Source organism: Rhineura floridana, chromosome 8 (assembly GCF_030035675.1).
Source record: "Rhineura floridana isolate rRhiFlo1 chromosome 8, rRhiFlo1.hap2, whole genome shotgun sequence".
Classification (NCBI taxonomy): domain Eukaryota; kingdom Metazoa; phylum Chordata; class Lepidosauria; order Squamata; family Rhineuridae; genus Rhineura; species Rhineura floridana.
Genome location: NC_084487.1, coordinates 58,077,100 through 58,149,188, shown reverse-complemented (window position 1 = coordinate 58,149,188; position 72,089 = coordinate 58,077,100). Strand labels below are relative to the sequence as shown.

The 72,089-nt window shown below is 41.6% G+C and overlaps 1 long non-coding RNA gene across 1 annotated transcript; it reads right to left on the bottom strand.

The window, feature by feature from the left end:
- Nucleotides 1-21,381: 21,381 nt before the first annotated feature.
- Nucleotides 21,382-65,895, bottom strand: LOC133389946 (uncharacterized). The gene is made up of 3 exons (XR_009764230.1): nucleotides 65,815-65,895; nucleotides 23,541-23,635; nucleotides 21,382-21,446 (listed from the first exon to the last, which is right to left on the bottom strand). It is a non-coding gene; the product is annotated as an uncharacterized LOC133389946 (long non-coding RNA).
- Between the last annotated feature and the right edge of the window lie 6,194 nt (nucleotides 65,896-72,089).

Sequence of the window (72,089 nt, the reverse complement as noted above, 5' to 3'; positions counted from 1 at the left end):
AATTAAGCACTTACTGTTTATTCCAAGTTTACTATTATCTCTGATAATGCAGTAATGCTTTCAATTGCCAATAAATATTTCTGGGCAATATCTATACAAATATTTTTATTATAACATATCTTCAGTGTGTACTCCACTCCAATCCCCCTTCAATGTGTCTTGTACATGCACTTTTCATTTAATATCTCATGATCTTTAGGTTTTAAGAAATACCATTCCAAATAACTGCAGGATCTGTTCAGCATACTTCAGCTTCACTGAAAAGGATGTGTTATTATAAACAAGCCTCTTAGAGCAATAACACATCTTTTATAAAGTTACTTACTGTTTTTCTAAAAATTCATATTTTCTACAGACCACAAGTGAAACAAATGAAAATGCAGAAACAAAATTGAATTGATGGAACCTCATTAAGCACAAAATTACTCAACAAAACCCACCCTGACTCAATTAATCACAGTATATCATTACTCTAATTTTCTGATAGCACTACAATCAGAAGAGCAGCCATTTGCATAGCTTTTTATATTAATAAATGAAACGACATTTGTTTATAGCTATGGAAATACATAATTTTAGACACATTAAATAAACCTATTCAGTCTTCCCCTGCAAGCATTAAACTGAAAACTAAAGCAGCCAAAATTGGATGAGCACAACAACAAAACCTATTTTGCTCTTAATCATTTTTAATTCCTTTCCTTTTTAAAGAGAATCTTGAAGATAGGGAAGGCAGGGGGACAGGGAGGAAGCACTACATACAAGAGCAACATTAATAGTAATAAATGTTCATGCTTTAAAATAGAACTCAGTAGTACATTAGCTGCAGAAGTCAAATAGTCATATAACATTAGAAAAAAATCAGCATATTAATGCCAATCTCACAAGCTTCCTTCCGTTTCTGCTCACAGATAGCAAACATGAAAGCTCTCCTCCCTTTCCCCTGCACTCGCTCTGGCTGAGTGGGGTGAAAGGAGGCATTGCACCCACCCTACATTGTAGGGAAACACCAAACTGAGCTCGTAACACACATTGCATCATCACACCAACCACTGATATGAACTGAACACCAGCAGTCCTTCAAAAGTTGCACTTCTCTGAATATTGTCATGCAGTCATTCAACCCAAAAGTGGGTACAAACAGCAGAAAGCATGCATAAAATGCAATTATTATGATTATGATTATTTTCCACCCTCTACCAGCAGGTCCCAAATTTAATATTTTATATTACCTGTTAAATAATATTTAATATCCTGGAACATACATCTCAGGCCAGGATAAAGAGGTGCATCTGCAGCATTCGCTGAAAACTGAACAGCAAAAGCACTGGACATACTCTGCGAGGAGGGAATGTCACAATTAGGGATTGCCACAGAGAATGCCCTCTCCTGGGTCACCATCCCCAAACTTTAAAGGGCAGTAGAAGTACCCAGAGCACCCCCTCTGCTGATCTTAGCATCTGAGAGGATCTGTAGGAAGGAGGCGGTCTCTCAGATATTCGGGGCCTAAGTCATTTGGTGCTTTAAACACTAGTGTGAGCACCTTAAATTAGATCCAGAAACGAACTGGCAACCAATGCAACTGTTTTAGAACAGGGGTTATATGAGTTCTAAAAGCAAGCCCAACCAGTAATCTGGCTGCTGCATTTTGGACCAGTTGAAGTTTTCAAATCTTCTTAAAGGGCAGCCCCACATAGAGCACATTGCAATAATCCAATCAGGAAGTTGTCAGAGCATGGAGTATCATGGCTAAGTACGCTGCTCAAAAGCAGCTGTAGCTGGCAAACCAGCCGGAACTGGAAATAGGCACTCCTAGCTACTGAGGCCACCTGGGCCTCAAGTGGAAACGTTGGATCCAGGAGTACCCCGATTCCTGGCATCTGTGGACATCCCTGTGCTACTTGCTGGTGTCCCTGGGGTCAATTGCTCTATTGGTTTGTATTCGAGTTAGACAACTTCGCTTCTGTTATTTTTACTTTTGCCTTAGAATTTCCAAAATGTACTCTTAATACCCTGTTATAATTATATTCCTCACTAGTATATGGGTTCTTCTTTTATGCTGCTATCTTTAAATAATTATTAATAAATCTACCTCTTCACTTTTGGTGTGGTTTCTTGGAAGTGAGCTTTGGTACTAAACTGGTTCTTTGGCCCCTTGGTCAAAGTGCTACTGAGTAGCCTGTCTGGGGCTTGGGGCTCAAAGAATAGAGATCCTGGCTTTTAGTTCTTGTCTTGTTGATTCTCAAGGGACATCCAGCGTATAACTTGGGAGTCTCGTGACCTAAATTGGTTGTGCTTGAGGAGTGGGAGCAGCTTTTACAATGCAGGATTAGTTTTTCTCCTGACCTTTTGGCACCTACTATACCAACAAAACACTGGTTCCCAGGTTTGGGGCCAGCAGTTCTTGACATGGTGAAAATAGTAATGAAAATAGCTTACAAAAATGTATCATTTTAGAGAAAATTGCTTTCAAAATGTGTACATTTGGCAAATGTGCAGATAAAAATGTGTATATTAAGAGAAATGTGCCCTAAAACATTGACACATTTTCATGAGGACTGATGGAGAAATGTGGCAAACTGAATTTAAGATTAGGAAAAAGAAAAAAACCAAAACTGACAGATTTGTCCATCCATATCTTCAATTGCTTTGCCCTCTATAGATTTGAAAGCAAAAAAGGGTGATTCTGTTTAAAGTTACACAAGATGACTTTGAGTTCAAAATGTACTTCAGCAGCTAAAGTGTGTGATTAAGTATGCATAGTGTCTTTGTGTTTACACACATGCATCTGGTCTGCAGACGTTAGGCTGATGGGTACCAGGTATTTGTAAAATTCCCTTCCCCAGAAAATATATATGCTCCATCACAATTCACTGTTAAGCGACATCTTTTTACTTTGATCTGCATTGAATTAACTTGTTTGTCTTGATTATCACTGTTTATTAGAAAGAGGTCTAGTGTAGTATTAATCAGTGATTATTACAGAGCATTGTATTTTGTTATGATTTGATACACTGCCTTGTGAGTGCAATGTGCCCTGAAAGACTGTTTTAAAAATACTTTAAAATTAATATTAATTAATTGATTGGCATGCACTAGAGACAAGATGCATCTGCACAGAGATTTTGCCTGTCAAGATCCTGCAGAGGGAACTGAACCCCAAAGGATGACAATGCTGGAAGCCACACTAGATATCTCCCCCTCCCCAAAATGAACAAAGTAAGAACAGGTATTTTAATTAGGGATAAGGACCCAAAAATAGGGCCGTCTCTGATAAATAGGGACAGCTGGAGCCAAGTGTGCACCTTCCTCCCCTTCAAACTAGGGATGGAAAGATCTGTCAATTTCGGTTCTCCTATTTTCTATTTTTTCCAAACTTAAATTCATTTCTCCAGATTACTGCAGCAATTTGCAAGCTTTTTTGAAAAAAAATATCCTCATGAACATTCTTCAGCATTTTAGTGTGAATTTCTTCTACTAAACACATTTTTGTATGCAGGTTTGACTAATTTATTCTCCTAATATAAGGCATTTCTGTATGCTATTTTCACTAACATTTTAATTGTTATGCACATTGTTCCCCAATACATGCATTTTTGTAAACATTGGTTGGAGAACTGCATTGCAAAATTCGAATAAGTGTGAATTTTGAAGGATGGCTATGTTTTGGTTCTCATATTGCTTCAGAAAATGTGAATTTGATAAATTCAGCCTTAAATGCAAACTGAATCAAATTTCTCTCCCGTCCCTACCCCCCACCCTTTTCATTCCCATACAAACTCCTGGAGGCCCACTATGAATGGGTGCATTTGGGTTAGTCATGCTCATAGTCCATTTATTCATATACCACGTTTCACAAAAACATCTGGGCTCAAAATAGTTCACATAAAAAAGCAGTCTAAATACAGTAGTACAATAGTGTCTCATAAATATCTAGTAACTTCACATCCAAATGAAGCCCCAGATCTGATAACATTAGTACCTAGTAATCCCCCCATCCCTCACCATTGTTTTATGCCTCAACCCCAAAGGCCAGAAAGCCACCTCAGAATTCTTCTGGAAGCAGCTGCCTTGAAGGATCAGGACTGGAGTATGGGGCCAAGCAGGTGGAAACAGTAATCCTCTGATAGAAGAGTAACTCCCATCCCTGGTGAGTTATAAGAGTGCTGTTCAGATGTTGGAACATGTATACAAGGGAGTGGAATCATGGTGCCAAGCTTTGTCCCTGACGGGCATGCAAATTGCACACATGGAGGCTCGTATATGAGTTCAGAGACCCTGCAAGCACAGACCTCAGTCCAGCCTACAAACGTAGTTCATGCACATTGAAAAGCATTACAGATGTGCAAAGATACATGCATAAGATGGGGGCATAGCTTGCTGATATGATCTTCCTCTCCCTGGTGCATCTGTTGTTTGCATGTTCAGATGTCTGATCAGTGCCAATTTGTGCAGGTCTAGTTTATTTGTTTCATGCAACAAGATGATTCAAGCAACAAGATGATTCATTTTGCTTAGCTTAAGGAGTTCATAACAGGACATATGCGTACATATTGCTAATCATGAACAGGTATACAAGAAGTACATTATATATTTTAGGCTGGCAGTTCCCACAAATTTTAAACTACCCTATAATTTGGAATTGAAATACCTGTTGTGCCTACATCAGAACGTTTAGTGTTTCCTCTATATAAAGTATTGTGAAATACTGGTGGTTGTGCATAAAGGCATTGGTAAATAGTCTGTGGCTCAGACAAACAGATTTCTGGGTACTCACAAGCAACCATTAACTGTATAGTTCAGATCTGATGGATTCATTTGTGTCAAATGTCTGCAAGTGTGTATAACAATATAACATGAACAGATTTGGGTTTCTGAAGTTGGAGAGCTGCTTTCCAACTCAATTACTATCAAAGGAAATCCTTCCATTCAAAATCATTTAAAATTTAGGGCATAATCCCTGGGAGGGTATCCCAGGGTATTTATTTATTTATTAAAGTATGTATAAGCCACACTTTTCATAAAGGTATATCAGGGCAGCTCACAACATACAAAGACATTATAAAATTAAAATTCAATAAAAACATCATTAAAAATAGTAGTAAAAGCATCAACAAATACTGCATTGGCTGGAAGAAAAAAACCATGTTAAAAGGCCTGTCTCAGCAGAGAAGAAAGCCCACTCTTGGGGAGGGAGATCTGCACTTAGAAGCCCCCTCCTAGTCAACATTTGTATTGATTTATTTATTTATTTGTTAAATTTAGATCCGGTCCTTTCTCCCAGAAGGAACCCAGGGCTGCAAACAGGTGATAAACCACTAAAACATCTTTAAAACAAAGCATCTTAAAAAAATCTTACAAACAAAATAACTTTAAACATATTTTTAAAAGTCTTTTTAAAAGTCTTTTTGAATACTTAAAAATAATTCCAGCACAGATGTAGACTGAGATAAGGTCTCTACTTAAAAGACTAGTTGAAAGAGGAAGGTCCTGAATAGGTTCCAAAAAGACAACAGAGATGGTGCCTGTCTAATATTTAAGGGGAGTGAATTTAAGGGGTAGGTGCCGCAACACTAAAAGTCTGCTTCCTATGTTTTGTGGAACATACCTTCTTATGAGATGGTATCTACAGGAGACCTTCACCTCCATAGTGCAATGACTGACTAGGTATATAAGACAATATTTCAGGTACCCTGGTCCCAAGCTGTATAGGGCGTGATACACGGAAACCAGAACTTTGAACTTAGCCCAGTACCTAATGGGCAGCCAGTGCAATTCTTTCACCAGTGAGCAGTTGCACAGCTGCATTTTGCACCAGCTGCAGCTTCTAGACACCTCAAGGGCAGCCCCACATAGAACACATTACAGTAATCCAGCCTGAAGGTTACAAATGCATGGACAACGTGTCCAAGGCTTGCATGGCCTCTCCCGATTCATATATTATCAAGAAACAGAGCTGGGTATTATCAGTGTACTGGTGACACCTCACCCCAAATCTTCTAATGACCGTTCCCAATGGCTTCATAAAGATGTTAAACAACATTAGGAACAAGACGGTAAACTGAGGCACTCCACAGCACAACTGCCAGGGGACCAAATGACAATCACCCAGTGCTATTCTGAAACCAACCCTGGAGATAGGATCAGAACCATTGTGAAACAGTGCTTCTGATACCCATCTCACCAAGTCAGCTCAGAAGGATACCCTCAGAAACCGCTAAGTGATCAGTTAAGAATAACAGTGTTGCACTCCCCCTGTCCTTTTCCATCAGAGCAACCAAGGCTGATTCAGTCCCATAAGCACGCCTGAACTCAGATTGGAATGGGTCAACATGGAAAACTGCCTGGTGCTGCCCCATCTTTGGGCAAAAGGGGGGGGGGATTCTGACAAGCCTCTGGTGTGGAGAGCAGAAAGTACACCAGTCCTGGAGAAAATCTCCTTTAAAAAAAAAAGGCTAAAAATGGGGAAAGAAAAAGGGGGAAATCACCCTGTTCCCACCTTCTACCCTGCTGGTAACAGTCTGGTGGGCTTGGGATTTTGTAGTTCCCTCCTCTGACCTGGTAAGATTGCTGTGCCTGCATATCTGGAATGCACGCCACATTTTTAGTACATGCATGTGCACACACACACCCTTAATTTTATTTATTTATTTATTTATATTTTATTGAACTTATATCCTGCCTTTCTTCACAAAGGAACCCAAAGCGGCAAAATTTACTGAAGCATTTAATCAAATACATCAAGAAATTTGCAGATTGGTGTCAATCCAATCTGGATGGCATATCCATCCAGTAATCTACAATGCAGTAATGTGAAACCATTTCTTGCTCCCTTTCTTTAAGCACTCTTCTCTAATTGAAGTACCCAGGAAAACCACCATGATAGCAGGGCGTTAAACTGTAATCAAGATATGCAAATACATCACTAAATATGATTTGCTTGGAAAGAGAAATTAATCTAAGCATGGTCAAGTAAACAGTGTGTAATATAGATAATTAATCAACAAATTAGCAGTTGTAGTCTCATGAGAAGTCTCATGCAAATGAAAATGTCCCTCATCTAGAGGCAGAATCCTGCCTCCTCATATAAAAACTCTGAAAGATACATAACCCACAGGACCATCACAAAACATCAGCCTTTGTGAGTTGTTTTCCAAGAGTGCCAATAATATGGATAAAATGCTGGCAGAGTGCTTTTTGGAGTGCAGGGAAATTGTTCTGTTTGTCTATACCGATCATTAGTTTATTGCACAATATGAGATGTTGGAATTTCACCAGATTGGCTTCTGTTCCAGACTAGGCTACTTAATATGGAGATGCAGCAAATCACACATCCAAATAAGATAGAAAAATAAGTAAGATGAGCCCGAAGAAGATAAATAGTTACCCCAATGCCAAATACAAGGAATTGAGTCAACACTATAGAAAGGAATTAAATGTCTTGTGTACTGAGAAAGGAAATATGGGAACCACACACTTTTCCTGCTGTGGTCCCAGTGAAACGAACAGGGAGTTGTGCAATATCAAGGCACCCATTTAAGACCAGAGTTTCCTCTGTTCATGTCCCGTCCAGAGCCGGAACTACGAGGCCAAGACGCGGGTGCAATTAAATCTCATTTTATTAAAGTACTGGATATATCAAAGGCATGGCGCTTCATAGAAAAACCTGCACTAACTCACTGAAATCCCTAACTACACTCTAGACATGCTGTGCGGTGTATGAAGGAAGTTGATACAGCAGCTCCCCATTGTAAGTGGCAACCTTAAGTAGGGAACGTTTTCGATTGTAATCTCTGACTCCTTCGCAAGTCCTGTCTCTGCCCTGTCCGTTCCTTGCGGTGGCGGTAGCAAGGTGACAGGGGCATGTCTCTAACGGCTCATCGGAAGACACCTGCTCCTGAGTAATGGATTCTAGGTCAGGGGGCTGCGTCACGCTGGTGGCATCCTGGGAACTGCTTGGTAAGGGAGGAGTTGGCACTTTTGCTGGAGCTTCCTCCAACAGGTTCTCAGCAGCATCTGGGGGTAGCGTGCTCTCCTCCTCGGAGATCGCATCTTCTGTGGGAACTGGCTGGAATTCAGGCTCGCTTCCCCCTCCAAGGTCTCGCTCAGACTCAACAACTCCCGAGTCTTCTGTGTCTCCAGGCAGCAGAGGAGCCTGAAACTCATGCCTCCCCCCTTCCTGCCCCTTCTGGGGGAGCTGAGGCTCAACAGTTCAATCCTTGGTTTGGGGTAGTGATGGCTGGTGCCCAGTGGTGTACCAAGGGCAGAGCAGAGGGGTGGACTGCCCCGGGTGCTGGCAATAAGGGGGTGCATTGCCCAATGGGGTGGGTGGGTGTCAAAGCGTGCGAGAGTAGGAGAGGTTGATAGGCAGGCGGGCGGGCGTGAGGCACTCCTGGGCTCTGCAGGCAGGCTGGCGGGCTGGCACTGGGCACGAGCAGTGTGGTACAGGCCTGCTGAGGCAGGTTAGTTGTGCTGGCAGCTTTTCAAGAGTTTGTGTGTGTGCGTGTGGATTCGACAGGAGCGCATGTGAGGGAAGGGAGTGGAGGGGCTCCGGGAGCTGCCAGTGTATGCGTGTGCATGGACGACAAGAAAAAGAGTGATGGTGGCAAAGCCCGGCACTAGCGGCTGGGTGGCGGGTCGTAGAGAGGCAGCATGCGGGTGGCGGCGCCCCAGCCACATGTGGGGAGTAGTTTCTTGGCATCTCCCGATGTTGCCGGCCACCTGCCACCAGTTGAGTGGCATGGCAAAGGCTTGTCTGCCCCCTCTACTAAAATTAAAATACCTTCCCCGGTTGCCCACCGAACCCTAGGCTTCCTTCAAGTTGCAGGTCCAGCCTGTGCTGTCAGTTCCCTCTCCCTCCCTCCCTCCCTCCCTCCCTCCTGCTGTTGTGTCGGTGCACCATCTGTTGGAGAGGGGTGCCCACTGGACACCCCCCCCAGCATTTACAGCTCTTTCCCTGCTGGGACCTGCTTTTCCTCTTTGGCCGGGGTTGAAGCTACCCCGCAGCAGCAAATGATCTTGCCCTGTCTTTGGCAAACACAACACTTTGCAAGCTTGCTTGTCACTCAAATTCCAGGTAATTGGGGTGGGGAGGGGGGAGGGAGAGACCAGAGGGGCTGGCTGGGGTCTCCCAGGCTTTCTCCCCTGGAGTCTGCTGTAAGAGGACCCCTCCCTGCTCCCTTTCCCTCCTGCACCCCCTTTCTGCCTCGTGCCTTTGCGGACCTTTTCCAAAGCGCACTGACCCCATGGGAGTCTGCAGCAGAGATTTGCGGGGGGGGGGGGTCAGGTGGCTTTTGCAGCAGCAAAACACGGCTCTGCTTCCCCTGCCTGTGATCCTCTGACCAACCAGGTTTGCGCACAATTTGGCAGCAGCACTAGGAGGGAACCTGATTTAAGTGCTTTTCAGATCCAGGAAATCCCCTCCAGCTCTGGGGTACAAAAGCAGCACAGCAAACCCCCCCATGTACCCCCTTGCAAGGCACCTTTTCCCTCTGCCTGAGTCCCGTATTCCCTTCTCATCCTGCTTTCCCCCCCCATTTCTTCCATTTCAGTTCAGCAGTTCACAAAAAACAAATCCTCCCCCTTTCCCCTCATTGCCTACCCAATTTGTTGCACCTCTTTGCCCTCTGCAGCCTCCTATGAATAAAAAAACAGAGGGAGTGCTATTCTACAAACTGTTGCAGAGATCTCTATCTGCTAAAACAACCTTGCTAAATTTTAGCCATGCTCTTGGCAGAGAGCAGTTCTTCTATCTGTGAGAGGTCAAGCAGATATAGCTTTATTTATCACAATGATTTTGTTGCAGGAACTGAACAAGTGGCTTTTGTGCCTAATGATTTGTCCTAAAACATTGCTTTAAAACGGTAGAAAGTTTGTGTGTAGTCCACAAACAAGTCCACATACTTAAAACCTGCTATCTTAAGACCAATGCAAACTCTGCAACAACCACAGTGACAATTAAGTGCAATTATTGGTTGCTACATTTTCCCAAATTAAGTAATTGCTCAAGAACTTCAACAGGATATATTATGAAGATGCAAAATCCTGTTTCCAGGTATTATTGCTAACACAGGCATTGCTATCGGCAGAAATTGGAAATGGCTTTGAAAGACAATTATTTGATCAGTTGACTGACCACAAGCTTTAAGAATGTTCACAAATGCTGAAACATTAGAATGGGCAGATGACATAACTAGCAGAAATGCTGCCAGCCATTACTGGCTGATAACTGAACTTTAATACTAGTTTTTGCAGTTTTTTTTAAGAATGTATAAAACCACGTCGCATTCCATTTTAATTTCTGAGCACATAACACAAATAACATATAGCAAATGTGATAGTGAAGGGAAACAATTTGGGTATTTCTGCATGGAATTCAGGTTTTCTAAGTATGTGGGAATTCTGGCAGGAAAGCTATATCATAATTTCCCCACTGTTTAATCAGATAGGTATTGTGGATTGTGTTCCAAGGCCTCTGTTTGTGCATAATGTAGTTATTCACATTTTTGTTGTATATTACTTTCATAAATATTAAAGGTTGCTTAAGAATGAAAGACAAACAACACATGTAGAATTCACCCCATTTTGAACTAAGAGCAGAAGCATGTTTTAAGCACCAATGGTTAGAGAATAATTCCAATGGCACATGTACGGCAGTCTATTGTGTAAAAGCAACAAAGAAGGAAGTTTTTCCTGATGATCAGCTCAAATCTGGGTTCCTGTAACTTGAGCACAGTATTCCATGTCCTGCACTCTGGGATGCTCAAGAAGAGATCCTGGCCCTCCTCTGTGTGACAACCTTTCAAGGATTTGAAGAGTGCTATTGTATCTCCCCTCAGTCTTCTCTTCTCAAAGCTAAACATCCCCAGTTCTTTCAGTCTCTCCACATAGTGCTTTGTTTCCATGCCCCTAATCATCCTTGTTGCTCTCTTCTGAAGCTGTTCCAGTTTGTCTGCATCCTTCTTAAAGTAGGTGTCCAGAACTGGATGCAGTACTCCAGATGATGATGCTCATGTTCAGCTTGTGATCAACAACAATTCCAAGATTATTCTTGCACATAGTATTGCTGAGCCAAGTATCCTCCATCTTATAACTATGCATTTGGTTTCTTTTTCCTAGGTGTAAAACTTTGCACATATCCATGTTAAATTTCATTCTGTTTTCAGCCCAATAATTCCAGCCTATCAAGATCCCTTTGAATTTTGTTTCTGTCTTCCAGGGTACTAGCTATCCTTTCCAATTTTGTATCATCTGCAGATTTGATAAGATTTGATAAGATCTGGACCTCATCCAAGTCATTAATAAACATGTTGAAGAGCACTGGGCTCTTTTGTCGTATAGAGAAGGGGGTGTTAAAAAATGATCCACTCCGGGTGTCAAATATGCTAGGTACGCAACTGCTGGTGCCCACTGGTACTGGTGGGGCTGAAGGCAGGGAGCACAAACAGTAGGAGGAGCCAATGACAGGTGGAGCCAACTAATTTTGCCCCCATCCTCCTCCCTGCTGAGTTCTACAAGGGCAACACTGAGACTAAGGAGGAGGAGGCTGACAGCTAGTGCCACCCCCTGGACTAGTTGTAAGTATGAAGGCAGACAGGTGGAGGCTGGTGAGGGCTGGCTGAGATTGGTAGAGTGTGCCCCATTTGTCCTAATGGACCATCCTCCAATGTCTTGGGGTATTTGCAGTAGCCAACAGCAGGAAACCATACTGTTAATAAAGAAATGGCATTTGTGAGGTTCTAAAATAACCTTTCCCAACCTGGGGCCTTCTAGATGTTGCTGGGCTCCAACTCCCATCGTCTCTAGCCATTGACCATTCTGGCTAGCTGAGGCTGAATGGAACTGAAGCCTTGCCCAACATCATCTGGAGGGCACCAATTGGGGAAGAGTGATCTAAATTATCAGGCCAAGATCAAAAGAAGCATGTAGCTAGTTATGTGCATCCAGGAGAACTTTGGATTTGTGTTTCTCCACCATTTTGCCTAATGAGATACAGCTTTTGAAACTGAGGGAATTTCAAAAACTATTTGTAAAATTGTAAAAACTGCCATAGGGCATGCCCGGGTCATAGGAATATTTAAAGAAGCTCTTTGGATCCGTGTCTTCATGTTGGATGCCTTACTCTAAAGAAAGAGAATTTCTTATCACCTGGCTTTCTTCATATTGGTCTGAAAAAGCTCTTGTGCATGGCCACATGCCTAAAATTTTAATGAAATGTTATGTTCTCACACAAAACAGGAAGGTATATGTCTGCACTAGCTTTCATCACAGGCCAGGTATCATAGAGTAAGCCTTTGGTTCTCATGTTCAAGCACTGCAGTAGCCATCAATGAGGACAGAACTCTGCATGTTTTCAGCAGCGATGGCACAAGACGTGGACTCAAGAAGGTTCTCTGCATTGCCAGCAGACAGGGAAACTAAAGCTCACAGTTCCCGTATTGGCAAGAATGGGAAACCTCTGATGTTGCAGATGGTCACATTTCGATGTAGGCATACACATATGTCGCACTATCAGCAAAGTATTACTGTATGTATCATTGCACCTGTTGGGTGTTTCTCCTTCTCTGGAACCAAAATACCAATATCCTCTGGAACAGCAGTTGAGAATCTCCAACCCACAGACCTAACTCTACCCACCAGACCTCTCAATTTGGCCCATGAAACCATGCCCATCTGCTCTAGACCTGATATCATATATGGTATTAAGTGTGGGGCAGGTAAAGGTGCAGCTGGGCCAAAAGTGGGTTTGCATCTGATCATCAGATTGGTGGCACCTGCAAGCCACCGTGCAATGCACTATGCAAGCCCCGATAATCATATGATTATCAGGTCTTATAAATCATGGTGCATGGAACATAAGCTAATCATTCTTACTTCTGTGCTCAGGGCTATGTAGGCCTTGGTGGTCTGCTGATTGTTGGGTCATCCATGCACAATGGTATGCAAAAATGGGTCAACTTATATTATTCTCCACCCACCTGTCAAACCTGGCCCACAGAGGTGGGGAAGATAAGGTTGAATCCAGTTCTCCACCCTGCTCAATAATGTCATGCCCCTGTGGTATGACAAGAATGTCATGCCCTTGTGATAAGTCGAGTGGTAGGGAACCTCTGATCATGGGCCTATTTAGGTCCACCAGGCCTCCTTGTTTGGCCCCTGAGTCTGTTTTTGCCAAGTCACACCTACTCCACTCTTGATGTCATATATGAGGTGTAGGGGGGCACTGTAAATATGTGGCTGGACCAAAAGGGGGTTTACGAGCACCTGCAGACGCACCTACAAATCCCTGTGCAGAGCCTTGTGCACAGTGCTTTGCAAGTGCCAATAATCAGTTGATCTTCAGGGCTTGCATAGTCCTGTGAAATGTACTTCACAAATCCTAACAATCAGCTGACTGTTGGTGCTTTTGTAGCCCTGTGCTGATTTATTGGGGCTTGCATAATACAGTGCATGGGGCTTTGCAAATCTGTGTTTCCATACACATTGGTATGCAAAAACAGATCCCCTAATATCATTGTGAAGTCAAGTGGCTGACACGTAGGCAGCCTCACCCACCCAACAATGCTGGTCCGCAAGTGTGTGTGGGAGATAAGCCAGTGGGCTGGATCCAGTTCCACACTCCCAGTATAGCCAATCAAGCATTATCTTGTTTCTTAAATTAACACACCTGATATTTTTGTGCATATTCAAATCTCTAACTGTTGAGCAGAAATGGAGTCTAACTTGGGTATCCTAGTGTAAATTAAAAATTAATAACCTAACAGTGGAATTTGTTCCTTGGGGAGGAAAAAAAATCACTGATGCGTTAGAACAGAAAACACAAGCAGTGGATTCAGTGCTAATTATTGCCTTTATATAACTGCTTGTTCTGGTTCTGTTCACGGTGTTTATGCATAAAGCAAGAGACTCAAAATAATGACACTAGGGATTGGGTCCCATGTAGGGATACCAGCTTTAACCAGCAATACTGACAGCATGTTGTTTCGCTATTACTGTGGAAGATAATGCCTTTCCAAACTTATAAGCAACATGTCAAAAGAAACAAATCCCTTCAGGGAAAAAATTTAATTAAAAGAAAATTACTAGATTGCTTTGAAATCTTGTGATCGGCTTGTGAAATCTTTGCTCCCTTATTATTTTCCCTCAGCCGTGTTTAATATAAATATGGCAATTAGACACCTTTACAAACAAATGTCAGGAGTACCTTACCTGCTAATGGTTTAAGGCAGTGCTACCCTTTAGGGTCTCCAACTCATAAATGTACATGTGGACATCTGTCTCTGAATGGAATCGCCTAGTGAGATATGTGCCTGTCCTCCCTTCCATAGTCTCCTGCAATCTGGAACAAAAAATGCAATCAAAATACATTTTGGCAAATGTCAGAAACTATATGAATGTTGACATTTACTGGTAATTCTTAATAAATTAGGAAGCCAATAGGAAATTACTGGAAAATTTCACCACCAGTCAGATGCCTTTTGCTAAATTTCACTCCATTTCCATAATTAATTAGAGGTAAAATGATAATATTTAATATGGTGGGTAGGTAATGTTCAAAACAGACCTTGTGATACAAACGTTTCTGACTGTGATGCATGTCTTTACTAACTCTCCAATCCAGCCACTCTCAATCTTAAAACTGAAGCACCAGTGAAGAGGATGCTTCAAAAATGAGATGTGCAACAAAATGTTGCTCCTGTTCACTTTCCTCTATCCACCTTTCCTGTGCCATGCATAATTTTACAGACTTCTATCGTGTCACCTCTTACTTGCCTTTTATCTGAACTAAAAAGCCCCCAAAGCTGCAACTTTTCCAACTCTATGATATCCTTTTTGAGGTGAGGCAACCAGAACTGTACACAGTACAGTATTCCCAATGTAGTTGAACCATAGATTTGTATAACAGCATTATGATATTGGCATTTCTTTTTTCAGTACCTTTCTTAATGATCCCTAACATGGAATTTGCCTTTTTCACAGCTACTGCACACTGAGTCAACATCTTCATAAAGCTATCTACTATGACCCCAAGGTCACCGCCAGTTCAGATTCCATGAGTGTATACGTGAAATTAAAAAATTTTTGTTCCAATATGTATAACTACTCTTGTTTGCATTGAATTGTATTTGCCATTTTATTGCCCATTCAGTTTGGAGAAGCCTTTTTGGAGCTCTTTTTGAAGCTCACAATCCCTTTTTGTTTTAATAACACTGAACAATTTAGTATCACCAGCAAACTTGGCCACCTCACTGCTCACGCCAGTTCTAGATCAGAGCTTGGAAGATTACTTCTAAAAAGTAATACATTACAATTACTGTTACATGGCCCCAAAAAGGAATAAATTACTATTACAATTACAACTGTTCTGAAAGGAATTAATTACTTTACCATTACTCAAAAGTAATCACTACAATTACACTTAAGTTACTTTAAAAAAACTAGAGTGCCTACAAGACACTGGCCTTGGTTGCTGCATACCTAAGTAGCCTCAAACAACAGTAAAAATAAACACACACACATAGAGGGTAGTAGAATATATTCTTTAATCCATAAAATGGCATAATAGAATCTTACATTCACCCTCCACCCCAGCAATGGTGATACCCCAACACACAAATACTTTTTCACTTGAAATCAAAGTTTACACTTGATATGCTGCTTTAACAATACATTTCTGTTGTGTTTCACGAGAACAAGATGCTCAAACAGCCCATCAGACAAGGAATGTCTCTTTACAGTCATTACGTTACCACCAGTACTGAACAGGCATTCTGTTGCAGCATTTGAAGGCATGCCTGTGTTGTGTTGCAAAAAACACTGCAGCACCCCTTTCAACTGAAACACATTTTGATCAATATGGCAATCCCCTATCATCAAAGAAAAATGCAAACTACTTTACTGGTCACCTTTGTAATTTTGTTTGTCAACAAAACAGTATAACTTAAAGGTAACTTAATCCTGTACATACTTACCTGGGAGTAAGTCCCATTGAACTCCTTGGGTAGACATGTATGCACGATTGAACTGTCAGAAGTAGAACATAACGTAGGTAAACAGAAAATGCACATTTCAAAAGTAATCCACCAGAATGAACATTATTCCTTTTCTTGCAATTAAAAATGTAGTCTTGCACAGTTTATAGTGAAACTATGGAATTTGCCAGCACAAGAAGCAATGATGGGCTCCAACTTGGATGGTTTTAAAAGAGGATTAGACAAATTCATGGAGGATAAAGCTATCAGCGGCACCTAGCAATGATGCCTATGTTCTACTTACACTGCTTCTGAATATCAATTTCTGGGAATACAAGTGGGGAGAGTGCTGCTCTTGTACTCAGGTCCTGCTTGTGGGCTCCCTTTAGGGCATCTGTTTGGCCACTGTGAGAACATGATGCTAGACTAGATGGGCCACTGGCTGGGTCCATCAGGCTCTTCTTATGTTCTTGTATGTATTGCAACAAACAACAAAAGTTACTTGTGGGTCTTTACAGACCAGGGATAGCCAACATGTTGCCCTCCAGATGTTGTTAGCCTGCAATTTCCATCATCCCTGATCATTGGTAATGTTATGTAAAACTAATGGGAGTTGTAGTCCAACAACATCTGGAGGGCACTATGTTGATGACCCAATTACATTAACACAACTCCCTTCGCACCTTCCCACCTGTTTCAAACATGTCCAGAAAAGTATGTCTCTTAAATTCTATGTCTGACAGTCCTTTCCTTTCAGAGGATTCCTTTCCTGCAAAACTTAGTTCAAGCACAGAGACCTGCGCTACACCCTCCACTGTGAAGACAGATGCAAAGAATTCATTTAGCTTCTCTGCAATCTTCTTATCCTGCTTTAGCGCACCTTTGACTCCCTTGTCATCCAAAGGTCCAACCACCTATGTAGATGGTCTCCAGCTTTTAATATATTTAAATATTTTTGGCAGGTTGGTCTTTATGTTCTTAGCAATGTGTTCCTCAAATTCTTCTTTAGTATCCTTTATTGTCTTCTTGCATTTCTTTTGTCAGACTTTGTGTTTGTTTTTATTTTTCTCATTTGAACAAGAATACCATTTTTTGAAGGAAGACTTCTTGCTTCTAATAGTGTCTTTGACTCTGCTCATTAACCATGCCAACATTCTCTTGGCCCTAGTGGTACCCTTCCTGATCTGCAATATACACTCCAGTTGAACTTCTAATACTGTGTTTTTAAAGAACTCCCAAGCATTTTGGAGTGATGTGACCCTCTTGACTTTGCCTTTCAACTTCCTTTTTTACCCTCTTTTGAAGTCAAATGTAACCATCTTGGATTTTCTTGGCAATTGGCCATTTACATATATATATTTAATTAAATAGCATTATGGTCACTGCTCCCAATTGGTTCGACAACAGTTACATCTCGCACCAGGTCTTGGGCACCACTTGAATTGGGGTCAGAAGTGAACTGGCAACTAAAGCAGCTGTTTTAAAACAGGGGTTATATGAGTTCTAAATACAACTCCAGCTAGTAATCTGGCCTCTACATTTTTGGACCAGTTGAAGTGTCTAAATTGTCTCCAAGGAGTGCATTGTAATAATCCAGTCTAGAGATTACCAGTGCATGGAGAGCAGTGTCCAAATAATCGCTGTCCCAGAGGGGCTATAGTTAATATGCCAGAGGTAGCTGGAAAGAGGCACTCATAGCCACAAAGTCTCCAATGGCAGCATTAGATCCAGGAGCACCCCTAAGTACAGACCTGCTCTTTCCAGAGGAGTGCAGCTCTGTCCATTTAGACACTGACCAGATCCAGGCCTCCTTAACTTCAACAAGCTGGCTCCATCAATTGCCCGTAGACTATATCCTTTTTAATATGGCTGCTGCTAGTTTATGAGCCCTTAGAATTGATAAGAAGAAATGGTGTAGGTCTTAGAAGGTTGTAGGTTTCAGGCTGCAGCATCAGAGCCATTCTGCATAGCCAAAATATATGGAGCACATTTGCATAATGTTAGAATAAGTTTACATAGTATTAACATTATTTGCATATACATTATAAAATTAAATCTCAGAGTCTAAACCTAATGCAAACTATTGTAAATCATTGTGCTACTGAACCATTTTGGAGTAGAAAGGTTAAGCCAGTTTGCGTTTCAGCTGTGTGAGTTTACTTCTCCCTGCTAAGGAGTGTTTTACAGTGAACTGGGAGATGGGAGAGGGCTTGGAAAGCGGGGGGAGAACTGGCATCACTCTGAGAAGGTCATCTAAATAAATCATCACTAATGAGGCATCTGCCATTTAAAATGGAACATCATTGCCTTGCTGCATAATCTTTTACTAAATTGGTTTCCACATATGGCATCAGGTCCAGTCTCTTCCTAATACTATTAATGCTTCATGATCACAACACAAGGATATGAAAACAATGCTGTGACCATCAGTAATCAGATAAGGGCTCTGTTTTCCCATCCTTCCTGACTCTCTTCCATAGAAATATGCAATCAGCTGCATTCCCACCCTCATCTCCCTGTGGTGCACAGGACATCTGTTTGCTTCTGCTGCCTTGTCACACCCACAAACAGAAAGAGGCTTGGGCTGATTGCAGGACTCCCTGCTCCTCTTGTCTTGATGTCATGGGTCACATCGGAAGAAGTTAATGCAGCCCCAGAGACACTGTCACTCTCCTGGTCAACTGCCCCTTGTTCTGCCAGATCTCACCAGGAGTACAAAACCAGTCCCACACAAGCACTGGAACAGGGAAAGATGGAAATTTGTTGCATGTTTTTTCCTTTTCTTTTTTACAGAGGAGTGATTACCTGTATGGTACACTTTGCTCTGTCTTTGTATTTTACAAAAACACAAAATTCTTTAAAAATGAAGCAGAAGTGGCACAGCAGTATTAAAACAGAGGCTAAGTAATAACAAAGTGGCTTTCTTATTACCTAATATCACACAGATTCCCTTAGGGATGGGGTTGTGGCCACCAGGAACTCAGCAAAGGTAGGATATGTATGTCTGATTGCTGTGTGGATCAGATATCTTCATTAGTAGTGTCTTAAAAAAAAAACCCAGGTGCTACCCATTGCCAATCCCTGGATCCCACTCAACCTTCAATTCCCTGACCTGGTCTCACCCCTGAAGCTTTTAAGCTGAGGGTAGCCAGTGTGCTGCCATCCAGATGCCACAAGAGTCCAACATGGCTGATGGTCAGACTCAGCAGAGTCGGGAGTGGTAGTCCATCAACCATTACAGAGCATCTTGTTCATCACCCCTGTCTTAAGTCAATGACAGAGGGATGGGTGTGACACAATGGGCATTAGATGGGGGCTTATTTCCCACTTAGCAGACAAGCAGGCTGGCCTGCTTGGCTGTATTTGCAATAAAACACATGAATGGAAGCTCTGGATACAAAGGCGAGGGGTTGGATTCAACATAGCTTTGAGTAAGTAGTTCTGTCAGCTCAAGCATCTTTGTTTGTACAACAGAACTTCCCCCTCTTCTCCCCCTATGCACCCCCTAAATCTATTTTAGGAGTTTCTGAAACCTTCCAAAGGAGATTTGAGAGGGCACAGGTCATGTCCAGGGGGAAGAGGTGCAGGGAAGTCCTGTTGCACTAGCAATAAACCTTGTGCTGACAGGATGAGGTAGTAGAATACCATCCAATATTTCCTTATGGGCCTACTGAATGGGCTAGATCTCTGGGGAACCAGGACAGAACCCTAACCATGCAAATTCTACTGATTCCAGTGGGAAAGTTAATCATAGGCTTAAATCTCTCACACTGAAATATATATAGATAGATAGATCATGATAGTACACTTACAGCTAACTTTACTAAGGATTAAACTTAATGAAACATACCTTTTAAATTATCCTTCCTCATCTTGAAATGTAGCATACATTTTAATGGTTATCATATTTATACAGCCACAAGAGTGGCTGTATACTATAGTCAGCATGGATTTTTCACATTCCACAATTTTAAATTGAAAATACCCCCATGCCATTCTGATGCTTCCCATAAGCTCATTTCAAAACAAAGCCTTACAAACTTATAGTCCTGAACTCAGAAACGCTTGCTAAACAACCCTCTCAATTTTCATGGTGATAAACAAAACAGTCAGAAAGAATCGAGAGTTCAAAGTCTAAAGAGAGAGACAGAAAACCCAGGTGCCTTTTGGACTTTTTTCTGTCAGAGTTCTCATAATCCGTTGAAATTTATTAAAAATCAGCCATGTTCACAGAGTACCTGTAATCCTATTACTGACCTTGCCCCATACTCTGACCTTCATCTTCTACAGTTTAAAAGTTTTTTTAAAAAATCCCCTCCCTTTCTCCTTCCCTCTCCTCTCCCCTCCCCCTGCTCCTCCCCCATGGTCAGTTTTACCTGTCCTAACCATGATTACATAGGAGTAAATTCCATTGAACTCAATAAGCATGCAAATGATCAGGCCTGGCTTTTCCCTCCTTCCCCTCTCCACTGCCTTCCTTCTCCCCTCCCCTCTTCCTTCTTCCTCCTTCCCTGCCCACTCCAGCCATCCTTCCCTCCCCCCCCAGTCAGTTTCACCTATCCTAAGCATGATTGCAGGGGAGTAAATCCCACTGAACTCAATAAGCATGCAAATGATCAATCCATTCTCAACAAGCTTGCACAGGATCCCATTTCTTACCTCCCGGATTAAAAAGCAGAGAAATGCACTAATAGGCAAAAAAAACTTGCAGTTTAAGAACGTACCTATAGCCCACAGATATTTCTATCAAATTTTAAAAAGCAGGGAAATTGGGCAGCTATAGTGAATGCACCAGGGGAGCAGGAGTCCTGACCTCCTCTCTTGAGATTTTCGAGTGCCCTACAAATTTGTCAAAATGTAAACATCATTTGGGTTGGTCTTTCACAGTCCAATCCACTTGCTGTGTAGCTTGGAAGAATTTGGTAACATGTGCCTCTGAAAGTGGCACTTGTAGACTTATGGCTGTCCATTGCAGGATTGTGTGTTTGCAATCTATGGCATGCAGCAGCTTCTAAACACATTTGCTTGCAGTCCAACAGGGATTTGCATGATTTCCATTCACAATTGTGTGCCTGTTATTTTCTTATCTTCACATTAGGAAAAGCCCTCAAACTTTGAATAGCTTCAGGACAAGGAAGCATGGGGAGGGGGAATGCAGCAAAAGTGTTTCCCCCACATATCAAAGTTTGCCAGGCCTGAGTATATTACAGTGAAGGTAAAGAATGCTTAAAACACAACCATCACATACAGCTTCTTGAGCATTATATCTTATTCAGTAAAAAAAATTGAAGCAACCCCATTACAATACAAGAAAGACCCAGGGACAAATCATCTGGGATGCTGAATACTTACCAGATCCTCCTTTTGCATTCCAAAGGGGTGGAGGCCTAAGGCTCCGAAATACAGATAAAGGGCTCCAGCAGGAGTGGCAAGCTCTCAGCTGAGGTAATAAAGTGCAGTCAGATCCACATCAAGCTGCAAAAACATAGAAGGGGCAAGAAAAGGCTACTAGAAATCTAACCAGTGTGGGACTGCTATTCTGTGGTAAATGCACAGCTCTGTAGGAAGAGAGTGTGATACAGGTGATTCATGATTGGATTTAAGTAAGCTAACACAAATCTGATATTAACTATGGGATGTGTGTTTCGGGGGGTACTCACGTCCCCTCACATAACTCATAACAATCCACTCCAATCTAAGGCTGCTTTATACATCTGGAAAAAAAGTCAAGAGGACCCATGTCAGATCCAGATTCAGTTCTCTGTATCATATTGTATAATATTATATGATACAGAGTTTGTATCATATAATTGGACCTTAGAAAAACTGTTCATTTAAGGCAGAGATGGGCCAAAACTAGGAACTCAATAGGTTTCTTATGCAGCAATCCTAAGTGAATGCCATTAAACCCAGTGGGGCATATGTCTGAGTAGAGGACTGCACTCTTAAAGCTTCAGTGAGGATCATAGTAAGGTCAAAAAGCAGAGTAGAAATATTTTACATAAACAAAGTACCCACATGAATTGGAAAGAATGTTTTCTATCTCAGTTGAAGACATTGATTCTCCCATGCAGAAATCAATGATCCAGGCTTTAAGTGCTCTTTAAAAGAAATGCAAAAAGCAGTACATGGAGTTAGAGGTCCAAAGTATTTGAAGTAAGTCACTTCCCCCACTTTTTTCACCATTGGTTGAACTATGAAGTATTCCATATAAACAGTTCTATTCAGAAAAAGAGTAATCTGTATTGTGTGTCTTCACTCACTTCTCTGAATCAGATGACAAACACATACACACACTTCAGAGAACTTTGGAAGTTCAATTCTAAATGGCATGAGGCTTAAAACCTCACACACCTTCACACATCCAACTTGAACATAAACTATTCCAATAAAAATTAGCAACTTATTACACTTTTTTGTCTCCCAGTTTGGAGTGAGACTGATCTGGCTACAATATATCTTCAGGCCTTTGTATAATGACACAGCATGATGCTCCACTGCATGGAAGCAGAGCACAGAACTAGGTACTCCTATCCGATCTGCAGCACGTAGAGCAGGGGAAACCTCCTCATCCATCACTGCTGGTGCATCTATGCCCCATCTCATTTTACAGTTGCAGTCATAAATATTGCTGGATTTGGACTAGATTATCTTTGAGATTCCCTGAAAGAGATTGCTATAATGTGTCCAGTCCCTTTGTAGTTGAGAATGTGGCATGAGTAGCTTATTCCACAATTCCCGTCTTTCATGGGCATTAGGGTGTAGCCATTTTACATAGACCAGGAATTTTTGAGAAAGCAGCAAAGCTCTCATTTGAGAATGCTGTAACCTATAGCTAGGACAGCATGACCCAGCTGTCCCCTCTTATTTATCTGTGTTTTATCTCCTAGCAGACTCCACTGAAAAATAATGAGAGGTTTTGTGGGAAGTGTCAGTGCTGATACAGTTGCATGGATGATCCCACCCAGCCAATCAGGAATTGTGTAGTAGATGGGATACATCACAATACTATGTAGCCAATAATAGTTTTCTATATGATGAAATCACTGAAAGTAAACAAAAGTAACAGAGAGAGGATAATCACTGGAAATGTTAACAAAAACACAGTCAATGATTTCAACTCAGCTAATCAGGAAAAGAATGTAAGCTGAACACAGTTCATTAGCAGAATAGCTGGATCCAGCTATTGAGACTACATCTGACTAATAAGTCACTGGAAAAAGACATCAGAGTTTGGGGGGATGCTGTGTGGAGATGGGAGGACTGGAAGTTAATCATATTCTGCCGTTTGTTTTTTCTCTGTCATGGGGAACAATGGGAATTGTGTCAACATAGAAGCTAAAACAAAAAGGGAAAAATATGTCTTATTGCTCCAACCCTAGCTAATAAAATTCTTCTCAAAATCAATATAAATGTGAAACCAACCACACAACTCTGGGAACTAGTACAAGTCTTTAAAAGCATGCAGATCCCTGGAATATTAACCTTGATTTCCCCCCTCCCCCTTGAGCCTCAATTTGATAAATTGCAAATTCACTATAGCTCAAAGTAAATAAGCAAAATCAATACCTTACTTAATTTCAAGGTTGAAGAACTTTAGACATCACAGGATTGTGGGAATCCATGAAATACTGGGAATGTGAGATAGAATATTGGTTTCATCTCTGCAAATTCAAAGGTTGGTTTATTTTAAATAATTTCAAGTATTCAACAACTGACATTACATTCCTGTAAATCATGTTTATATGTATGCACAATAGCTGTGGTTAGCTAGAACTTCAACTACACAGCTGGATCTAACATTTCTTCCCATCCTTTCCTAGCTTTTTAAAAATGATCTAGTGAAGAATAAATGTTGGGTAATTTTAATAATGTTGAGAAGCCAAGAAAAAATTTGACTTCTTTCATTCTTGTATTATTAATTTGTATATAACTAATTAAATTATGTACAGGCAAGGCACTGTCTTTGAAGCTCACCTGCCACTGCCATTGCCACCTATAAGGGAGTAACAACCCTTTCCCCATGGCCTTTTGTATTTTTGCACTGGCTGCTCACTAGCTACTGGGCTAAGTTCAAGGGGTTGGTTTTGGTGAGCAAAGCCCTATACAGCTTGAGACCAGGATACCTGAAAGATCGTCTTACCCCTTCTTATACCCAGTCAGTCACTGCACACTGTAGGTGAGGGCCTCCTGCAGATACCATCTTATCAGTACAGTAGGGCCCCGCTTCCCGGCGCTTCGCTTCCCGGCGTTCCTTTAATGCAGTAGCTTTAATTCCCCCTTTTAAAGCCGATTTTTGCAATTTTGCGGCATTTTCATGTCATTTTCATGCTACGCACCACATTATAATCAATGGGGTTCCACTTTACGGCAGGGGTCCAAAACGGAACCTGCCGTATAAGCGGGGCCCGCCTGTAGGTCTGTTCCTTAAAACATAGGAAGCAGACCTTTAGTATAGTGGCACCTACTCTTTGGAATTCCATCCCCTTAAATATTTGACAGAAGCCATCTGTTATCTTTTCGATGTCTACTGAAGACCTTCCTCTTTCAACAAGTCTTTTAAGTAAAGATCTTATCCTAGTCTCCATCTGTGTTGGAATTACTTTTTAAGATATTTTTAAACATTTTTTAAAGAAAATAATTAATATACAGTAGGGCCCCACTCATACGGCAGGTTACGTTCCGGACCTCCGCTGTAAAGTGAAAACCGCTGTAAAGCGGAACCCATTGAATAGAATGTTGTGCGATGCCCAAAAACTGCTGCAAAAGCAGAACAAGCGCCATATGAGTGGGGCTTTAGTCTAATTGTGTCTAATTGAGACCACTGTATTAGCAAAGCGCTGTAAAGTGAAGCGCTGTAAAGCGGGGCCCTACTGTATGTGTGTGGTTTTGAAAGATGTTTTGATTTTAATATGTTTTGTAGTGGGTTTTTTTAGTGTTTTGTTGTTTGTCGCCCTGGGCTCCTTGTGCGAGAAGATGCAGGAGATAAATTAAATAAATAAATAAAACCCCAATATTGCTAATAAAAACCAAAAACAATGACAGTGGGTTGTATCCAGCCTTATACTCAGAGTACAGCCACTGAAATTAATAGACAAAATTAACTTAAGACTATTCATTTCATTGGGTCTACTCTAAGTGAAACCTAGGTGTATACAACCCAATTTCTGGAACAGCAGTCAAAACAGAAACAGCATTAAAAAAACAAGCCAGTAAAGAAAAGATTCAGCCAGATAAAGATTCTTTACAGGCAAATTTTTGTCCAACACATAAAATAAAAATGGAGTCTGGCACATCTTAGTAGGCAAGGCTTTCCACAGGGAACAGGTAGCACAACAGAAAAGAGCTATCCATTATGACCGCCTGCGAAGCCTCTCAAGGTTTAAAAAACTGAAGTCGTTCCTTAGATGACATCTGGAGCACAAGGAAAGGGACTTATGGAAGAAGGTGGTCTGTAAGGTACCCACATTCCTAGCCTTTAAGAACATTAAAAGTTATCTCTAGCACCCTCAATGGAGCCCAGAAACAAACTGAACCAGTGCACCTCAAACAACATACATATAATATGGTTAAAATTCTTAGCTCTAGTCAACACGCTGGCCACAGTATTTTGTACCAATTTCAGTTTCTGAACACTTTTGCATGAATTACTATGACAAGGTCCATGGCAAGGTTTTTTGACGATAAAGAAGGCTTCTTCCTTGTAATTTTTTAAAAGCCTTATGCTACTTGCTGGAGCCACCTGTAGGGTATGCTTTAATTGGGATTCCTGTATTGAGCAGAGGGTTGGACTCGATGCCCTTATGATTCTATGAGTCTATGATTCTGTGAGTCTCCTCCTGCCTCCCTGGCCAACCGCAGTTCCTGGAGTACTCATGGGAGGACTTCATGATATAACATTTTCCAATGAGCATTTTAGAAAGTGCTCTTGCCAGGCGTGGAGGCTTTAGAATCCCTTGTGTTGCTGCAAGAAGTCTGAGGCTTTTTTTAAAAAAGTATGCAAAGGGCAGAAAACGGGAACAGAGGAAGCTGCCTTATACCAAGTTGGATCATTGGTCCATCTAGCTCAGGATTGTCAACACTGACTGGCAGCAGCTCTCCAGGATTTAAAGCAGGAGACATTCCCATTCCTACCTGGACATGGAAATTAAACCTGTGACCTTCTGCATGTAAAGCAGATGATCTACCACTGAGCCATGGCCTTTCCTCAAACAGTAAAAACAACAATCAATCAAAAAACGTGGCCACCCCATACAGTTATTAAGTAAGGTAAGCACCAAGCCCTCAGCTCCAACTCTGGAAATTTAACTGAATTCACCAACTTTCCACAAAATCAGCTGAAAAATGGTCCTCATCTTCATGGGGGAAGAATGGAGTCTCAAAAGTGTGAACAAAGCAGTTTTTTGTACACCTTTACTAAATTCTATTCAAAAGTTTAGTCTTTTGCTAGCCAGTCATCTTCTGTCTCTCTCTCTCTACCTCTTTTTATCTTGTATGTATGTACATTGCATCTTTCCTCAGTTGATCAGCCAGATCACCCTACTAAGTCACCTCAATTTACTAAAAGGAGTGAAGGAGCCTTAACAGTTCATCTTTCTTCATAGCCAGAAAATAACATTCAAGATGAGCTTCCGATGTCTTGGAATAATTAAAACCAGGCTGCAGTTTTACAAATGCTAAAATTACTCTGATTATTTATCATTTAGATTAAGAATCCCTCTTCAAATTTTAAATCTTTATATGTGTGTCTATATCTATTATTATATGCTTTGCGTATTTATTAGAATGGTACATTCAAGTCTGTCTTTGCCATAGGCTAGTATAAAATGTTACAGGGTGAAGAGCTCCATATCAGGATTCCAGACAGACAGACAGACCTTTTTTCAGGGTCTTCCATTTCTCCCAGTTTTCCGTTCCTCCCCCCTCAACAGAAACAGTGTTTTGTGGCCATCTAGTGTTCCACAACTAATGGATTGTAACTTGGCAACAATGAAGAAGTGAGTCTCCTTGGTAATAGCACCTACATTCTGGAATGTATTCCCTCAGGTAATTTGTGAGGCAGAGAAAGTAATTAAACATTAAATACCTTTTTAAAATGTCTATGCCTATTATGGACAGAAAGTTGCCAATTTTGGTTCTCTCATTTATGCAATCTTAAATTTAGTTCTCCACACTTCTACAGCAATTGGTGATTTTTTAAAGAAAAAAAATCATCATGAAAATACTCCAGCTTTTTAGTGCAAATTTATCCTAATAAACACATTTTTGTAGACAGTTTTGACTAATGTAAATATATCTCATGATATAATGGAATTTTGCATATTATTTTTACTCATATATTCATTTTTATGTACTCTTTCCCTTAATATATGAATTTTTGTAAACATTGCTTGGTTGGCAAACTGCATCACAAAATTCAGATAAGGTCAAATTTTAAAAGATGGCTGTGTTTTGGTTCTCATATTGTTTCAGAGAATGTGTATTTGATAGATTTGACTTGAAATGCAAACTGAATTGAAATTCTCACCCATGCCTAATGCTCACCCAAGCTATCCTGGACACCGATTCTTAATTTTAATTTTAATTTTTTGTTTTGCACACTGCTCATTTTTATTTATGATATGTAGTTTTGCTTTACTTTAATCTCATTCTTAGAAAATGAATGTTGTACTTTTATTGTCTTTATGTAAAAACAGAGGTTTTTTTATAGTAAGAGAACAATCCAACCCCAACCCCCTTGCACCAGGCAATAGGTGGTTTGAAGCAAGCAGGGGTGCCCCTCCATTTACATCTGCCAACCAACCTGGCCTCCCACCATCTATCACTGATGGAGTGACAGAAACATTACTGTGTCAATGCTGACCTCCCCCTTTTGTCTGCCAAAAGTGCAGGTGGTCAAGAGGCTCACTGGTGATATCTTCACCGGTAGAAAGAAACAGGGCATTCTGAGGGGGTGGAGCAGAGCCGGCCTTGGATCTGCTGAATCCTAAGCCAGTCTAGCTGCTGTTACCCAGTGGCATCAGGCCTGATAGAGATCCAATCATTGTGTCAGCTTGGCCCAATTGTCCTGCCCCCCAGCTCTGTAGCAGGGGGGGGAAGCAAATAGGGACATCACCCCCTCACCCCCCTAGTATTTTGGGGGGATTGTCTTCTGTTTAATTTGTGAATGACAGACAATTACAGCCTCTATTTAAAGAAATATGGTTTGTTTTAAGAATAGGAGCAATATAAGAATATGACCTTCTGAAAAAATTTAGTGAATAAGGCAGGGCAAGAGCACAACTCATCTGTACTCATCTAGAAAAGCCCCCCAAAGTCTGCTTACTCGAGGCTTTCCCTGACTGAGGGTAGATTTTTCATTATCACAAGCACCCTATAATTACTTAAGTGATCCCAAATGCCCCACCAACAAATGTGGCTGCCCCACCCAACAAGGAAAGCTAGGTATAGGGCTGCTGCCCCTCTTCTGCCACTGCTGCTGTGAGCAGCTGGGCTACAAGTGTGATGGCGGCTCTGCCACTCCATACAACCCTGCCAGCAGGGGGAGGGAGTTTGGAGTGTACCCTGAGTGGTTCAAACATTGTATAAATATTTGAATAAATGAAATTAGCATGCTCAGCCCTCATTAGGCCAGTTGGGGGGGGTCTTCCCCTTCGGGTTCTCCCCCTAAAGATGTTTTGTACTTCAGTTTTCTTGATACCATGCTATTGGGTGAGGATGGCGCTACTTTGGTGACCTCAGTATTCACTTTCAGAAAATGAATTTGCTATTAGAATATATGCATGTAAGAAACTGCAAACTCCATACAGAAAGCGACTTTTGACCTCAAGTGCCAAATGTCTATTCTATAGTGTACGTAGCTTATTGTATGTGGAGCTTCTATCAAATTTTGCCAGAAGTAAAATTTCAAGGTGAATTTGGAATTGCCTGTTTAGGCAAAACAGCAGAAGAATTTTGAAGGGAGAAAAATTATTTTAAGAAGAGTCCACAAATTCCTAAATTGTTACCAACTTTTACCTTCAAAATTTTGAGGTCAACTTGGAGTTTTATGGCTGGGCAAAAATATCCACAGAATTTTGAGAAAAGCTGAATAGCTTTGATAAAACTGGCAACATTTCTCAGGAATGTCTGAACAACTCTGTGTGGAATGAAATGGAATGGGGAATGAAAACATTTGCAAATGTATAGAATCTTGCAGCTAAGTTCATACTCAGGGCTGGTCCAAAACATTTTATTGCCTGAGGTGAAGGACAAAATGAACCCTCCCCTAAAACTCTATGTATAGAAGCCAACTGGACTGGCAGTTTATCTTACTTGAACTTTGTTGACCAAGGACAGTAGGCTAGTTTAGGGGATGCAGGGCACACTGCATGACACACCCAGTTCTGTCCTCCAACAACTCATTGCTACTCCCTGCTCCCTAGCATTTGCTGCCTCAGGCAGCTGTCTCACTCTGTCTAATGGTAGGGACAGCCTTGTTCCTACCAAAGGAATTCAGCTGACTGTCATAGTTAGGAAATTAGGCCTGGGCACGTCCACACTATACATTTAAAGCACATGGCATCCCCAAATAATCTTTGAAACTGTAGTTTGTTAAGGGTGCTTGGATTTGTAGCTCTGTCACTGCAGTTCCCAAGATTCTTTGGGGAAAGCCATGACTGTTCAACTGGTATGAATGTGCTTTAAATATATGATGTGGATGTGACTGCTGGCTTTTAAAGATTTCAAAGCAGGGGAGTTCCATAATCTAGACTCATCTCTGTTCACTCCCTCAATTCCTTTACAACACTCAACCCAACCCCCCTTGCACCTGTCTAGTAGCAACCCATGTTCTAGGTGACAAATCATCACCATAATATTTAATTATTGTAAACCGCCCAGAGAGCTTTGGCTATGGGGCAGCATATAAATACAATAAATAAATAAATAAATAAATAAAATAATTTAGTTCAGCCTTAGAACAGCGTTATGGTTATTATGTAGATAAGCAGAGTGTTTATGAAAGAGCTGTGAAAAATGCATTCATAGAATTAGAACATCGTCTCTGTAATACTTTTTTGTGAGTTAATGGGAATGGCTTGGCAGGTAGCGTGATTATAATGCTTTATTTCTGCTTTGTAAATGTAATATTTACAAGATTTGAAATGAACTGCAAATACTGGTTAGAAGGAACAAACTTTACTTAACAGTGTGTTGCTGCAGAATCAAGAGCTGTAATGCTCCAACACAGACAGAGAACTCTTCTTTCATTTTCCTGCTGGTCCCACCCCAAACTGGTCCCCCATACAACTATTTCTAATTCACTTGAGTTCCTACTCACATTACATCTCCCTTTTTTTTAAAAGAAAATGATAGAAACTACTGTCTGTATCGAATTGGTTTTCTGATCACTCTGCCTCTTGATGTAGTAACAGGTAACTCAGAGTCCAAAATCTTTTCTGGTATATCACTGGCACTTTGTGCTACAGCTGTTCCACTTTTGTTGTCTTGAGACTCTGATAGGTCTACCTCTGATGGAGGTACAGTTGCAGTCTCAGTAGTCTCATCCATTTTTGGTTCACAACTTGGAGTGCTTTGAAGATCTCTTCTGTTCCTTTGGTAGACAGCTAAATCATCAGTCTGAACCAAATGTGATCTTGGAGTCATGTTTTGTCCAGTCACTCTTGCTGGTTTCCACACTCCATTTTGCCAAACATTAACAGAACCACCAACCTGCAAAGGTGGTAAAGGCTTTGAACCTTTGTCAAAGTAAAGCTTCTGTTTTTCTTGTCTCCTCTTCAGATGTGTCTGTATGTCACCTTTTACCGGCTGAGGTAGTAACAATGGTGCTGAGGTAGGCAACCTGGTTCTTAAACGTCTCCCTATTAAAAGTTGTGCAGGTGAGGCTGTATCTACTGTAGGCGTATTTCTGTAATCCAATAAACTAAGATAAGGATCTGTGTTATTCAGACTAAATTTCTTAAGAATCCTCTTTACTGTTTGGATCGCTCTTTCTGCCATTCCATTTGATTGAGGAAATAGTGGACTGGATGTTGTGTGAACAAAGTCCCAATCTTTGGCAAACATTTTAAAGTCTCTAGAGCAAAACTGAGGGCCATTATTACTGACAACCTCTTCAGCTATACCATGTCTTGCAAATATAGATTTGCAGTGTAAAATTACAAATCTACTTGTAGTGTCCTCAAGCAAACATATTTCCACATATTTTGAATAATAATCAACCAAAAGTAGATAGTCCTTTCTTTGAAATTCAAACAAGTCTATTCCTAGCTTCTGCCAAGGTCTTCTTGGAATTTCATGAGGTAACATTGGTTCTTTTTGGTTTTTATTTCTGAAGGTGTGACATGTGGTACATGACAGTACCAATTCTTCAATCTGGGCACACATACCTGGCCAATATACAGTTTCTCATGCCTGCTTTTTACATAATTCAACACCCAGATGACTCTCATGTATAATATTCAATATCTCTTTCCTCAAATCTTGTGGTACTATGATTCTGTCACTTTTAAAAATGAGTCCATCATGAACACTTAATTCCTCTCTGTAATTCCAATAAACACGTATACACTCTGGAACTTCTACTCTTCTATCTGGCCACCCCTGCAAAATGGCATTTTTCAGGATTTGCAAAATGCTATCCTTTTCAGTAGCCACCTGAAATTCTTTCAGTTTTGATTCGGAGATTGGTAAATAAGAGAACATGAGGTTAACAGCAACCTCAGCTTCTTCAGAACTTATTCCTTCACTCTGTTCAAGATATGTTCAAGATAATATCAGCAATTATTAATTCTTTGCCTGGTCTATAGTGCATTTGTAATTGATATTTCTGCAGTGTTAACTGCCATCTTTGGATTCTTGGAGGTGCATTATGCAAAGGTTTTCTGAAAATTGCCTCCAATGGTTTGTGGTCTGTTTCTACAGTCACTTTTTTGCCATAGAGAAATTGATGGAATCTTGTGCATCCAAACACTATTGCCAACATTTCCTTTTCTATTTGAGCATAGTTCTGTTGGGCCGCAGTCATTGCTTTAGAAGCATATGCAACAGGTGCACCTCTTTGCAACAGTACAGCACCTAAGCCTTTAGAACTAGCGTCCACTGACAGAGTTACAGGTTCTTTCGCATTATAATATTTCAAAACAGGAGCTTTTGTTAATAGTTTTTTCAACTGTGTGAATGCCCTTTCATGAACTGACATCCAGCAAAATTCAACATCTTGGGCCAACAGCTGTCTTAAAGGGGTTGTTACTGTTGCCAAATTTGGGATAAACTTTGCTAGGTAAGTCACCATTCCTAGAAATCTTTGAAGATCAGCTTTGTTACTTGGGCTGGGCATTTCAGTGATGGCCTCTATTTTGGATGAATCAGGTTTTAGTCCTTCTTTGGTTAAGATGCGTCCTAGATATTGTATTTCAGTCATGGCAAATTTGCATTTCACTTTGTTCAATTTCAGATTCCTCTCTTGGCACCTGTCCAGAACTCTCATCAGTCTCTCATTATGTTCCTGTTTGGTCTTCCCCCACACCAGGATATCATCTATGTAGCATGTGACCCCATCAATATCCTCAAATGTCTGTTGGATCATCCTCTGATAGACCTCAGGAGCTGAAGATATACCAAATGGCATTCTTGTAAATCAGTACCTGACAAAAGGTGTATTAAATGTACATAGCCTGGAACTGTTGTCATCTAGATGAATTTGCCAAAATCCACTACTGGCATCAAGAACAGTAAACAATTCTGCTTCTGTTAGCTTACTGGTAATTTCTTCTACAGTAGGCAATTGAAAATGTTCTCTTAAAATTGCTCTGTTCATATCTCTTGGATCTAAACATATTCTTATCTGGTCCCAGCCAGGCTTGTCTACAACCACAATTGAATTCACCCACTCTGTAGGTTCTTCTACCTTGACTATGACTTTTAATTGCTCCATACGAGTCAGTTCCTTTTGGACTTTATCCCTTAGTGCCACTGGAACCTTCCAAGGTGCATGAATTACAGGTGGAACCTGTGGGTTGATTTTGATGGTGTATTTCTCTGGTAAGCAACCTAAGCCTTCAAATACATCTTTGTATTCAACAGCAACATCCCATTGATCTACTGGAGCTCTTTTCATTAAATTAACTCTTTGCACCAAATTTAAATTAGTCACAGCCCGGAGACCGAGTACAGCTTGTGCATCAAAGTCTACTATGTGAAATTCCAACTCAGCTCTTTGATTTTTATATTTGCAATCCAGGTTACATTTACCAGACACATGTAGTCTTTTTCCAGAGTAGGTTATTAATCTAGTATTTGAATGCTGAAGTGGTTCAGCTTGCAAGGCTTTGTATGTTTTTAAAGACATTGCATTATCCTGTGCTCCTGTGTCAATCTTAAAGGTCCCATACTTGTGATCATTTATGAAAAGATCCACACACCATTCATCTTCCACAGCTGTAGAATTCAATGTGCCAATGAAGAAACCATGAGCATTTTAGTTGTATCTGCTACTGAGAACATTTGTCTGCCTTGAAGTTTTCTATCCCTAGTTTTACACATTTTAGCAAAATGATTAAGTTTGCCACATCTTCTGCATTCCTTCCCATATGCAGGACAAACATTTATGTCATGATGACTGATACCACACTTGTAGCAGGCCTTTGCTGCTTCTACAGGCCTCTGTGGCATTTCCTTTTCTTGGGGGCCGGAAGTAGTGCCAAGGCTCCATTTGCATTGAGGCTGGCTTACTTTTGGCTTCTCAAATGTACTTTTGCCCTGTAAGGCATCCATTTGTTTTTCTGTTGCTCCAAAATCTTTCATCTGTTTTGCAGCCACTTCTTCTGCCCTGCACTGCACACTCAAGGGTTAAATCACTCTCTCTCAGTAACTTGGCTCTCAATCTGTCTTTCTGAATGCCACACACTATGCGATCTTTAATAAGAGAATCACACAGCTCCCCAAATTCACAGGTCTGAGCCAAAAGCTTCAAATCAGTCACATATTGGTCTATACTTTCTCCTTCACTCCGTATTCTAGTGAAGAACCTTTGCCTTTCATAAGTAACATTTCTTCTGGGCACACAATATGCTTCAAATTTATTCATCAAAACTTGAATTCTATATTTATCTGCATCATCATCAAACTGGAAAGTATTAAATACCTCTCTTGCTTCTTCACCTGCCACATGCAGTAATAATGCTGACTGGAGTCTCTCATCTTTCTTATCTGCTCCACTTGCAATGCAGTACAATTCAAACCCTTGCTTCCATTTTCTCCAGTTCTCTGCTGCATTTCCTTCAAACACCAACTTTCCTGGAGGCTTCAGCTGGTCCATTTTTCACTGCCTTATGTTTTTAGGTAGTCTTCTGACACCATGTAATATTTACAAGATTTGAAATGAACTACAAATACTGGTTAGAAGGAACAAACTTTACTTAACAATGTGTGGCTGTAGAATCAAGAGCTGTAATGCTCTAACCCAGACAGAGAGCTCTTCTTTCATTTTCCTGCTGGTCCCACCCCAAACTGATTCCCCCATACAACTATTTCTAATTCACTTGGGTTCCTACTCACATTACAGTAAATAAACCCAGTTTTTTATGGGGAGGTTGAGAAAGAGTGAAACTTGAAGTATTGTTTCAACCAAATACAGTGTAAAGTAGCTTAATATTTAATTACATTACTTTAAATAGTAGTAGGTTAAAATGGGGAGGGGGGAACCATGGGAAAATGCAGCTTGTCTAGCACTCTGATCTTTCTTTTTTGCATTTTTTACTTAAAAAAACAGACATGAATAGTGAGCTGCCTTACTGTGCAGGTGAAAGCAAAGTAGTATAGTAAAAGCAAAGTTGTATAGTAAAATCTACAATGAAAAGCTGACAAATCTCAGACTGGATGAGGAATGGGAGGTGAGATTAATACATACAAAACACCATATGTCAAATAATCCTACTCCATATGTGCATTGATACGTTCTGATGTAGCTTGGTGACACAGAAAGCAGACTTGCAGAGCAACAGAACAATCACCGTAAATAATATGGGCTCAATATGCTGTGGCAGTAAAATATGGCAAACGTGTGTTAGGAAATTAGGAAAGAGAGTATAACCAAAATACAAGTACAGTAGGGCCCCGCTTTACGGTGCTTCATTCATGTGGTGGTTTTCAATTAGGGAAAGGCCCCGCTCTTACAGCACTTGTTCCGTTAATACGGCGGGTTTTTTCCATCGCGTGCCATTTTGATGTCATTTTGACGTCATTTTTGCATGACGTGGCCCATTATAGTCTATGGGGCCCCACTTTACGGCGATTTCCGCTTTACGGCGGGGGCTTGGTCCCTAACCCGCCGTATTAGCGGGGCCCTACTGTATCATAATTCCATTGTATATATAGAAGGTGTATCAGAATGTGGAATATTCTATATATTTCTGATTTTCTACCTCTAAAAGGATGTATTAGAAATAGAGACGGTAATGGAAATGATCCATGGAATATATCAGTTCCTAACTAAGGGTGCAATCCTATTCATATCTACTGAAAAATAAATCTCACTATTTACAGGTTTGCAGCCTAAGAAAGGCTTTTACCAGAGATGTAGAACTTGCAGCCCTTTAGATGTTACTGTGCTACAATTCCCATTATCCCTTACCTTTGGCCATGTTGGCTGGGGCTGATGGTGGTTGAAGCCCAACAATATTTCTGGAGGGTGACAGATTCCCTATCCCTGCATTAAGCAGTTGAGAATGGTTACTTTACAGATAAGGTTAATAAAGGGGGATGTTATATAAGGTTTTAATAGTGAAGATGGTATTAGAAAGTGTGACTACAGAAGGATGATTTATTCTTTCACACACACATACATAAATGCAAGAAATCAAGGTCATCCAATGCAAACTGCTAGATTGTTTAAGAAAAGAACATAGATTAGTTGAGGAAGGATTTTGTGGTGGTCAGTAGTAAAAATAGCAATAGCTTTTTAAAGGGATTAGATTCATTAATGAAGGATAGGGTCTATTGGGAGAAGAAGACAAAGGTACAAAGTACTACAAAAAAAATCATATAGTTCCAGAAAAACCTTTCATTCCTATTCATCTCCACGCTCAGAGTTATAGCATAATTTTATGGGAGCTCTGGCAAAATATATAATCCATTTGCATCACTGCCTGCTGGCCATAATAATTAGAAATGCAATCTCAATTTTTCAGTTATAATAAACCTCTGAGTACTGGAAGTTGTTGATTCTGTCGATTAAGAAAAGTCTGCTGATGAACTTTGTAGGGCATCTGTTGGCCTCTAGGGATAAACTGCAGATAGGTGGTTGGAAAGGTTACAGCTCTCCATGTATTCAGTTACATCGCTGCAGTACAGGATGTGTCTCAAATAAATGCAAATGGGACATATATCCTAAGACAGGGGTAGCCAGCATGGTGCTTTCCAGATATTATAGAAAACTGTTTGCATCAGCCCAGCCAGAATAGCCAATAGCAGGAACAATGGGAGTTGTAGTCCACATAGGCTATACTGTCCTAGGATAGCTGCAAAGTAAGTGCAGGAAGTCATTTGTGTAGACTTGATAGCTTATAGGTGCCCCATTCCTGTAATTTTAATTCATATAGGATATTATGTGAGTATGCATAACTTGATTGATGGAGTCCAATGAGTTTGTTTATTTATTAAATTTATATTCCACCCTTCCTCCTAGAAGGAACAAGTTGAAATGGTGCAAGCAGCTCTTGAAAGCACATCCATCTGGCACAACCCTTAGGTTGATAAAAGGTGGACTGCTGTTCCATCACATCATCTCGTTCATACTAATTTAATAGACTGTCTAAAGTCCTGCTGAAAGCATGCGGTTGCACTTTTCTCTAGCCCACAAGGTCCACATACTATTCATTCTTAAATAATGGGTATTATTAAAAGAACCCTCAATTGCACCTCTCTGTTTCTTGTCTTGTGTGCTATAGCTGACTGGGACTTCAATAAAAATATATGTCTCAATTACATATTGTATAATAAATGATATGAGGGTGGAGGTTTTTTGCATCCTCCATTTATGCCTAATTAATTAATCATTCTAAGACTGCAAGTACAGGGAGCAGTAAAGTCAACCTCATCAGTGAGGAGTACTAAAAACAAGACACATTTATTATGCTTAACTGCTTAAATTATAAAAAGGGCACGTTCACAGCTCAGTGGAAATTTGTGTGTGTTATGTTTGCAAGTGCTTCCCTGACTGACTAAAGAAGCATCTTACAGTCTTTAAAGGATAACAGAGTTATGTTGCTGAGTTACATTTTTAAAAAAGTTAATTAAGCTTTTGACCTGATGTACTGCCTCATACTTGGAACAGACAAGGCATTGCTTCACTCTTCTTGGAAAACATAAAAGTGGAAACTGTCTTCCCATAGCTTTAAATCAGATATTCTTATCAGATTAATGCAGCACTTAAGTTTCAGAGTAAAACTGCAGTGACTGCCTATTAAAACGCATGGCCAACAACCCTCCCCAAGCCCCCTGAACAACAAGAAGGCAGCTTAAACATATGATTGTCACACAAAAGTATTGCAACTAACCAGTTATTAAACTAAAGCGAACAGACAACCAACCCACTGCCTTCTCTGAATTAAAATAGCCAGAACTCCATTTATAATGGTTGCAAATAACTAGTTATCAACTGACCCACTATAAATTTTTTTGTCCTCTGAGTACATCTTCTTAAATCACAGCTTCGCTTTTAATCTATGGACAACTTGCACTTAAATTACTTTGCATATGTTAAGACATTTTAGCTGGTTCTAACTCTGAGAAGTGTTAGCTGTGGCACACACAGAACTCATCACGACATAATATAACGCACCTTTTCCCTTTTCAAATGTAGATTTGTACCTCCAAATGTATATGCAGCTCCCATACAATTTATTGTAGCTTCTTTTTTCTTTTCAATTAATTTTTATTCAAATTTTCAAAACCAAAACAATACAAAAAGAAAAAACACAAATCCATAACTAATACAATAAAAAGAAAAAAATATATTAAAAAATTGACTTCCAGTTTGTCATAGTTCAGCTATAAGTCTATAATATATAACAAGCCTGTATCTTATAGATTATAAAATCACCTTCCTCCAGCGGTTATCTTAATTGGTTACAAATCTCATTAACATCATATCATTTTATTCTTCCACAAAAAGTCAAAGAGAAGTTTCCAATTCTTGAGATATATGTCCATCAATTTTTTTTCTAGATAAACATGTCAATTAATCCAACTCATCAAGTCTACTAAATCCAGTAATTTCAAATCGCTCTTCTTCCATTATCCGTATTGGTTCCATCTTCCAACTTTACGAGCCCAATAATCTTGCTGTCATAGTCATATAATAAAAGTCTGATAGGAATTTCCTTTTTCACAGATATTTTCTTGCCATCAGTTCCGAACATATCACTGAAGTATTGTTGCAAAGCCGCATCTCTGTTCCTCTTTTTTATATGATACACTAGCACATCTCTTGAAGATTTTTCCATTGACACAAAACAGGAATTAATTGTTAGCTTTCTCCATTTCAAGTTCCATCAAATCCTTCCAGTCCAGGAATTTTTTTGAACTGATAATATCTTTATCTCCAATCTCTTCAATTCCTTCAGTGACAGCGCTGAGTTCCAAACCATAATATTTGTCTCCAGAATCCATCACAGCCAGGAAATCCAAATCTTTTTCCATATCCATATTTAATCCAATCTCCATAGTTTGAACCTTGCCTTTAATTTCTCTTTCATCCTTTTTTGGTTTTCCAGATCCATCTTTATTCTCCTTTCTCATAGAATCCTGAATTTCTTTCAGCTCCTGTCTCATTTCGTCAAATTCAATTCTCCACGCTTGACTATTATTTCTCAGTTCTTGTTTTATTGAGTTAATCCCATTCATTATTTTCTGAAACATGTCTAAAGATAAAGTCCCTTCTTGTACATCCATGATCTTCTTAATTGTCATTCTTAAAGCCAAAGGAACAAAACTCCTTCAATTTTCAATGTCCCAAGCAAAGAGCAGTTTATTTCTTTATCCAGTTACAAAGGAGTTAATCTTTCAAACCAACTGGCGTCACACTCTAGACAGCCCTTATCTCTTATATGCCCAGAAGTGCAAAACAGCTTTAGTTCACAGCGTCCAAATAACTAGTAGCAGAAGGAATGAGCAGATTCGTCAAAAAAAAAAAGTAGATCAGAAAAAATAGTCCCAGACATATATTACACCAAAGTCTTATAAGTCAAAAAGAAAACCCTCATCCGTTGTAATCTTTATAATGCTATTTTCCATGTCAGCTTTTTGCAATAAAAAAGATATGCTATTTTTATTTTCTTCCCCCTTAGTTCCGTGAGTAAAAAAGAAGGAAAGTTTTGGCTCACCCAGGTTTTCTTAATTGCTGATTCTCTGACAAATCTCTTTAGCTGTGTAGATAAGAAAATAATAAGCGTAGACAGGAGGATGCTTGCCTGTTAAACCATTTTCCTTTAAAGAAAAAAAAACGGGTCACTTTTTCAGCTGAGCTAGCTAGAAATCCTCGCTCCGTCCGAGCTGCTGGAAGACCTTCTTTCACAGACAATTCTGACGAATTCCAGTCTCCAACAATCACAACAAAGCTGTGTGGGAAATCTCACGTTTCTTCCTTATCCGGAAGAAATTATCCCCAGTCAAAAAAGACCCTTCTGACTGGATTTAAAACTGAAAAAGTTTCATCCAAGACGGGAGCCGTCTCAGAGGCTGCACAGGCGGAGGGATCCTCCTGGGAAGTCCCAATTTATTGTAGCTTCCATGCAGTAGCTACAACAGGCAGAATGCACCAAAGGAAAAGAGAAGAAACAATATGAACAGAGTTCGTAAAAGCCTCAGAAAATTAATAAATATACACTCCTGGTCACGTGCAGCATAGGGACTAATATTAACAGAAGAGACTTAAACAATATCACACGATCAGACCAGAAGAGCCTACGATGCAGATATGACTATGTGCAATCGAGTGGGCAAAAACTCTTTTGCAGAGAGTTTTTTCACAGAGAAAAATGTCCTTCCTATATTTTCCTGTCTCTGCGATCAACAGATATTGACAGAACTCAAGAGTCTGACTGCTGAGCAGTGATGGCCTATTCTGACTGGTGGAGCCAGAGCCAATGATAGACAGAGCCGACTACTTCCAGGTTTGTTCCCATCCTCCTCCCTGCTGATTTGTTCAAGGGCAACACTGAGGGCTCATCCAGATGACTGCAAAATGTGTGACACGCCCGCTATGTGTGTTCATTATTTTTCGGTCATCCAAATGACGTCTCGCGCTGTTACGCATTTTCGCGGGTTAAATCCGCTCCCTGCAATACCGGAAAAATGCGATTTGCTCCTTAAAATCGGGAATCATCCGCTGTGCCTTCAGGAGTTAGGATGCAATACCGCGGACTTTACAGCTGATGGGTGGTTCTTGGGCGTTTCCCCTTGCCCCTTCTCCTCACGTATCTGCACTTTTGTGCATGTGCAAGAATAAGCCTGGGAAAATTGAACCAATCATCGCAATGGTGGTGTGTTGGGGGGGTCTGCAACTACTGCGCAGATGCATTTTATTTTTTGCCAGCCTGCAAACTGAGCAGCCGCTCTGGGTGAGATCTGCAATGCACAGCAAGCAAGAAAGGGGCTGCTGTCGGTTTCACACCTGCCTCCGGAAAGCTTTGTCAATTTCATTGTATTTGCTGGGGTTTTTGCTTCAAATCAGAAAAGCATGCATTCGTTTAAGTGTAATATCGCAAATACAAACTTAGAAAAGGGCTTCTGGTCGGTTTCAAGCCTGCTCCGAAAGCTTTGTCAATTTCATTCTCAGTGGGAAGGAAAGGGAGAAGGAGGGGGGGTGACACGTTTCTTGCTTTTTTGGAGAAATAAGTGCAAGTGCCAGTGTGTGTATCTCCTTAAATATCAATAAAGGCAGAAAAGCATGTGTTCATTTAAGCATAATATCACAAATACAAACAAGGCAGGCATGAAACCGACCAGCAGCCTTTCCTTCCCAGGCGAGAACTCCTTTACAGCCATACTGTGCTTCCTTGCAAAGGGGGAGAGGAGCATACGTAATTTTTTTGCAGACCAATTGGTTGATAGGGGGAGGTTTTAGAGGCAGAGCTTGGAAAAAGCGAAAAGAATGTAGGGGTCTTACCGCTGCGTGTGCGGGTGCAAAAAAGTGTTTTTTTTTAATTGGGAAAAAGCGAACTAAAAGGAAAAGTGAGGACTATCAGATGACAAACCGAATATGGAAACCGTGGATTATCCCGCTCCGTTTGGATAAGCCCTGAGACTAAGGAGGAGAAGGCTGCCAGCCAGTGCCACCCCCCGAACTGGTTGTAAGAAGGTAGGCAAGTGGGGGCAGGCTGAGAGCAGACTGAGCTTGGTGGGGCAGTGCCCCATTTGTCCTAACAGATTCCCCTCTACTGCTGCTGAGGTTCATATCTTCAAAGCTTCAAAGAGGCTTAACATTTGGGATTGGCAATAACTTAGACATAAAGTGGCACAGAATATGGGAGGGTTTCAATTTCAGCTCAGCCCTGATGAATTATGCATTACCCTGAGGTCTGTAGTACCTTTAGCTGTACGTTAGCTGAGTGCCTGCTTTTTTCTTAATAGTATATTTATAGATTGCAGGTACATAAATAGATAATATGATGCTCTTAAGCAGTAGTACAAAGCAACACACTTTTCAGAAACTTATGGAACTATATTGCTCTTGCCAACACAGGGGAAGCCGTCCCATGAATGTGGTAATTCTCAATCAGGATGCAGCATATATTGCACATGTTATATGTAGGATTAATTCTCATATAGTTATTAATCTTATCTGTGCAGTAAAAATAATGCACGAGGGCTTAAACTAGAGAGGGGGAGTGGGCACATACACACTGACCTCCCAAAATTCCTGTTCACACCTAGCACACCCACTCTATCCCCACCCATCTGGCTTTGAAAGGGAAGGTCTGAAGGGGGCTTGTAAATACGTAGTAATTCTGCACCATTTTCTGATTTGGAGCATGAAGCCTCTGTTCTTCAGACCCAACTGGAAGATGGAGGGTTTCCATTAGCAATCATTGAGTCAGCAGGTAAGAGAGTAATTTCCAGAATATGGAAGTTATGTTATGTTACTCTTTTTTATTTAACAATATTTATCACTTACTAGAACAATTGGTGGCCCGTATGGGGATCCCACAACAACTCCATGCCAGGTTTTGCAAAACACCCACAGGCGCCTTGAGAGACTTTCTCTCTAATGGTGTTTTGAGGCACTGGGCAACGGAACTGCTGGGATAAACATTGAAGTAAAGTGGTGCCTGCCAGATATCATGGGGCAAAGGAATAGTAAAGCATGTGTTGTATGTCCTATTGATGCTGTAACCCCTTTAAGTCTGATGTGTAGGTACTGGGAAGAAGGACGTCTTCCTGTTAAGGTAGGTATGCAAAAGAAAACCATGGTAAAGTTATGTGTTAAGGAATGGACAAAGGTAACTGCAGTTGCAGCAGAGAAGAGGTGGCCTCGGGTTGGGTCCTTTGACGCCACTCGTTTACATGAGGTAAAAAAGTGGCTAGAAAAGGATAGCCCAGCGCAGCTGGCTTTCTGGTCCCTATGGGAAGTGGGGGCACAGAACTGGGCTGCTGCTAGAATAATGATGATGGGTAGGAACGTAACTGACAACTGTCCCCCTCCTGGCTATTTTGCCGATGACCCACCCAGACGGCAGCCTATTGGCCGCACCACAATCACATTTGCCCCGCCACCTCCAAGCCCTCTGGATGGTGGGACCTCATCAGGGTTATTGTCCGACTCAGACCCAAGGGTCGGCGCTGAGTCGTCTGGGAGGGAACCCAAGGTAGAAGCTGATTCTACCAACCCTAGCGGGGGCCAAAGCTCAACGCAGGGACCGGGTTGGGATATGAATGCAGAGGGCCAGTTACAGCACACACACACAAGTACACCACATAGTGATATTTCAGATGCACAACCACAAGGTCCAATATTATGCCAGCTCCTCACTCAACAATCACCGAGCCAACAAAATATTACCGAGGGTGTAAGCTCGACATCCCAACATCGATTTTTTCCAACGTCCATTTGTTTTGCACCACATCCAACACCTGTGCCCGTTACATGTTCCCACTGCGTCCAACCCTCGTTCACCTCTTTCACTCTTTCCTCCCCTGATACCCTCTTCCCTTCCCCGCATTTTTCTCTTTCTCATACACCCCAAACACCTCCACAAGTTTTTACCTGCCAAACAGGCTCATCTCTCCAATCCTCTGCAAGCCAGGAGGCGCAACAGGTAACGCCGACATCCCCACAACCGCCAGTCGAAAGAGTGCTTCCCTTAATGATTAACCAACAGCCATACATAGACGCCAATGGAGCCATGAAACATGCGGTGCTTCCGGAATATAAAGCATGGCTGGAATGGGATCTTAAGGAATGGAGTAAAATGGAAGGATCCTTTGAAGAATCTCCTACCAAGATCCAGAATTTGCTGAGGAGACTGTTCAATAGCCATAATCCCACTTATGGAGATGTCAATTACCTCTTAGACCGAATGTTAACTGGAGAAGAGCGAAGTCGCCTTTGGGCGCTGGAATCTGCCTGGGTTGCCGAGGATTCAACCACCAGGCGTTCCTGGGAAAGGAGAGCAGAAGCAGCCGCTTCCTGGACAGGTAATGAATGGACTCCCGACAGACGCACACAGCTTAGGGCAGACAGGGACCGGCTTCTCACCCATCTAAAACAAATGGCCCAAAAATCACCCAATCAGACCAAATTCCTGGCCATTAGGCAGGAATCCACCGAGGCTCCACGTAAATTCTGGACTCGGTTGCTAGAAGGGGCACGCAATTATACTAATTTGAACCCAGAAAAGAAAGAGGATCAACCCACGTTGGTTGCCTCATTTGTGCATCAAGCAATTCCGTCCATACGGGATTACTTCCAGCACTATAGGCCAGGATGGGGTGCTGAGTCGGTCGCTGCAATTTTGGAAGTAGCAGATGTCGTTTGGGAAAACGAGAAGGAAAAAGGTCAGAAACGCGAGAAGAAAGAACAGTATCAAATGCTTGCATCCGCTCTCCATGGCTCTTTGGGAATTAGATACCCCCGGGAAGGGAGAGGCCGAGGTTCCCGAGGTTGTGGACAAGAACAGCCTTGGGGGGGCACCGGGAGCAATTTGGGGTGCTACCGATGCGGGGATCCATCTCACTTCCGGAGAGACTGCCCACTGGCAGAAGGGGCTAGCATTCCGGACAGGTATGGTAATCCTTTTACTTTTGCAGATAACAGTGCACTCCCTCCGTCGATGTCTCCAAGCTCGCCATCGCCTCAGCAGCAGCAAATCCCAACCGCATGGAACCAGATTGGAGTAATGCCCCAACGGCTGACACAACAATGACTAACCGGACCTGCTAACCAAACAGCCCATTCCTGGAAGGAGCTAGGAATGCTTGCAATTCTGTCCTTGGCCGGCACATTTCTCCTCCTTCCCCCTGTGACAGCCGAACCCGTTATTACAATGCGTGTGGAAGGATCTGAGTTTCCCTTTTTGGTTGACACAGGGGCAACTTATTCTCTTTTGAATAAGGCACCAAATGCATGGCTTACAGAAGACTCAAAACTTGCAATGGGAATGGGGGAGTTCCACAAGCGCTCACCATTACAAAACCTCTGCAGGTCGAGCATGAGGGACGAATGTTTAACCATGTGTTCTTGTTTTCTAGAGATTGTCCTATGTCTCTGATTGGGCAGGATATGCTTTGTAAACTTGAGGCCACTTTAACCTGCACTCCTGGAGGGGTGGGATTGTTGCTCAGCATATTTGGGGTAAGGGATGATGCATACACGTTAGAAGACATTATATTACACGAAGACCTGAAGGAACTACCTGCTTCGTTGTGGGGAACAAAAGACACTGATGTGGGACTTTTGAAATCAGTACAGCCAATCAAAATACAGGTAAAACAAACCCTCCCCCCTCCATGCATCCCGCAGTACCCCCTGTCTTTAGAAGCACGGGAAGGGATCCGTCCCATCATTGAAGGATTCATCAGAGAAGGAATTATACACCCCCAACGTTCTCCATGTAATTCTCCCATTTTGCCCAACAAGAAACCTCCAAAGAAACCAGGGGATCCCGTTAAATGGAGATTTTGCCAGGACCTTCGAGCTGTCAATAAATATGTTGTGCCCCTCCACACTGTAGTACCAGATCCGGCAACTATTGTCAGCCAAATTCCTTGGGATGCTCAATGGTTCACAGTAATAGACTTAAAAAATGCCTTTTTTAGCATCCCTTTGCACCCGGAATCTAAATTTTTGTTCAGATTTGAATGGGACCACTGCAGTATGGTCTGGGATAGAAGGGAACCACAAGGGTTCAGAAATAGTCCACAAATTTTTAGCCAATGTTTAAGAGAGGATCTGGTAGACTTTACCCCTCCTGGAGGCTCTACTATCATTCTTTACGTAGACGATGTCCTGCTGACCAATGTGAATGATGGCGGACTGCGGGGGGATGGTAAGGCACTTCTAAGCTATCTCCATTCCAGAGGACATAAGGTAGACCCAAAGAAATTACAATGGGTCTCCCAGAAGGTTAAGTACTTGGGGTTCATACTGACACCAGAGGGCAGACAGATGGACCCGGAAAGGATATCTGCAATACAGCAATGCCCGCTGCCCCGCTCCAAGAAGCAGCTGAGGGGATTTTTAGGCATCATCGGATTCTGCAGACAGTGGCTCCCTTCCTGTGGGGAACTCTGTAAACCTCTTCATGCTCTCACGACTAAGAAGGCTGCAGATCACCTTATGTGGTGCCCCGAGTCGATACTAGCGTTCCAGCAACTAAAGGATGGTGTGGCAACTTCAATGTCCCTCAAGCCGCCCAACTATGGGGTACTACCCAGGTTTTTTCAGCTCAAAGACAACAGCAACTTGAGGCGGAACTGCTGGAGGATCCGAACTTGACCTTCGAGAGATGCGGCCCATTGAATCCAGCTACCCTGCTACCTGATCTCCCTGCACCACTGGACAATCATGATTGTGCGGACGTGGTTAACTCCACCCTCCAAGTAAGACAAAATTTGTCTGATGAGCCATTGTCCAATCCAGATCTTATCCTCTTCACGGATGGGAGTTCTTTCTACATTGAGGGAACGTGGTATACAGGATACGCTGTTGTTAATCAATGGGAGCCCGTGGAAGCAGCCACTCTGCCCGGTAGGTGGGGAGCACAAGCAGCAGAACTATATGCATTGGCTAGAGCCTGCATAATAGCAGAGGGTAAGACTGTGTCTATTTACACGGACAGTAGATATGCCTTTGGGGTAATTCATTGCCACATACACCTGTGGAAATATCGAGGGTTTTTAACTACGGGAGGGAAGCCTATTCAACACCTGTCTTTAGTACAGAAATTGCTGGAAGCAGTTCAGAAACCAGCGGAAATAGCAGTCGTCCACTGTAAGGCGCACACCAAGGAACGCGATCCCATAGCGATGGGAAACGCCCTCGCAGACAGAACAGCCAAGATCGCAGCACGGCTCCCTCTTTCTTTCCCCACATTGGCATTAATTACTGATGACTTTCAACCCACTACTTTAACGTCAGTACCACCAAAGGAGACCCAAGCCTGGGAAGCGCTGGGAGCCAGCTACAGGAATAATTTGTGGATTATGCCTGATGGAAGAGCCTGCCTACCCCGCTCCATGTATTTCGCGGCAGTTGCCTGGCACCACAGTAAAGGAGGGCACTACGGGACTCATGCTTTAGTAGACACCATCACCAGGTACTGGTACGCGCCTGGCATTCAATCTGTATGCGCATCAACTGTAAAAGCCTGTAATCTATGCCAGGCTAATGGACCTGCTCTGCCAAACAGAGCACCAAAAGGGGGGCGGCCAGCAGCCGCTGCACCCTTCCAACGTTTGCAGATGGACTTTGTCGATTTACCACCAGCAATGGGTAAAAAGCATTTACTTGTTATTGTATGTACCCTCACGTCTTGGGTGGAAGCTTACCCCACTACAAATGCCACAGCCCTCACTGTAGCAAAGTTGTTGCTGAAGGAAATCATTCCGCGGTTTGGGGTCCCAGAAACCATAGACTCTGACCGAGGCCCACATTTTACAGGACAAGTATTAAAACACGTAGAGGAGGGCTTGGGTATCTCTCACCTCTTTCACACCCCATATAGACCACAATCTACTGGAAAGATAGAGAGACAGAACAGGGAATTGAAATCATTTTTGGCAAAATATTGTCAGGAGACTAGATTAAAATGGCCTCAGGTACTGCCTATCGTCCTCTTCCACATGCGCACCAGGCCCACACGGGCTTTGGGTCTCTCTTCTTATGAGTTGCTATATGGTCATCTGCCCTCCAAGGGTGGGGGCCTGCCGAAGCTCGATGTGTCCCTGTTGGGGGGGAGCATGTGACCTGTTCTCAGTTTCTTTCTTTACACAACAGATTACAAGCATTGTGGCGTGTCGCCCGGTACGCGCAGACGGTGCCATTGGAGGAACAGGTCCATCCCTTCCAGCCAGGTGACTTCGTTTGGGCAAAGAAGTTTGTCCGTCGTAGCCCGCTCCATCCGAAATTCACTGGTCCTCACCAGGTTTTATTATCTACCCAGACCGCGGTCTTCCTGGAAGGGAGAAAGTCTTGGATTCATCACTCACACGTCAAGCCCGCAGTAGTGGACCTCAGCCCCACGGACGTGCCTTCCCAAAACGGACTTTTGGACTTAGAGGACAGAATTGTGCCAGCTTTACACTTACGAAGGGATCCAGTAACTGATTTGTGGGCACCACAGACTGTCCCTTTCCGCACAGCTGAAATATCATGAATTATTGTAATCCTCAGGACTGTGGGGTTTTCTATTGTATTCTTTGGGTGCTTGTGCAATTCAGCCTTGTTTTTCCTTTGTGTTGTCCTGATGGAATAAAAATATGCACGGGGGATGATTACAAACCCCCTCTTGCTGGGATCCGGAATGGGTTGCCAGACCCGAAGGTGCTGGGTGAGTGCCCTGATCCTTACCTATATCATATTCTTTTAAATCATAATCAACCCTTCACTGTAGATATTGCAGGATGGAAGACTAGGTGTCAAAAGGCCACTGTGGTATTTCAACACAGCCTCAACGGCTTTCTTGTCACTCAGTGTGTGCGGCCGGAAATAGCATGGGCTGTTTATATGGCCATAAATTGTACACCAGCCCCAGGCCTAACCAGAGATTCAGCATGCCCTACATCCCTAGACCCTAGCTCCGTCACTAAGGAATATTCTGTCTTTACTTATCATAATTTGGGTACTGTAGCACCTACGTTTTGCATTGGGATAGGGGAATATAATTGCTATACTACTCTACGGAAGAGCCAGTTCAACGGGTTTGCTCCCCCAAGTACACCTGAATTAACATCCAAGCCACTTTTAAAGCATATCACACCCCCACCCTTCGTGCCTCGTGGGGACAGCTGGAAGGCAAACACTTCTCTCTCTCTCTTGGAAGCCTCAGCCCCCAAAAACGGATCCTGTTATGTATGCGCCCACACTCCTCCGCACGGAACTGCAGGAGTACCCCTCATAGGTGTGCCCCTCCCTTTAAAAGAGATTTTAAGTTTTAAGAACCAACAGCAGGCCAAAGAACTCGATGGCCCCTTGGATACAAGCGGCCCGCTCCAGGGAGAGGTGTGTGTAAGCAGCAGCCTACGCGCTTACATGGGTTTATCCTGTAAGTTCATTATTAGTCGGAGAAAGGGGGGCTCATGGGGGGTTTCCAATAATACTCATTTACTTAATGCAGCAACTGCCAACAACGATACTTGGTCACAGGCTTGGGGTGCCCTCATTCCCCAAGACGTTCGGAGCCCTGATTTATTCCCTTTTATTCTTTCCCTATACACCAAGCCCACTCCCAGAGGACTATGGTGGTTGTGTGGGCATAGGGCTCAGCGGAGGCTGCCATCCCTAGTAAGATGGATGTGTACCTTAGGAACAGTAATGCCCGGAATTAGAACTACTACTTCTCTTCCAACAGCCCGACACCGGAATCGAAAAGACACTGGTGAGGCAGTCCTACGAGGGTTTTTTTCCACATTATGGGGCAGGACAGAACTACCAAGATTTAATTAAGTTGTCTCAAGACTTTGAGGATTTCCTAAATGACACCACGGCCTCACTACGAGATTTGACTAATGAGCAAGGACAGATTCGAACCATAACTTTGCAAAATAGATTAGGAATTGATTATTTATTGGCCAGTTCAGGCGGGATTTGCTCATTGATTGGTAGTGAATGTTGTACCTCCATTACTGATACAAAGGCTGATATTTTGCAACATTTAAATCACCTCAACACAGTATATAACGACGTGGAAAGCATTAAGACCTTCTCTTCTTTCCCAAGTCTAACTAAATGGTTTGATAGCTGGCCAAACTGGCACAAGCTTTTAATTTACATTTTTGTGGGAATTTCTGGTATTGTTCTCTTATGTTGCTGTATACAATGCCTACCCAATTTATTATCCCTTTTCTCAACTCTTGGGAATCAGTGTCTAAGGAGGTCCCCTTTCCCAAGCGAATTTCTCCTCCAAAGCTGACCATTTACTTCTCTGAGTGACTCCAAATGGTTAGGACAAAATGATGCAGCTATAATTTAAACAAGCCGTGTTTTAAATTTCGCTGAAAGGGGGGATTGTTAGGAAATATTTTATTTCTAGGTCCCAAGAGTTGTTCAGAGATGCTAAATTGTAGTCAGAGCTAATGCCGCAATGAATGATGGAACTAAGAGAGGGTGGGGAACTGAAGACTCTAAGTTTTGTTTCTTCTCTCTCGTGAGAGATAACACCCAGAGGCGCCTCTCAGGCTGTAGCATCTTGGAAAAGAGATAAAGTGTATCCCCTCTGGTTTGTTGCCATTTCTTTTGCCTTGTTTCACTTTACACATCCTGTGCATTGTAGCAAACTCAGCACAAAGGAAGAAGTGTTCCCCAAATACTTTACTACAATGTATCCATAGATTTACATCATACTGCTGAGTGGATAACTTTCACAGGCATACTAGCCCTATCTTTATCTTTTACTGGTGTCAATCTAACTCTCTTCCTCACCTTCCTCAGTTCTTATCTCAAATTAAGTTTTCTTAGATTGACAAGTGTATAAATTCTTTATCAATTCCTCGCTTTTTAAGAATTATGAGAAATGTAACAAGGATAAGAAGATGCGCTTGCTTTATCTATGTAATACTGTAGTCTCTTGTTATGATTTTTGTAACATTATACCTTGTTTTGCTTATGAGACCTATATAATGATGCTTCAATTAATAAACCGTGCTCTCTTCCCTGTCAGACTGCTGTCTGTACAGTTTAGAGACCCCTCTTGATCAAGCAGTATTGTGTGTCTACTTTATGTTTATGTTTGGTATCTGGCTGAACCACTGAGACAGGTAAATTACATTGCAAGCTTGCACTCCTGTCCAGGGTGGAGGGGTGCGTTAGCTCGCCCCTTCAGGATAGGGGGGCGCTTAGATTTGGACCCAACAAGATCTTTAAGTGGCTTACAATAGACAAGCTGTCTCACTTCTGTAGGTCACACCCAAACAATATCTTTAAAGCACATTTAAAGCATATGGCTTCCCCAAAAGCATCCTGGGAACTCTACCTCTCACAGAGCCACAGTTCCCAGGACACTTAACAAACTACAATTCCCTGGATCCTGTAGAGCATGCCATGTGCTTTTAAATTAAATGTGCTTTAAAGATATGGTGTGAATGTGACCCTGGTGGTCTCACTTTTGATCATGTTACTGAAACTTTATGCAGCAGTATTAACAAATATTGGCTTTTATTAGAAGAGATCCCTGAGTGTACACATAAACCTTTGCTTACTTTTAATGGTACAAAAAATCTTTATTCATAGTAATGCCTACCCAAGAACATTCTAATTTGATGGGCGCAACTATGCCCAAGGGATACCATCCATGTGGTCATTGTGTGTTTTGTAAATGCACCCATAAATATGAGTCCTTCACAAACTCTGTTAGTTTATTCCCTTTGCCAGTTCTCAACCTGTAGCAGTGCCAGTGTTGTCTGTGCCAAAGAAGGTTAATGTAAGAAACCCTATGTGGAAAAAACAAAAGCCCCTCTTTTAACTTGTACCTATTACATGCAGATAAAGTTCACAATAGGTCTACTCAGTTCTCTTTGTTTGTAGCACATGTGTAAAAGTGGGAATTGCTTTATCTCTTTGTTATTTGTGCATATGTTTACTCATGATTAAATATTATCCATGGGGGGAAAAATCCAGTGTGGGAGCATAGATTTTTTTCTTTAAGATGTTTTGCTCAATTCACCATCTGGAGCATGTTAGCTGTTATATAAGGAAGACTATCTTCCTACATTCAGTCCTCTTCATGATGCCCCATAGACTCCTAATACCTGTGCAAGCTGCTTAGTCATTTCAGAATATTTGAAAGCTGAAGGCATTTATTGCATTCACTTTCAGACTGGTTATGTTTTTATATATATATATATATATATATATATATATATATATATATATATATATATATATATATATATATATATATATATATATATATGTAAGCTGAACAAACTTACAAGTCCTCTTCAGATCTTCCCTCTGAAGGGAAGGAGGAGAAGGGTGGAATAGGTGTGCCACACATGCCTGCTTCCCCCTGTCCCAGTTTACATCTTCCTGTGTTGTTGTTTTTGAATCCTTGAACAGGGTAATTATTTAAAACAAAAGCAGCTTGCTGGGTGGGAGTGGAGCCCCTATGCTAACTTCCCAGCAGGTGGGTTGCTGTTGCTTATCATTAGCGGCAGGGGGAAAAGCAAGGTGGTGGGGAGGTTGGCATGGTGCAAACCCACCAGGAAGAGGGCTCTGCCAATGGGAATGAGAAGTACCTGGAGAAGAAGTCAGTTAGGAACCTTCTGCATGTTCCTCTGAGGAAAAAAGATAGAAATGTAGCAAACAAATTGAAAAATTGTCAGCACACATGAGGCAGAAAAGCAGAAGCCTATTAAGGCCGAATTCTATAAACACTCATCAGGAACAAGTGTCATTGAAGTCAGTGGGATTATGTCTTAGTAGACATGCATAGGATTGTTCTGTAAGGCCTTCAACAGGGGTGTAGTCATCCGGGCGGGAGGCAGAGACCCATTACTTTTTTGGGAGCAGAGTCCTAGCCAGGTCCCTATGTATGAGCCAATCAGCATGAAAATGGAGTGTGTTAGCCACTGAGTAGAGTCCTTGTCCTTTCATGCTAATTCAATTGGAGTGGAAGAAGGTGAGTCAGCTACTGAGATGAGTTTTCATGCCTCCCCTTTCATGCTGATTGGCTCCTAGGCACGTCTGTTCTAGTGGCGTGTGGACTCACGAGATGACAGGGAGGCAAGGCAAAGTGGAAAAGGAGGTGTGGCTGTGATGGGGGCATGGTGTGACTATCATGAAGGGATGCTGCACTCCTGAATTTGCCATTACACTACTAGCCTTCAGTATCATCACATTATGGCCAAACTGTAAGCCTTGGGTCCTACTTTACAGAGGACAGACCTGTGTTTGAAGGGCTGTCCAGTCCGGTGTAAAGATGCTAACTGTTGATGGACAACTTCAACACCTCTGCTCTTCTCTCTTCTTATGATTCTTAAAGTGAAAGCAGCAGAGGCCTTGAAGTTGTCCATCAGTGGTTAGCACCTGGATAGCAGACTGACTAGGCTCACCTGATCACAGTCTTCTCACTACGGTGAGATGTATTTTCATTTACATGCTAGCACTCAGGTGATATCAAACTAAATCATACACCAAGTAGACTAATTAATTCAATTGGTTTCAGTGGGGTATACTATGAGTATGGGTAACGTTGGATATCTTCCATTATGTTCATATTTACATCCATACATGTACATGAGCCCATACAATTTTTATATAAATCTATGTCTTCTTTCTGTCTATGCATTTCTTCTTTTTTGGTGGTGTGAAAGTGGCCACCCTAACTAACTAAGGCTGTAATCTAATACATGTCTACTCAGAAGGAAGCTGCATTGGGTTCAATTGGACTTACTCCCAGGTAAGTGTGTATGGGATTGCAGCCTAAGTGATGCAGACCACCTGGATTTCTGAATGTTTTTTTTCCTTTCGTTAAGAGCAGTCATAAAGGAATCAAATTTGGATCAGAGCTGTGACCTTAGGGGAAGAGTGAATTTAACCCTTTTTCCATGCCCTATCCCCCAACTTAATTGTTCCTTTGAAGCTATTAGTTATAGAGGAGCTCGGGTAGGCGGGGAGACACGTTAAATAAAGTTCATATATTTCTTCACTTTTCCATGGCTTATAGCAGCTTTGGGTAACAATTTAAGTTGGGGAAATGCCATAGAGTAAAGGATTAAACCACTCCACACCCGACTTTGTTGCCGTGATCCAAAAGACATCCCCATGAAAGAAAAAGGCACAGGGAAATCCAGTCATGGATCTCCCACAACTCATGTAGTTTGAATATCTGGATGGGAGTTTTTCATATTGTATCTTGACATATTCTGTCAATTCAGGTTTAAGCCATTTATTTATTGTTAGCCTTACTAATCTCCAGTTCTTCCCCATTGCTTCTTGTAGCAATGGCTCCAAAGTCTGGCAAGCCATGATAAGAGAATGTGGGCTTTGACAGGGAATTAAATGCTAAGTAAACATTGGAAGCAATCTACTAAGCACAGAAGCTGCCCATCCATATCCATTTCCATGGGGTCTATGCAGGGCAATGGTGTCTGAGCACCAGCGGTGCCCTGTGGATTGCATCAATGGTCTGGCCTCATTTAGAGAGATATTGCTTAATGGCACTGGTGAGAAACTGCCTTCCAGATGACTTGAGCCTTTGTAGGTTAGTTCTCTTCAAATTAGGTCTCTTCCTCAAGGACCATTATCTTAAATTGCAGGTGATATAACCAGTAATGTCAGCTACTAACCCACATTTCAGCAATCCAATTATGCTTATTGTACAGGGCTAAGTGTCCTGGAAATTGCAATCCAAGTGGTATAAAATGAATGAAATAAATATTGTGCACTCCCCCCGTTCTCAGGTGTTTTCATGTTAACCTTTTTCATGTTTCTGTTCGTGGATGGTCTTATGTCAGGTCCCAGCCACAGGAGTCCTCATCAGAGGAAGACCAGGAGGATTTGGTCTTGGACGCAGCCCTGGCTCAGGCTCCGAGGGTGAGGAGCCAGGGTCCTATGATGAAGCCGAGGATGGGCCCTCTGCACCTGGGGCAAGTTTAGCCTCTGACATTGAGGCTGAACGAGTACCAAGCCCAAGGGAAAGGCATCATCTCAAATGCCAGCTGGAGTCCCAGCCCAGCCAGAAGAGTGCTCAGTTGAAGGCTCGGACTCGTTGGGAATAATGGACTGACTGCAGGTGACTGATAGTCAGCTGAGGTTTTGGGTGTAGTTTCAGCAGCCCCAACATAAAAACTCCAGAGCTAGGCTGGAACAACTTTGGGACATGGGGGGAGATAATTTATTGTGGGTACCAAAATTCTTTGTCCCACCAAATACTGATAGGAATGATACATTTCCTCTTTCCTGCATCTAGTAATGCTGGCCTCTTCACATCTGCTATCCCTATGCCCAACGCAAAAGAAAACAACAAATTACGGTTTGTAACTATGCTCATGCTAAAGTAACAAACTTTGCTCTTTGCAATGCTTATATGGTAGTTATTATGGGTAGACAAATTTGTCCGTTTTGGTTTCTCTCACTTGCTCATTTTTCCAATCTTAAGTTCAGTTTTCTACGTTTCTACATCAGTTTGTGGTTTTTTTAAAAAGTCTATAAGGAAAATCCATCAGCATTTGAATGAGAATTTCTTCTCACATACACTTTTTGCATGCAGTCTTTGCATAATGTACATATTTTTGCAAGGCAATTTCCCTAATATATACTGTATTATATGCGTTTTTGGATGTATTACTTGGCTGGAGAACTACACTGCAAAATTCAAAGAAATGTGAATTTTGAAGGGTGGCTGTGTTTCAATTCATGTATTGTTCCTTAAAGTGTGAATTAGGTAGATTTACCTTTAGATGCAAACTGAATTGAATTTATCCTCCATTCTTATTAGAAATAGTACATCTAGAGGCACTCAGGCAAAAGCAAATACAGTATAGCAACACAAGAGTCGTGGAAAGAAACAGTATGAAAGAAAACTAAAAGTTTCTTCTTGAGTGTACACCAGAAATGCCTTTTTCATAATGATGTGTGAGGAATTTTTCTTGTTACTTTCAGGATTTCATTCATACCCATTACTTAAAATCTTGTTTGGTTTCCCTTTCATTTGTCAAATTCTAATCTGTTTCATGTTTTATTCATTAGTAATTACTTTGTTAAAGTATTCACATTTACCTTGAGGTCTCCCTTCCTTCTTTCCTTTTACTAATTTTTGCCACCAGCAATGGTATTAGTGATGAGATGAGTGGACAGTTTCAGCAGCCAACATTTGCCCCCTAAGAATGCCTCAGAACAGCACATTTTCCAGGGGAATTCTTGGAAGAACAAAATGGCAGCCACCAGGAGTGGCCACAGAGATCAGCTTCTTCCACCAATGGCAAAATTAGCAAAAAGGAAAGCTGAAGACAGTCTTTCTACCACTGCTGGAGAAAGTCACTCTCCCGCCTATGAATAGAATAGATAGATTCCCACACAGACTCCTCTGTATTCATTTTGCAACATATGGAGAATAGACTGAGGCTGTGTACATACCATACCTCTAAAGCACTTTCAAAGCACATCCACACACACACCCCAAGAATCCTGGAGACTGTAATTTACCCCTCACAGAGCTACAAATCCAAGCACCCATAACAAACAAGAGTTCCCAAGATTCTTTGGAAGAAAAAATGTGTTATGTGTTCCATAGTCGGAAGTGGTATGCTTCCAAATATGAGTGACTGGAAACCTCAGGAGGGGACAATACCCTTGTGCTCAGGTCTGGCTTGCAGGCTTCCCATAGGCAAGGTTGGGCACTATGAGAACAGGAGGTTGGACTAGAAGGGCCACTGGCTTGATCTAGCAGGCTCTTCTGTGCCCTTATGTGTATGCAGCCTGAATGGGTCCTGTTCAGTCCAATTTTCCACTTATTCTGAAACACATGTACATCTTTTATTTGCAGTATGCTACTTTATTTCTTGTAACCACTGTGAAGCTCATTTCACTCTGGAACATGGGAGCCATTTCAGTATCACACCACTACAGTATGCATGTGATCATGTGAGCAGAAAGCACTAATCGTGCAGCTCTTTCCATGCAATTGGCCGCCCGCATCTGGTTCATAGTGTGCATGTGAAGACCTCAGTTTTCTCAGATGACAAATATAAGGTTAAATGAATAAGAATCTAAATAATTTGCAGCCTCTACTCAACACCATTTTCTACATCTTGATGTACCATCACAAAACATAGGGGGTTTTTTATTCACCTGACTGATTTTGCTCAAACTCATTCTTGTTTCTAAAATATATGGCTAAAATGACCTTCCTCTTTTTTAAAAAAACTGTAAAAGGATTAATAAAATATAATTGGGAAGAAAAACTGTTTGTTTACAGAGTGTAATTCTCAGTATCAAAGTCTTGCAAAACAAAGCCTCCTGGAGCCAGGGGTTGAGCAATTTCACACATATGCAGTATATTTTCAGGTATAAGCCTTTTGGCAGCCACATTTAAGTAGTGTTTGTTTTGGTTTGTTCTTCTTCGGCTTTTCTTCACAGGGTTTATGAGAAAAACGTCGTGTTTCTGTGGTAAAGCCCAGAAATAGCTTCATTTGCTTTGCACTCTCATTTTTCCTCACATGCATTTGATAGAGTGGTTCACATGGATGGCTACATTTCTGAATGAGAGGTATAGATCATGACAGCAATAAAGCTCTATGGTTAGCATATTAAATATTGTAATATCCCCATTGGGAGGGATCCCCTTCAAGCCCATATGCATTAATATTCAGTATTCACCTGAAAACATTACTAAACTTCACTGAAACTTTCCTTTAGAAAGATACTGGGAATGAGAGGAATATTACTCATAGGTCATGCACATTTTCATATGCCTTTTTTGCTTATCCTCCCACCGCCGGCACACATATAATATTGTTCACAGCCCTCTTCAGGCATTCAAAATAACATGTGAGGGCTCAAACTGGATAGGGGCCATGGTGTGTGTGTGTGTACTGGCCCACCACCAACATCCAGGAGTGGCTGGTGCAGTGGGGCAGGGCTGCAGAGCTACCCTCTGGACACTGGTATCAATGCTGCTTGCCAGAAAAGTGTGGGGAGAGGGCAGCAACAAGGACAGATATATATGGGCACACTGACAGGAGCACTGGATCATCTCCAGTGGCGCTCCTGCACAGCACTGACTTTGCCGTCACCCTGCCCTGCACCATCCCAATGACACTGGTGTCAGAAGAGCAGCCCATCCCACTGTATCAGCTGCCTCTGCCAATAACCCCATGCACACCACCCCTGCCTCTCCTCTCCTGATCTTCACCCACTCAGGTCTGCACTGAGATTCTAACTGCGTGGTTAGGATCTTCCATTCAATTGGGACCCCTGATTGCACAGGGTTAGGAGCGCAGGAGGCTGCCTTATACAGAGTCAGACCATTGGCCCATCTAGCTCAGTATTGTCTGGAATGATTGTCAGTGGCTCTCCAGGATTTCAGATGGGGTCTCTCCCAGACCTGCCTGGAGATGCTGGGAATTGAATCTGGGACTTTCAGCATGCAAAGCAGATGCTCTACCGCTGAGCTACAGCTTTTCCCAGTTATACCGAGGATTCTAACCATGCTCAACTGAATATGTCTAGAATCCTCTTTCAGTGTGAAGGTCTGGACTAGAGCCTGCACATTGGGCATGAAAGCAGGGCTTTTGTGTGCACCCCTATCCAGGGCTGTGGAGTCCAAGTCGGGAGCAATTTTGGGTGGAGTCGGAGTCGGTAGAAATATTCCGACTCCTTCATTAATGGCAAATGTATATTAACTAGTAATAACAGATTTATTGTAGTAAAATGGTAGCACAAGGCATTTCATCACCACCACGGAATCCAGAGCTTGGAAAAGTTACTTTTTTGAACTACAACTCCCACGAGCCCAATCCCTGGGGCTGATGGGAGTTGTAGTTTAAAAAAGTAACTTTCCCAAGCTCTGGATTCATGTGGTGGTGATGAAATGCCGTGTGCTACAATTTTACTACAGTAAATTTGTTATTACTAGTTAATATACATTTGCCATTTATGAAGGAGTCGGAGTCGGACAGTAGAAAAATAGAGGAGTCGGAGTCGAAGGTCTGGCGTACTGACTTCACAGCCCTGCCCCTATCCCCTTCAAGCCTATATGCATTTACCCAAAGAGGGCTCAGAATTGCACAGAATGCAATTTGTGGAGGCCACCCCAGTGCCAATGGATCCCTGCACACACACACATTCATTTTCCTGAGAAGGGCCACCTTTCATGATATGCATTATATTTTGCATATGAAAAAGCACACACACCACCCTCAGCCACCTCACAATAAGGTAGAGTCAAAAGCCTTACACCCACCAAAATTCTAGAGAAATGTCCTGAGAATGAAGCATAAAAGAGGGAAGCCTCTTTGGCAGGGAAAGAAATTGGAGGCTAGATTTCACCACAGCACTAGTGTAATGAAGCAAGCAGAGCAGTAAATCACAGGCTACATAATGTCTTTTAAATTGGTTTCTAATCACAAGGTTTCACAACGCCTTGTGAAAAGATGCTTAGTGCTGGTTATTGCTGCTGCTGCTGCTACTACTACTAATAATAATAATAATAATAAACAATAACAATAATGTTGCAGTAGTAGTAGTAAACAGTGTCTGTGCCTGTCCCTTAATTCAGACAATAGCTACCATCCAGCAGGAATGGGAGGGTGCCATCTTACTTTTTGCTTTCGGGCAGCCCTGACTACCCAAACAAGAGCACTCTCCCTTCCCCAAACACACAGGGTGCATTGCTTGGACACTTCTTATAGAACTACTTCTCTATCATGGCCAATATATTGAAGAAGTGCTTTCCCCCCACCCTTGCAGCAACCTTAAAATCCTAAACAGCAATTCCATCCAAAAATACTTTTGTGTTTTGTTGCCTATGTTTCAGTATAGGCTTTAATGCATTTCCCAATTATTTTATTGCATTCTGATTTTTGAGTAAGGTTTCCAATAACGTCAGTGATAACTGTACCAATAAATACAGTTATCACTATATAGAGCAGGATATGCCTGCAAAAAAGTATCTGGAGATTTTGTTTCAGAGTTCCCATTAACATGACATTCCATTAGCATTATATGAGTCTGATGTATTACAGTCAGCCTTGCCATAGGATTTTTACAGGAAGCTGCATGTTACTGCTAGCTCATGCAGAGACAGCTTCAGGCAGACTTCCCTAACCACATGGAAAACCTGAGGGTGGTGAGGATGGCAGCAGCATTTGCAAACCTCATAGCCGAAGGATGCATACCTCAAATTCAATGTGACCTTTAAGTATGTACACCATTTTATGTGCCCAAATAATGGTCCCACCTGGGAGTCTACCATATAGTCTGCCTCAGATGTTTTTAACAAGTTGAATATGTGGCGGCTTTTAGTTTAATTGATGTTTACACAACCCTTTTCACTATGGTTTAAATGTCTAAAGTCTTGGTGGGCCTTGTGGTGAGAGAGGGTTTGGGTGTGTGCTGGGAAGGAGAAGGAGCACCTTTGTGTACGTACTAGTAAATGTAAAAACAGTGTAGTATCAGACTTTTTATAAAAGCAGTCTGAATGTTCCGAAGCCAAACTAGATTTTGCTTGGTTAGGAGTCAAAACCAGTGACTATCTGTTGTATGGGACTATTTAACCACCCAGATCTGATAGGCAGATAGCAAATCTCCTCCATATGTCTACTGTACTATATTCTAGTGATATTTAAAAAGGGGTTAGAATCCACTGGAGAGTTGGGCGTACTTTGTAGGCGGGTGGCTGGTTAACACTACTGGCTGCTGGTAGGGGACAGGTGATAGGGTGGTGGTGGTGGGTAGAAACAAGTTGATGCAAGAGGCTAAAGCATGTATTATGCTGGTAACCACTGTGTTGCCCTCCAGATGCTTTGGACCACAATTCACATCAGCCCCTGTCAGCATGGCCAGTGGTCAGGCATGTTGAGGTGTGTAGTCCAAAACACATGGAGAGCACCATGTTGGCTATCCCTTCTGTGCTGAAGGGCAGAACTGTAAGAGGGGGAAAAGCAGACATAATGGAAATCCACATTTGCCTGAATGAAAATATATTTGGGTCTTGCATTGCTATTTGTAATTTTAATATAAATTCTTCCCAGATATAGACCTGGGCAGAGCTTAAATTCATTTGCAAGTATTGCATGTATACTGTCCTGATAGGATTGCCTCCCAAGCTTGTTACAATCAATCCATAAGAATAAAGCATATTTGGGGAACACCACATACACAGCTGTACTGGTAAGAAAATAAGGGGGAAGAAAACTTTGGCAGGGAGCCTTTATTTAGTTAGTTAGTTAGTTAGTTATTTGATTTAGATCCCACCCTTCCTCCCAGCAGAAGCCCAGAGTGGCAAACAGAAACACTAGAAACACTTTAAAACATCATAGAAACAGACCTTAAAATACATTAAAACAAAACATTAAAAACATTTTTTTAAAGCTTTAAAAACATCTTTTAAAAAAGGGTTAAAAACTTATTAAAAAACATATTAACGAGCAATTCTAACACAGACGCAGACAAAGCCTTGTTGCTTTGTAAGAAGATCTGCCTCAAGTAGGACAGTTTCGCACATGCCAACCTCACCCAAGCTCAATGGGTCTTTTCCCCTCTTCAAGACAGCGTGGAGTACAACGCAAACTGCAGAAAAAGATTCTCCCTGAAGGGTTTTCCCCTAACAGGATTGAGAAATATGAAAATGCCAAGTCGTCCCATTTTATTCCCTCACCTAATCAGTCATATTGCTCCTTCAAAGATTAATTGTTAATATATGTTTTTTTAATGCAACAAACATCCCCCTTAATATCTTTCATGTTTTGTTTTGTTTGTTTTTGGTTTCTTGCCTCCTTTGATTGATTACATTGTCCTGTTGGAAGGCTGACAGCACAAGTCTATGTATGTTTACTCAGAAGTAAATCCTACTGTCCTCAATCAGTCTTACTGACTGTGTAAAGGTTGACAGGATTTCTACGTAAGTCTAAAAAGATCTGCTCTTTACTGATCAAAATATTTCAAGCTTTATGTAATATAGACTAATTGAACATTGTGCAATGTTCTTTGTAATTAACCTACAGGATTCTTTTCTAGGACTCTGTGCTCTGTGTGTGTGTGTGTGTTTGTGTGTGAGAAAGACAGAGACAGTAACACAATCCACATTTGAAAGATCTATACTCAAATTATCCTTTCCCAAATGACTTCTATAATGGTGCTTGTGTTGTTCTGTTAAGCCACGCATGTCACACTAACATGTTTTACAATGTCAAAATGTAAGGCTTTGTGGTATGTGTGTGTGAAAGAAATTGTGCTTTTAGAACCTGTAATATATAGTGCACAACAATGTTATATGAAACTAAGGCTTCACAAATGCACAGGTCTTTCAGTTGCTTCAAATGCTTAGTGGACCAGTTGGAGATTATATTTATGGGCATCAAAGGACCTTCTCCTTCAGTAACTCAATCTTCATGAAAGGATTCAAGAGCACACAGCAATGAGATCCAGCATGTTCTCCTAGTAATTATATCACAATAAATGTAATCCATGCATGTACACTCCCTTTCAGTATTAAATTGGAATCAGTGTCTGCTGCTGCACTCCACAATAATAAAAGCATGCTCCATTAACAACACAAAGAAAACCACATTGGTATGGTGCATGCATGTCCACAGCACAGTTTAATCAAAGGACCCAGAATGTTACCTGTAGGATAACTAATGTATTTATTTATTATTAATGACAATAATAATAATGATTCAATTTATATATTTTATTTATTTAACAAAATTTATATACCACTTGAATGTAAAGACCTCTAAGTGGTTTACAAATTAAAATTATCAATAAAATGGTTAAAAACAAGTAATTAAAACATACTAACTTTAAAAAAAAATCCAAAGAGCCCAGGGCAGTAGTTCCAATTTGGGATTGGTTATAGAATTTGCTTCCACTCTTGAGTTTGCAATTCTGTATTTTTTTATTGGTTTTCAGATTGGAACTTGCTTGAGCACAAACTATTTTTGGGTCAGATTCCAAAAAAAGAGAATTTTTATGAATAAAACCTCTGCCTTTTAGAAGATGAAAAGTGGTTTGATGTATTATTTAATTATCTGCACCATAGTGAAAAGATGCAATGGTGCACTTGAAATCAGTAGAGAGAAAGAAAGCAGCTGCAGCCGCAAAAGTTTCTGCAGGGGAGCAGTTGCTGAAGACTTTCTTGTTCCAAGGATACTTCAGCAGTGAGTTGCTTTTTGGCTCCCGCCCCCCATGTGTTTTCAGGCTGTAGCCTCTTTCAATATTCCACTAATTTAAATGGAGACATAATCACAGTTGTGGGAATCAAATTAAACAATTGTGATTGTGGGGATTAAATTAAACTGGGTGGGAGGGAAGGAGAGAGAACTGAATATTGGTTTCTAGGAATAATTACAGAATGGAGTTGTTCTGTTCCAGTTGTCCTGACCCCAAACATATGTACAAAAGAATAGATAAGGTCTCTACTGGATTTTCAAGGAGCTTGTTTTTCACAGCAAAAGGTGCTCTTTCAGGGACCATTACCTTTCTGATATCAAATGAGCAGCACTGCCTTATGAAAACAAACTGCATTTTGCTGCAAAATTCCCCCCCCCTTCCTTTAAAAGCCCTTGCAAAGGGTAGAGGGGGGATGTGCTGAGCACTGAGCTGCAGATTGCACTGCAGAACAGTCTATAGTGAAATGTGTAATTCAAAGCAGTAATCAAGAGAGGTGAAAAATAATGTGCCACACACAGTATGGATTGCTACAGAATGCCTCCTCTCCACAACAATTCACAGTAATTTGTGAACAATAATGCTCCCCTGTTCTGGCCACGAGGAAGAAAAGTGTGCTATGTGCAGCCCAGTGCTTTGCCAAAAACGAATAATGCTGCTAGGAATTGCCCCTTTTAAAGTGGATGTCCCTACCACTTTCATGATAAGAAACGTGATATTCCTGCAGGCCCAGAGTTGGACAAATCTGTTAATTTTTCGTTTCTCTCAGTTTCCCAGTCTTAAGTTCAGTTCTCCCCATTTCCATATCAGCTTGCAATTTAAAAAAGAAAGTCCACATAAAAAATTATATTTCACCTAATAGATGCATGTTTGTACGCTTTGTATAATATACACATTTTTGCAACCACTTTACCCTAAAATAAAGCCATTTTGTATATTGTTTTTATGGCTGTAAGCATTTTTGTTCATGATTGGCCCTTTTTTGCATGCACTTTTTGGTTGGAGCACTGAATTTCAAAAATCTAGAAATCTGAATTTTGAAGGATAGCATTGGTTCTGGACAGGCAGATTAGGTAGGTTCACATTAAAATGAAAACTGACCAAATTTCTTCCTCACCCCTACCTTCAGCGAACTTTGTCTTCCACTGTTAGCAAAGTGCTTGCCAACAAAAGGGTAAGCACTCTTCATGGGCCCCCAAATGATTTCCAGAATACAGAGAGGGCTATTTCCACATGGTTGAGGTTACATACCTCACAAAAAGAGGTCCCTCTTTCAGCTCGGCCCTAGATAGGCTATACCTCAGAATATTGTATTTGAAACCTGGCAATAAGTGTATGTCCAAGCCTGTATGTCAGTGAAGCACTGGCAATATCTACCACCACATTTTAAAATACCGTGCACAGAAACACAGTCAAAAGTAGAAATGTATGCTTGACCGTATGGGAGCCATGTGTTTGCAAAATTAGGTGTGAAGGAGGAAGAAAGCTGTGAAGACATGAGCTATATTTTCAAAGCTGGCAAGCCACATTTTGCTAAATAAATAGCAACACCTTCATTGATGTAGAGTAGGGATGGGTGCCGAGTGCAGCCCCCCAGGCCTATCCAGCCCTCAGGACTCTTATCAGGTCACACATACTCCCAAGCCATACACCTCACCAGCCCTGCTTTGCACCCTCCTTGAGATTTTTTGCCTGGGTGGAAATTCTTGGAACCCTAACCATGCTTCTTGCTTGCATGGAGAGAGGATAGAGTGGGATTTTTACTAGGCTGCTGTACAAAGGTAAAATTGCTCTGCCCACTTTTGCCTCTGGCCTGCGCAATACTTGCACGTGGCCCCTGTAAGGTTGTCCGGAAGAGAATGTATCCTCTGGTCCAGGCTTAAAAAAGTCTTCACCCTGATGCAGAGTGACTCTTGGAAGTTGCATGTGTCTGATCACTGGTGGAAATAATGTTTCAGGGAGTAGCTTTGTTGCTCATTCCCTCCAGGTGCTTCTACATCCCCCAACCCAACAGTGGTCTGGATCCAAGTTTACCTAACAAACACTGATCTGCAACTGTGTGGGGTAAAAGCAATTGGTGTGAGGTCAACACTCTGCCCCTCCTGTGAAGCAATCACCTCCATCTTGTGAGTGCTTTATAATAGCAATAGGCTCTTTGCACATAACTGCTGTGCAGTGAGAGAAAGATCCATCAGTCTCTTGTTTTTCTAGTCTTAAATTCAGTTCTGCACATTTCTGTAGCAATTCATTTTTTAAAAAAAATTCTCATGAAAATTCTCTAGCATTTTAGTACAAATTTCTCCTACAAAAATATGTTTATTAGGAGAGTTTTCACTAATGTAGACATTTTTGCAAGCCATTTCTTGTCATATAATGCATTTTTGCATGTTATTTTCACATATTCATTTTTATGCACTTTTCCCCCTAATATTGTAGGGCCCCACTCACATGGCGGGTTACATTCCGGGGCCCCTCTGTAAAGCGAAAACTGCTGTAAAGCGGAACTCATTGAATAGAATGGCACACGATGCCTGAAAACCGCTTTAAAAGCGAAACAAGCACCGTATGAGTGGGGCTTTAGTCTAATTGCGTCTAATTGAGACTGCTGTATTAGCAAAGCACTGTAAAGCGGGGCCCTACTGTATATGTTTTTTTAAAACATTGTTTGGTTGGCATCGCAAAATTCAAATAAGTGCAAATTTTGAAGGATGGCTGTGTTTCATTTCTCATACTATTTCAGAAAGTCCAAATTTGCCAAATTCAGCTTGAAATGCGAACTGAACTCTCCCATCCCTACTTCAGTGTAACTTGTAATTTGCCCCTTGATGGTAAGGCTTCATAATCATGCTCAAGCCTGGAAGAAGTTTGGCTTTGCTGGATAAATATGTTGTTTTCCTCATAGAGCTATGCTCCTATAAAGCCCTAGTTTTTACAGGCCTCTTTTTATCTGCAATACTTTATTTTGCATTGGTCATTGTCTGGAGTAACCTTCCACAACCTGGTGCCCTTCAGATGTTTTGGACCCCAACTCCAATCATCCATGACCATTAGCTATGCTGTCTGGGGCTGGAGTCAAAAACACCAGGTTGGGGAAGGCTGTCCTTGAACAGTCATTTTTGTAATTCAGTGGAAGGGGTGATTAGAATGACTGATCTGTTAAATATGTTGCTTCTTCAGAGGTTTCACCTATTATGCAGCCCCTCTGCACTCATGCACACACATACCACAAATCCTTGTCCCTGTGTACATAAATATGGCATTATTATTTCATGCTGGCTTGGCTTCATTACTTACGGTTTTATGCTGTTCTTCTTGGCAGCAATAATAGCCAGTTACTGTGTGTTGCACTAAAGGAGGCATGTGATGCTGATTCTCTCATGCACTGCCATGGAAATGGAAATGGAAATAATTCAGGTGACCCATGTGAGGTGGACCCCAGCCAAGCAATTATATTTAACAAGAGCTGGAGATAAAGGCAGCACGTGGACCATTTAAACGACTCCAAAGACATGCAGGCACATGTATGCACATATACACCCCTCCACACCTTCAACAGCCGTTTTGATATACCACAGTTTTCCTCACATAACTTTTTAAACAATTTGTGCCTCTGTCAGCAAGTTTAAACCAACAGCCAGGTTGTGCAATCCTTCCTAGAGGATTAAAATATCATTGAATAAACCACTAAAACTGAATTTCTAAGATGCAGGAGTTCTCACACTTTGTCACAGTGTGTCTCCCTAGCTTAAACCTCTTCAGAAGTAACTCAGGCTGCTTTCACTTGGACTGGGGGTTGAATTGGGGGGGGTGGGGGGTGGAGAACTGCTAATATATCTGTTCCTAGAAAGAGCATGCAATAACATCTGGAAACTAGCTGTGCCACATGTTTGTCCTGTAACAGTAATGTGTAGCAGTCACAGCATCAGTCTAGCGCCGGGGACATCCAGATTCAAATCTTCAGTTAGCTATGAAGCTCAATGGATGACTGCCCAATTGCACAGTGTGGTTGTCAGGTAACATCTAGGTGGGGATAAACCACATACATGACCTTGAAAAGAAAAGTGGGATATAAATGTAACAAACAAATTAAAGAATTCACCACCTACACCTACAGTATGTGAATGGTTGGCCATTGAAGCATGAATCCTTTGTGCATTTGTTCCAATAGGACCATTGGTGCATTAAATGCCCAGCTAATTCCAGGATTGGAGGTGGGGGGGGAGTGAATAATCAGTATCCTGGGTGCCAGCCAGACATCAAATGTATCAAATTCTCAGCACCCAGGGCCCTGTCCCAGCTCCCTTCAGAGTTGCCATTTGAGATGTGCCTAAATTAAAGAAGGTTCAGCTAATGACCCCTTGCCCTCATCTTAGGCACAGGAACAGTACTACAAGGCCCTGCAGCAGGCCCCTCGGGGGGGTCATACACCAGTGGTGGGTGGGACCAGAGGCAAAAGCGGGCCGAGCAACAGGTGTGACTCTTGCATTTGTACAGTAGACTACATTTCAACCACACAAACATTGCCTCACACCCACACCTCTCCATCCTCCATTTAGGAAGCAAGAAGCATATGTTCACAGACACATTCAGGCCAAGCAAAAGCGCCTGGAGAGGTGTAGGAAGATGAGGTACGGTCTGGGGAGAGTTCTGAGGGTTTTTCCGTTAAAAAAAGTCTGGATGGCCACATTAGCTAGCCCTGAGGTTTTCCATCCCTGCCCTACAACATGCTTTGAGGGAGGGCCACCTAGAAACAAAGAGAGATAGATTTGACTCATGCCAGGGGATGTTCTTATCACTGTAGTACTGTGTGTGTGCGTGCACACACACATGCATAAGGGAGTGGGCAGCCATTTGGATTCCCCTTGGTTTCAAAACTCTAAACATGCAACAGCACACCTGGATCTCCACTTCCTCAACTGTGGCCCTAGACTTTGAAAACCACACGAATGAAACGTCCAAACATGTGAAACATTTTTTGAAAAAACTCTTCCTGCAATAGTATGTGCCTCATATTTATTTTAAAACTAGATGCAGCTTGATTCATCATGGATTAATGCTATTATGCAGCTTCCCAGTGTAAGCTCTTGCAAACCCCACTAAAATTCATTAATGGAAAGTGTGAAACATGAAGACTCCATCAGTGCCACCCATAAGTCTTCCTATCCAAGCACTGCTGAGTGTAGGAATGGGAAAGAAATTTAGTTTGGTTTTCATATTAATGAGAGTCTGCCTACTTGCACTTCTCAAAACAATACATGTACTGACACGCAGCTATCCGTCAAAATTCCATTTCTCCAAATATTGTGATGCAGTTCTTCAACAACAAAACAAAACGCATATATTGGGAGAAAGTGTTCAAAAAAATTCATATAATAGTGAAAACAGCATACATACATGCATTATATTAAGGATTTTTTTTTTTTTGCAAAAGTGTATATTGGGCAAAATTGCTTACAAAATACTGTATACATATTCAGCGAAATATGCACTAAATTGCTGATGACTTTTTGCAAGGACTTATTTTTAAGAAATCATACATTGTGGACAACTGAATATGGACTGCCTTCAAGTCGATTCCAACTTATGGCGACCCTATGAATAGGGTTTTCATGGTCAGCAGTATTGAGGTTTACCATTGCCTTCCTCTGAGGCTTAGAGGCAGTGACTGGCCCAAGGTCACCCAGTGAGCTTCATGGTTGTGTGGGGATTTGAACTCTGGTCTCCCAGGCAAAAATGAGAAACCAAGAGAAGCTGAAATTGACAGATTTGGCCATCCCTGAGTGTAAACATATCCATTCAAAACCAACAGCACTATAATGTGATTTCAGTTATTTGTCCATTTGTAAAAAATTCTAAGAAATTATTTGGAATTTTAAATGTTAGTCTCCTGCTATCCTAAAAAAAATGAAGGCAGACCTGCCTGAGCATCTGTATTCATTCTTGAATTTCTGCCATTCTGAAAGGGTCATATACACTTACTACGGTGCTGTATGACAAGAAATTTACCTGGATTTTGATGTGTGGGTGCATAATGCTCCAAAGTGAGTTTTCCTTGCTATTATTTGTAATTATTATAATTTACACAGATTCCTTCTTCAGTGATCTAATTCCATGTCTTTACTGGAAACTCCTAAGGGAGCCACATTAAGAAATCTGACACGGGCCACAACAAAACAATCAAATTAAGTAATCAGGTTGCATTTGATTACTCCTGTCATATATAGATCTGTGTCAGTGTAAGTGTATTACAAAATAGGCTGATTGACCTGTTGGCAACATAACCTATAGCTACTTTAGGTAAGTGAAAACCAGCTTCTTGATAGACATCTTGGAATCCTACATTTAGGAATTTGGGGTTGGAGTCGCTGGGTCTGCTTGCACTGATGCAAGGTGGCCTCAGGAAAAAAGGTGTTTACACTTTACATGACCTATGGATCAAAATACAATTGTTGCACATTTTATGACCCATGAAGTAAAGTACTGTACAACTTGAAAAACTGGCTTGTGTGATTTTGTGATAAGTCTGTAAGACATGGCTTCATTTTTCTATACAATGAATGAAATTTTCTGAATAAACTAAACTAGTTTGGGTTTTTTGAAAAAAAATCTAGAACAGGGGAGGGCAATTTTTTTGGCTCTAAGGTCTGCATGCAGTTCTGCGTAGTGGGTCAGGGATTGCACATTCTCTCTCACTCACTCACTCATTCTCTCATATACATATACCAGCCCACACTCAGGCACACTCTCTCACACACCAGACATACACAAAAAGTCTTAAGTCTCTGGGTAGGATCCAATGAGCAGAATTCTGCTTTACAGAAAGGATGCTCACAACTAGGGATGGAGGATCTGTCACTTCCAGTTCTCTCTGTTTCTCATATTTCCAATCTTAAATTTTGTTCTCCACATTTCTGCAGCAATTTGCAATTATTTTAAAAAAAATCCCCATGAAAATTCTTCAGCATTTTAGTGTGAATTTCTCCTCATTTTTGTATCCAGTTTTGACTAACATACACATTTTTGCAAGCAATTTCTCCTAATATAATGCATTTTGTATGTTATTGTCACAAATACATTTATTTGTGTGCACACTCTCTTCAGTATATTCATTCTTGTAAACATTGCTTAGTGGGAGAACTGCATTACAAAATTCGAGTAACTGAATTTCGAAGGATGACTGTGGTTCAGTTCTCACATTGTTTCCGAAAGTGCAAATTTGATAAATTCAGCTTTAAATGCAAATTTATCAAATTTCTCCCCCATCCCTACTCACAGCATCTGCTAACAGGCTCCCTATCCGTAGTCTAGGACAAAGGACTGCCCACATAGTGCCAGATTACCTGATTAGGGGAGAGGAAGCACACAAGAATCAAGGCAGAGGGTTCTGTCCTAAGGGGTTCTTCCATGCACAGTAGTAGTCCTTCCATGAATGCATGGGCCTTTGATCCAGCAGAGGATCCTGCACATAGAAGGGAAGATGGTGATTTTTTTTCCCCCTGCAGCTGGCCCCTGCCTCCTCATAAATTGTTTCGGAAGCTTCTCTAATCATCTGGAACAGATGTTTGGGGATTGTTTCCATTTACAGGAGCCTCTACTGGACTGAAGGACCTTCCGTTCATGGGATCAAACCCTCTGTCCATGTGTATGTGTATGCGTGCATGCACTCCCATATGGAGGTAATCTGGCACTATGTTGGCAGTCCTATGTCCTAGGCCAAGGATATGTAACCTGTGACCTTCCAGATGTTATTGGTCTGCAACTTCCATTATCCCTAATTATTGGCCATGTTGGCTGCAATCAATGGGAGGCAAAGTCCCAATAACATCTGGAAGGCCACAAGTTCTCCATCCCTGCCCCGAGTCACAAATGTACTCCTTGATAGGACTGTAGATATCATGTAAGCAAGCAAACTTGTTTGGTCACGTAATTCATACACAGCAGGGGGGATCTAGCTAACTAGGCATTCAATTAACTGACCTTATATTCAGAAAAAAGCAGAAGGGAGAAGAGTGAAGGAATCATTTATTTATACTGTTCATGTTAGGGCCATCATTTATTCATACAGTTGATATAGTTCTTTTATCAGCTTCATATCACAGTTGATCATGCTTCCAAACAGTGCCTGGATCTAAACACAAACACACACACCAAAATCCACATTATTTTAAAGGCGGCTTTTCAACATTGTGCAAAGATACACATGATTAATAGGGCAGACCTACTCGCTGTCAAAATGTGGTCACGTGACCACTATGTGCTTGATGACATCAAAAAAGTACCACGTGACCAGCAGTGATGTAACCAGCTTTAAAAACAAATACCATGTGCTTAGTCATGAGACTGAAAGTGACATGTTTTCACATGGTCAGAAGTGACGTGTATTGCAGTGGCTGGAAGTGATGTATTTTGCCCATGGCTGGATATGATGTATATTGCAAATGGCCGGATATGACATGTCCAAATATGAACCCTGTTAGAGAACCATTTCTGCCCCCCTGTGATTGGCTGAAGAGTATCATGCAACCCCTCTATGAAAATGTCAGGCCACTGTGGACCAATAGAAAGAGGTTTTAGTTCCCACAGCAAAATGGAGTGTTGGAAATGGACCCCAAAGGGGTCCATTTCCCACCTTGTCCTTACATTGGCCCAAAGAGGGCATGTGACCCCTCTGTTATATTGTTCAGGATAAGACCGAGGATGAAATGCAATCACAGAATCATAGAATAGTAGAGTTGAAAGGGGCCTATAAGGCCATCAAGTCCAACCCCCTGCTCAATGCAGGAATCCAAATCAAAGCATTCCTGACAGATGGCTGTCCAGCTGCCTCTTGAATGCCTCCAGTGTTGGAGAGGCCACTACCTCTCTAGGTAATTGGTTCCATCGTCGTATGGCTCTAACAGTTACGAAGTTTTTCCTGATGTTCAGTCGAAATCTGGCTTCCTGCAACTTCAGCCCATTATTCCATGTCCTGTACTGTGGGACGATCGAGAAGAGATCCCGGCCCTCCTCTGTGTGACAACCTTTCATGTACTTGAAGAGTGCTATCATATCTCCCCTCAGTCTTCTCTTCTGCAGGCTAAACATGCCCAATTCTTTCAATCTTTCCGCGTAGGACTTTGTTTCCAGTCCCCTGATCATCCTTGTTGCCCTCCTCTGCATCCTTCTTGAAGTGCAGAGACCAGAACTGGATGCAGTACTCAAGATGAGGCCTAACCAGTGCTAAATAGAGGAGAACTAATACTTCACACAATTTGGAAACTATACTTCTGTTAATGCAGCCTAATATAGCATTTGCCTTTTTTTGCAGCCACATCACACTGTTGGCTCATATTCAGCTTGTGATTAACGACAATTCCAAGATCCTTCTCACATGCCATATTGCTGAGCCAAGTATCCCCCATCTTATAACTGTGCATTTGGTTTCTTTTCCTAAATGTAGACCTTTGCATTTATCCCTGTTGAATTTCATTCTGTTGTTTTCAGCCCAATGCACCAGCCTATCAAGGTCCCTTTGAATTCTGTTTCTGTCTTCTACAGTATTAGCTGTGCCTCCCAATTTTGTATCATCT